General features: G+C 45.0%; 3 protein-coding genes across 4 annotated transcripts; 2 read left to right on the forward strand and 1 right to left on the reverse strand.

Annotated features, from left to right (window-relative positions):
• Window positions 1-3,997: 3,997 nt before the first annotated feature.
• ACSS1 (acyl-CoA synthetase short chain family member 1) lies at window positions 3,998-39,624 on the forward strand. Its single transcript, XM_042880859.1, has 14 exons — window positions 3,998-4,262; window positions 7,534-7,630; window positions 18,608-18,807; window positions 20,272-20,447; window positions 23,502-23,654; window positions 25,379-25,526; window positions 25,817-25,954; window positions 26,512-26,604; window positions 30,410-30,522; window positions 31,378-31,504; window positions 33,037-33,164; window positions 34,740-34,803; window positions 35,357-35,475; window positions 36,370-39,624. The coding sequence occupies exons 1-14, from the start codon at window positions 3,998-4,000 to the stop codon at window positions 36,544-36,546; spliced, it is 1,998 nt and encodes a 665-aa protein (XP_042736793.1). The 3' UTR covers window positions 36,547-39,624.
• Window positions 39,625-39,995: 371 nt separating this feature from the next.
• Window positions 39,996-52,940, forward strand: LOC122185836 (adipocyte plasma membrane associated protein). Its single transcript, XM_042881992.1, has 9 exons — window positions 39,996-40,122; window positions 42,878-42,994; window positions 46,107-46,222; window positions 46,714-46,806; window positions 48,543-48,659; window positions 49,896-50,070; window positions 50,524-50,658; window positions 50,976-51,168; window positions 52,168-52,940. The coding sequence occupies exons 1-9, from the start codon at window positions 40,031-40,033 to the stop codon at window positions 52,375-52,377; spliced, it is 1,248 nt and encodes a 415-aa protein (XP_042737926.1). The 5' UTR covers window positions 39,996-40,030; the 3' UTR covers window positions 52,378-52,940.
• Window positions 52,941-58,419: 5,479 nt separating this feature from the next.
• On the reverse strand, window positions 58,420-63,026 carry CST7 (cystatin F). 2 transcript variants are annotated; one of them, XM_042882014.1, is made up of 4 exons: window positions 62,902-63,026; window positions 59,607-59,779; window positions 59,192-59,308; window positions 58,420-58,767 (listed from the first exon to the last, which is right to left on the reverse strand). In XM_042882014.1, exons 1-4 carry the CDS (start codon window positions 62,975-62,977, stop codon window positions 58,690-58,692), a joined length of 444 nt encoding a protein of 147 aa, XP_042737948.1. In that variant the 5' UTR covers window positions 62,978-63,026; the 3' UTR covers window positions 58,420-58,689. The 2 variants fall into 2 exon arrangements, with proteins under 2 accessions (XP_042737948.1, XP_042737938.1); XM_042882004.1 differs by lacking the exon at window positions 58,420-58,767 and having other exon boundaries at window positions 59,051-59,308.
• Between the last annotated feature and the right edge of the window lie 6,746 nt (window positions 63,027-69,772).

Consider the following 69,772-nt stretch of genomic DNA (forward strand, 5'->3'; position numbering starts at 1 on the left):
GGCCACGGCTCACAGAGCGCTGCCGGGCGCCCGATGAGCTCAAGGTCACGGTGCTGTCACGCAGCTGCCGGAGGGTCAGAGCCGGGCGGCAGGGCGGCTCTCAGCGCGTAGGGGATGGGGAAGGGTCGCCCGGCAGCGGGCACCGGCACCAACTTGCGAATCGCAAGCAGTAAGGGCATAGAGACTCCGTTCCGAAAGGCTGCAGAAGACCCAAACGCTGAAACCTCTCTGAGAAACTCTCAGCGCCCACCCGAGCACCAAAGAGTTCGAACACAATGAGAACTCTCCCCGACGAAAGACCCCGGCGGAACAGGGCTGCTCGCGCGGCGTTCCGCCAGCCGCGAGGAGGGCACCGCGCGGGCCGCCCATCGCTAAGGCGCAGCACCGCGGTTTCGAGCCGCACTTCCCGCAGCCGGCTCAGGGCCCGGCCCCCCTCCGCCCCCCGCACGACGCCCCACGGGGCGCCGCAGCCGCCTCCCGCCCTGCCCCTCCCCGGCGGCCCCTCCCGCGCCTCGCCCTAAGCGCAGGCACCTGCTCGCCTGAGACGGGCTCGGCCGCCGGGCTCCTGACCCGCGGAGCCTCTTCCGCCGCCACCCCGCACCCCCTGCCCGGCCCCTCACCTGGGGCCGCCCCGCCTCCCCCTATGAGGAGATGGCCGCGTCCGCCTCTGCACTGCAGCTGTCGGCACGCTGCTCCCCCCCTCCCCCGCCCCTCTCGGCAGATGGTTCGCCCCACCCAATCCCGCCTTCTCATTGGCTGCGTTCCGCCGTCATTCCTCGTCGGGCCCGCCCGCCGCCCGTGGCACGCCGGGAAGCCGAGTTTTCCGCTCGGGCCCGCTCCCCGTCGGCAGGCGGCACCGGGAGGAGGGACGGACTGCAGTTCCCACAACGCCCCGCGCGCAGCTCTGGAGCGGCCCGGCCCGGTGCGACCCGTACCCCGCATCTCCCTCAGCGCCGGAGGAGCGCCCCCTCCCCGCACGACGACCGCACAGGCCGCCGAGGCCCGGCCCGGCGCGGCTCGGCCCGGCTCACCTGGCCCCGCCGCCTCTTTCTGCGGCCGGCGCGGGCGGCGCATGCCTCGCGTCCTCAGTGCGGCTCTCCGGGCTCGGTGCCGCCGGCACCGGGCGCTGCGGCTGCGGGGCGGGGGCGGGCCGGCCCAGGGCGCATCCTCCCCCTCGGAGCCGCGGCGGGCGGCGGGATTCGCCCACAATGCACCGCGCGCCGCACCTCCAGCATCAGCCCTGACATCACCCGAGGCCGCCTCCGCCCCGCCTGGCCCGCCCCGCGCCCGCCCCGCGCAGCCGGCAGCGGCGAGCCGGCACCCGGCATCCTGCGGGCCCTGCGCCGGAGCGGCACCGAGCCGAGCCCTCGTGTCCCCAGCTGCGTCCCCGCACCGCGGCCCATTTCCTCTTGTCCGATTGCAGCAGGCCCAACTAAAAAGTCTGTCACCTTCATTCTTACAGCCCCACTTCACATACTGAGGAGGCCATTCTCAGGTCTCCCCAGAGCTCTCTCTTCTCTGTGAGCAGTCCCAGCTCTCTCGGCCCGTCCTCAAAGGGGAGTTCTTCCACACCTTGGCTCATATTTGTGGCCCTCCTGTGGATGTGCTCCAAAAGGTCCACAACACTGAGGACTCCACATCTGGATGCAGTACTCCAGGTGAGGTCTCACAGCACAGAGCAGAGGGGCAGGATCACCTCCCTCATCCTGCTGGCCACACTTTTGATATGGCTCAGGATACAGCTGGCTTTCTAGGCTGCAAAGTCACGTTACTGACTCATATCCAGTTACCATCCACCAGTACCCCCAGAACATTTTTGGCAGGGCTGTGTTCATTCCTTTCATCCAACCATTACTGCATAGCACTACTGGCTGTGTTCCTTGTTATCACTACAAACCCTCCATATCTGCCAATGGCTGCTTAAACCTTGAGGCTGGAGCAGGAGGTCATCTCAGGGCACTTGTCTGCTCCAGGAAACAAATTCCTATGCAGTGGTGCCTTGAGCCTTTGGGAGCTGCTGAGAAGTGGCATTTGTAGATCACAGTAAATGGAAATCCCCAGAGCTAGTAACACCTGCATCAGTGCTTGTGGAGAATGCAGCGGGAGCTGTTGGTCTCTTCTCCCAGTGTTGAGATGCAAGAAAATGGTCTTACACTGGGCCAGGAGAGGTTTTAATTAGACAAGAAGAATTTCTTCATAGAGAGACATTGGGATGGGCTGCCCATGGCAGTGGTGCAGTCCTCATCCATAGAGTTGTTTAAGAGACTCGAGAATGTGGCACTTCAGGACATTGTTTGGTGATGGGGCTCAGTAAGCTAGACTGATTGTTGGACTTGGTGGTCCTGAAGGTCTTTTCCAACCTGGATAATGCTATGATTCTATGAAAGAAGCACTGCAACATCTGAGATTCACCTCCCTTCTACACAACTTGCTTGGAGAGAAGAAAGGAGACTGGGACTGTTCTTGTCCCATCAAGCAGCCTAGCTGGATTGGGAAATTAGGTGTTCTGCTGGCTGGATTATGTATGAATTGTGTTGATAGCAATCACAGCTTTCTTGGAGGAAAAAGAGCCTGAATTTGTGGATGAACGGTGGTCTACTGAAGCATGAGAAAAATAAAACTTTGTGTTGGAAGGAGAAAATCAGTCTTATATGGAAAATAAGCAGAGAAAGGCAGCATTCCCAGATGATTTCAAGGTCTGTAAATTAAACAGCTACGTTTTCAGACCAAATAATTTAATTTCATGCTCTTTCTTTTGGAAAGCACTCCCCTCCACCTCTGTTTGCTTGTTCTATGGAAAGCATTAGTCTGAAAACCTGATTTATTTATTTATCTATTTATTTACTTACTTTTGCAGATAAGTAGTTTTTTATGGAAAACTTTGGTGCAATCCTTAAGCCAACTGAAGGGAGAATAACTGCCCATACTACCATCCGGCACAAGGTGGCACACGCGCTATGAGTTCTGTTACCCAAAAAGAAGCACTGGCATACGAAAGCTGAGGAAATACATAACTGTTTAAACAGTGCGGTAATGCTGACTTTACAAGGAAGTTAAGTGTATCAATTCTTACACATTGCTTATAAAACGCAACTAGAAATGTCAGAAGTGACAGGAATCCAAATCCTAATAAAATTTATATTGTTTAACTAGATAACATCTGATTATATTCTTCGGATAGGAAAAGTCTTGGGAAAACACTGGCTGTCCGTGCCACTGCCAGAACAATTTCAAGCTTAGCATAAAGTATAGATTGAAGTTGCTGCTCCTAAGAATGAAATGTGCTTTGCCCTCCCAAATCCTGGGAATTAGAAAAGCTCAGTAGTTCGGCTCGTCTTCAGAAAGAAGACAAATATTCTTAATACGAGCTTTGCAGTGTTGTGCTGAGAGGCTGGACCAGACTACATAACAGAATTAGTATCCTGCAAAGTTCATGCCATGCACAGAGCAGGCCTGTGTTAGCCCCTACAAGATCTCATTGGAAAAGGCTGCAATTTAACATGGTTCACCATCCAACCTGGCGCTGGGACTGAATAGAACGAAGAAGCACTTTGATGCTAAAGCTGGGAGCTGCACGGTGCGGAGGAGCCGTGATGTGGAGGGAGATGATTCTCCCCTCTGCTCAGCGCTGGCAGCCCGCACCTGGAGCACTGGGCCCAGCTCTGGGCCGCCAGTACACAGACGCGCAGAAAGAGCCCAGCGCAGGGCTGGAGGGGCCGTGGGGACTCCTCCTGGAGGACGTTCACAGCTACCTGGACGCGTGCCCGCGCGCCCAATTCTGGGCGTAGGGGCTGCCGCAGCGAGCCCTGAAGCGCCGTCCCGCTCCGCCGCCCCGCGGTACGCCCCGTATAACCGCCCGCTGCCGCGCGGTGCTCCCGGCCCGTCCCCTCCCGGAGGCGGGGGTGTTCCGGGGCCGGGGCGGCGCCGCGCCCGGCGGGGCCGGGAACAGCGGGGCGGGGAGCGGCGGGGCCTCGACGGCGGAGCAGGGCCGTGCCCCATGGCGCTGGCGGCGGTCCGCGCGCGGGTGCTGCGCTGCTTGAGCCGCTCCCCGCTCGCTGTCCGGCGCTGCGGTGGCTCCGCTCATCTCCCCCCCGGCGGCTACGGCGCTTGGCAGGAGCGGGCGGCCCGCGACCCCGCCGCTTTTTGGGCGGATGCGGCGCGGGGGGCTCTGCGTTGGGACAGTCCCTTCCACACGGCCCGCGAGGCCGCCCCGGCCGGCGCCGGAGCCCGCTGGTTCCTGGGCGGCCGCCTCAACGTGTCGGGTAAGGATCCCGCGGCCGCGCATCCATACCCCGGCGCAGCTGGGGCCGCCCTGGCGGCGGCGGCCGTTTTCCGCTCGGTCTGTCCGAGCGCCCTCCGTGACGTTGGGCGCTCGAGCCTTTTTCTGGGGGACAAAACGAGGCGTCTGGGTCAGCGACAGCGTTGATGGCGGGTGGTGTTCAGTGCTGCGTGGAGTGAGTCTTGACGGCGTTGTGAAACAGTCGGAAATGAGAAAGTTGCGTTCCCGGGCGGACGCGGTCACCCAGCGCTGGGCTGAGGGGCTGCAGTGCACCGCCGACGACACGTTTCGTCAGGAGCCTCTCCTGAGAGACCCCGCTGCAGCTCATGCTGTGGTGTGAAGGGAACAGAAGGGGACGGTACGGGTCATGCTGCTGTCACTCTCAAAGAATGCTCTTGAAATACAAGGGACCAAAGCCAGCACCTACAAACAGTTAAATTTTTTCAAGACCTGCTGCTTTTCAACGGTTTCAACGGAAGGCTGAATGTGAAGGGAGCTGGAGGCTGGTCTCTTTTTTTTCCTCGCACCTCGCTTGATGGTGGGGTCTTTCCATAGGGATGTGTATTTGTATATATTTTTTAACTTCGTTCCCTAGGAGAGTGCTTGAGTGATTAGATTGTTGTTCAGTGGTGCAGAAAATTTAACACTGTCAGCCAGCCACCTTGCTGTAGAACAAAAGAGCGAACACTGGGCAGGAGGAGTCCCACAGGGAGGGTTCCTGGCCATGGATCCCAAAGGAGTGCAGGGCTTGGCACAGCCCTGCTCCCAGCACCCAGCGGTGGAAGGGAAGTGAGTTTTTAGCCAGGCATCTTTTCAGTGATTCCTGTTGCAAGGAAGTTTTGGCTGAACACTGTGACTTTTGGGGATTTGCTGTTTCCTCTATAGGATGGGATCAGCACCTTATTCTGGATCCCATGTGAGTCGAGTCTGGTGATCATAAAGACATAGAACTGGTTGGGCTGGAAAAGACATTAAAGCCCAGCCGGTTCCAACCCTTGTTATGAGCAGGGCTGCCCCTACCACAGCTTCTCTGGGCAGCTGTGCCAGGGCCTCACCACCCTCTGAATGAAAAATTTCCCCCTAATTAAATCTCTCTTCTTTTTACTTTAAAGCCACCTTCCCATGCTCTATCACCACCCATGTAAAAACTCTGTTCCCCTCCTGTTTATAAACTCCCCTCAAGTACTAAAAAGCCTCAGTGTTGTCCCCCTGGAGGCTTCTCCAGGCTGACCAAGCCCAGCTTCCTCAGCCTGCCTTCACAGGAGAGATGTTCCAGCCCTCTGAGAATCTCTGTGTTGCTCCTCTGGACCTGTTCCAGAAGTTTCCCATCTTTCTTGTGCTGGGGGCCCCAGGCCTGAATGCAGTACTTGAAATGGGGGGCCTCATGATGTCTTGATTTGACTTAAGAAAACACGGCAGCACTGCAGGTTCCAGATTCAGAGCATCCTGCATTCCTGTCTCCAGGCATAGCTGGACTGCAGGTGGATACGTGTTCTTCTGCTTTGTACTTGGGGGACCTTGCAGTGAGAACTGGAGAAGTGTGAGATTCAGCCCTTCTGGCCAGGAAAAGACCCCAACAAGCTTTTGGACTCCGAAGCCTTTGTGTTCTCAGGAACACATCTCATCAAAATGAGATGTTTCTGTGTGCTTTTCCACGCATTGTCAAGGGGGTGAGGAAATGTCTGGAGAAACCATGAGAGGGTCGCAGCAGGAGGCAGGTCACAAAATTCTATTTTGCAAAACAAGTGAAAACACTTGTATGGTCAGGAAGGAAATAATAGCATTTGGCCCTGTTTCACCTGCGAGCTCTCACTGAGCAAAGAGCTACAGCTCTCACTGGGCTCAGCTGGGGCTTGCTATAACACAAACACTCACTGAAAGCTCGTAGTGCTGCTCACAGGTAGGAAATGCTGCTTGGGAAATGAATCCCTGTGAATGCATTTGACTGCAATGTGGTGCAGTACCTATGGGTATTGCTGCCATGGGAATGGAGGTGGGAATTGCTAAAGGTCTCAGAACAACCTGCAGCAGAGCTGATTTCTTATGAATGCATGACAGAGAAAAGCAGTGTGTAAGTGCTGAAGGCATTCCTGACAAGAGCTTTTGTCCTTCTGTGCTGTAAGTTGACATAAAGAATGATTTTATCTCCTTTGTTTCTTTGGTATTGCTGTAGGAATTTGTATTAAAAAGTAAAAGACTTCAAACAACTGAAAGGCTTCTTCTTTTTCATATTTTTGAGATAAGCAGTTGTTCTTGTAGTGAAATGTGCCGAATTCTGACAGCAGTGTATCTTCCATTCACCTTTGGGGGCTCATTTTTGCAGTGCTGTAGATCAGCTGCGATCTCAGAACAGCAGAAGCAGACTCCTGGGCTGCAGTTTGCCTATACTTTACAAATGTTGACAGAACAATAGGCAGCTTTCATTGCACTTAGTTCATCTGGAAAAATAAAATCCTTTCCCACCAGTATTAATATCTCCAGGAAATATGCTCTGAAATGCTCAGCATTTTCTTCAGGGCTTTCTCTGAGTTGCACAGCAGTGTGCCTGAGTGGTTTTTAATAATTGTCTCTTGAAATATCCTAACTGCCTTCATGAGAATATAATGAAGTACATAATTGTCACTTAAGCTTGGAATTAGTACTTTACAAGTCTAACCTGTAAACAGTGGGCATGTTGCTGTTGAACACACAGGCGAGTTTCCTAAGTGGGTTCTATAGAAGTTTCCTTATGGTGGGTGCTGTCAGCTCACTCAAATATCTCTCATGCGATTCAGAAGCCACTCTGCACTTCATATGGTAGGTGGTGTAGCACACAGCTTGAGGTTTCCCAGAGGGGTGGTGGTTGCCTCCTTCTTGGAGACTTTCAAGGCAAGGCTGGCTCAGGCCCTGGATCAACCTGATCTAGGTGTACATGTTCCTGTTCACTGCAGGGGAGTTGGACTAGATGACCCTTACAGGTCCCTTCCAACTCTAAGGATTCTATGATTCTTAAATGTGTAGATGCCTGTACTTCATGAGTTTACACCAATTCCTAAAGTTTTAGATACTTTCAGTTAATGGAAAATCAGCTCTTTCAATTATAAATGTTTTGCCTAGTAGTGGTTTATAGAAAATTCAACCAATGCAGTGCTACAAATGGAAGCTGGGGAAGACAAGTCTGTGAGATTAATGCAGTGAATTGCTGCTCTGAGGAGGAAAACCATCAGAAGAGTTTCTTGTCTTCGTGCTTTGTTTAAACCTCTGTTTTCTTACAGTAAATTGCTTGGACCAACATGTTGAAAAGTCCCCAGACAGAGTGGCTTTGATATGGGAGAGAGATGAGCCTGGAACTGCAGTGCATGTCACCTACAGGTACGGCACCTTCTCACGATGCTTTACAGTGCCTGGCAGTGTAATGGGATTGGGAGAAGAGTTGATTCTCTGAAACTGGACCTCTGTGAAACTCTGCATTCTTCCAGTATACTCCAGCATGTGAAACATGCAGCGAGAGCACTGCTGCCAGCTTGCTGTATCATGATGGGTTAGCTTATGAAAAGATGAGGCACATTCCCAGCTAGAAATGATACTCTTCCTTGGTTTCTTCTTGGAAGTGCTCCCTGTTCTTAGTGTCCTACATAGTGAATAAACTTCTGGGAGGCTGAGGGGTACAGAAGATGCACATTAGTGAAAGTTACTGAAAAATTCAGACTCAGATCTGACATCATCTTCTGTTTGTTCTGTTAACCAGATGTAGATTCCCCCTCTCTGAGTGGGAGCTTTTAGAACAGAAAGACTTGTTCTTCTATTCCTTGGCTTTTGTCTCATCTTCATGTTTTCTTTTTGCTCAGTAGAGAAGTTCTGTAAGCAGCTTTCAGTTTCAGAACAACAGCAAGTGTGTTGGTGCAAAGAATGTCTTGTGTTGCTGGAGGGGATTTAAAGTTCTCTGTATTCCTCTTCCACATCCCCACTGCAGTTTAGAGTAATCTTGAGGCTGCTGTGAGTGGTATCGACTTGTAATTGCTGCTGTAGTTTGTCAAGTTTGCTGGAAAATGTCAGACTTGAAGCATATTTCTCTTCTCCCCCTGCTGTGTGACCTGAATTAGGGGAAATACCTGCCTGCAAAAATGCCTTTTTCATCATCTGGCTCTACAGTCAGATGTTTTCTAGACTTGTGTGTTGCTCAGTGCCTATTTCAGGCAGCTAGATGTTTGATCTGCTGGATCAGAAAGCAGAAGCAACATACAAAGTCCCAGCATCTGATTCCTCCACAAGATACTCTGCAGTGTGTCAATAGTTGGGATTTGTGGAGCTTTTCAACTATAAATAGCTCCCGTTGTCTGTTTTCCCTTCATAATTTATCCTGAAAACATAATGCATTAGAGTGAAGAAGTTGGTCAGCAGAGAGAAACAGGTGTGCAAATAACTTACATTAGTGCACCATACGACGTGTTGTAACCAACTGGGTAGCTTTCCTAAACATTTGAGTTTTGTTTTTGGCATTCTGGTTGTATGAAGTGAGATGGAATCTGGCGTTTCTCCTGGAGTGTGGGGTGGTGTATGTAATTCTACAGCTGTCTTCATGTCTCGTGTGCAAACAGTAGTATACTGGGTGGGACTTGGGTGTGTTGTGTTGTGATTAACTTGGAAGAGTGGCCCATCAGATAGTAGAGCCTCATTCAAGGCAATTCCATCCTTAGGCTGTGCTGCTCCTTGAAATGTGCTGAGCTGCTCTAGATCTTCAAGTGGTCTTTTCAGGATCTCCAGATGAATGAGGAACATTTTCTGAACAGCAACAGAACCATTTTTCTCTTGGCTCATGGCATTCACAAAATGAATTTGAAGGAAAGCATATTTTCAGCCTGTGGATTTGTGACTGCAGTGGCTTAAAGACAAGCATCCCACTATTTGCAGTAACATTTTGGTTTCAGTAGAAGTTTTTTGAGGGAAAGCATGTCAGAAAATGAGTTGCCACTGTGGTGTCAATTCAGTAACCTTGAGTGAGCCTTCTGCAGCAAAGTGAGCTCTATACATTAGCCCCAGCATAAAAAGGAAATGCTAGATATCAGTAGTTCCCAAGTGCTCACATCTGTAGCAGAGAAATTGTAGCCCTTTTGTTAGGATTTGGATGCACTGTTAATGGGAGAACAGCCCTGAAGTCATGCATGGGGAAGGTAAAGACTTTAATTTGGCCTGTCTTATACACTGGCTTTGGGGAAGGTCTCAGAATCTCAGGAGGGAGGTGCCCAGGACTAAGTGTTGCAAATACAAGGCTCTAGTTTGTTGTCACCTGCTTTGCAAAGCTCCTTGTTATGAGCTTCTCCTCCTTATAGATACACCTGGGGAGGCCTGAGGAAAAGTGCAGCTCCTTGCATGGATGCTCTTCCTTCTCTGTGGATCTTGCAGGGGCAAAAAAACAACTGAGTGTTGGCCCTGTTCCCAGCACAGGCAGTGAAGAAAGCAAGCTGTTGTTCAGGAAAAGGGCATGAACAGGCTTCCTCCTCTGCAGTTAAGGGAAAGGCCTACATGAGACAGGCTTTCTACATGCATTGGTGAGAAATGCAGCTATGCTGCAGGGTGCTGTCCGAGCTCACTCATTATAAGGAGGAATAAAGCTTTCGTTTCCCTGTACATCCCCACTAACTGCGTTACACTCAATGAGCAAAGAGCTCAAAGACCTGCGGCTGTGCTGTGAGTCACCGTACATCTTTATGCATGGTTGTTGGCAAGGTGGGTTGCTTTTATGCAACTGAGTTTAAGGGCTCATTGCTACAACTGGAATTCAAACATATCCTTATTGGCAAAGATACACAAAGCCTTGGGTAAAACATTGTAGTTTTATTGAAATGGTGATTGCTATTCCTACAAGCTCGGTTGTGATTAATCCATATCTTCTGTTTAAAGCCTCTGCTATAAAACTGAATGACTCTTTTGGAGTGCCCTTCTGACTCCCTGTCATTTGCCAAACGTATGCCAGAGTGGCCCCAGAGGGCAAGGCTGACCTGCTGGAGGGCTCCTGGCTCCCAGAGCAGCCTCAACACCTCTCGGGGCAGCAAGGAGTCTCAGCTAGCAGATTTCACCAACCACCGCCAGTGCTTGACGCATCCCAGATCCCAGATGCTGTGGATGTGATTAAGTGGAATGAGAGTAGCAAGCTGCTTAGGTCACTGGCTCACACCATTATTGTAAATCATCTTTTTCCACTGGTGAGCTTTGCCCTGTCACTCTGGCTGTTGCAACTCATCTTTTTTTTTCCTCTCTGGGTTTCATTTTCTACCCAGTTGGAATCCATATAAGTTTCAGGTTCTGAATGGGAAGGTGGCAGATGTTTTTTACAGCTTCGTGCCAACAGGGCACATGTTTCTCCTGAGGGTGGTGGCTGCAGTCAGCAAACTGGAGACAAATCATGCTCTTTTTTATCAAGTGGTCTGGCTAACTAACCATAAATGTATCGGTAGGACGCTGCAAAGTAACACTTAACCCACAGCATTGCGCTGCTGTGAGCAGAGAGCTGAACTGATTGGTGAAGGGTCCAACCTAGCTGGGAGTGTTTTGTCCTGCTCTGGGGATGTTGTCAGCACCCAGGAGCTTTGAAACCTTGCAGATAAGTTCCTGAAGGCACTGCTGAGACTGGGTTTTAAAGTGCACTGTATTATCAAGTGAATTGTTCAAGCAGGCAGAGTTCACTGCTGGAGCTGCTAGGTCATAGCCCTTGTAAGCTAAGAGCTGGCAATGTTAAAAGACAGCAGCTGAAGGTATCCGAGGCCTCTCCCTCTCTGACATATTTTTATCTCTCCTATCTTTCTTATTTGCCACACATTGTAGCCACCTGTGAGCAAGTGTTCCCCAGCAGTACAAAATCCTAAATTATAAGCCAGAAAGAGAGAACAAATGAGGTAAATATCCTGCTAATTTGTTAAATACCTGTATCAATCAGATCATAAATTATTAAGCTGTTTAAGGCAGTGCAGTGAGTTATAGAGGAACTGTACTGGTGTGCAGAGAGAGATTTGCAGAGTTGGAGTGAGGGCACAGTTGTCTGAGCAAGATTTGGCATTATGAGAATGGATATTCCCAAAGGCAGCTATGGAAAGAAGAGGGCAACACTATGCATTAGCCAGTCTGTTCCCACAAAGAGTTGCAGGCTGGGTCTCAACAGAAGGGTTCTTATTTACAAAAGAGTTCACTCTGGTGCCAAAAATGTTGTAGGCGGAGGAAATGTTTGAAAAAGAATCACAGAGTGGGTTGTGTTGGAAGGGACCTTTAACACCACCTCACTTCAACCCCTGCTATACACAGGGACACCTCCCTCTAGACCAGGCTGCTCACAGCCCCATCCAGCCTGGCCTTGAATGCCTCCAGGAAGGAGCATCCACAGCCTCTGGGCAACCTGTGCCAGGGTCTTACCACCCTCACAGTAAAGGATTTCTTCCTAGTATTTAATTTAAACCTACCTTCTTCCAGTTTAAAATCATTTCCCTTCGTGTTCTCACTACCTGCCCTTTATAAAAGTCCTTCCCAGGCTTTCCTGTAGGCCCCTTCAGGTATTGGAAGGCCGCTATAAGGTATCCCTGCAGCCTTCATTCTCCAGACAGAAGAGCCCCATCTCTCTCAGCCTGTCCTCATAGGGGAGGTGCTCCAGCCCTTTGATCATCTTCCTGTCTCCTCTGGATCCACTCCAACAACTGCATGTCTTTCTTGTGTTGGGGCCCCAGAACTGGACACAGTACTCAGGTGGGGTCTCACAAGAGCAGAGCAGAGGGGCAGAATCACTTGACCTACTAGTCACACTTCCTTTGATGCATCCCAGGATATGGTTGGCACTGTGGGCTGCTAGTGCACATTGGCAACTCATGTTCAAATATAGAATGTGAAGTAGGGAGAGGAAAGCCAAAGCTGAGGTGCCAGAAATGAGGGTCTCAGGTACTTTTCAACATGCGAGAAGGAGGAATGATTGAATGTCTTCATTAGCTACATTCCAGCTATGCCTTTAATAGGCGCCGATGTGGGGGTCCCTGAATCAGAGATGAAGTGGTTGAAACTGTATTAGAGATTACAGTGAGGATGGTGGTTGGAAGGCATGTGGGTATTACCAGGCAATGTAGTGTGGGAGGTGTTTCTCATTGGTAGCAAACTGTTTCCTTTCTTCCCGGTATTTCTTCGGCTTTCCAAGTTGTGCTTTCAGGTGAACTTTTGGTGGAAAAATAAATATGTGTTTTTCACTGTTTACCAAAAAGTGAGGAATATGGAGCATTAAACCGAGGTGCTGTTCACAGAAATTGAGTGAGCAGTGAGTACATTTGTGTATTATCAAATGTCAGCATGTTTGGCACCATGATCATGAGGTATAGAGGCAGCTTTGAACTCAGCTGTCCCACAGTAATTCATACAGAGCAATAACAAGGAGGTGAGATGAGACTGTTGGGATGAGAGGTGACCAGATCTCCTTTTAAAACTAAAAGCTGAATCTATTTGGTGCATTTGACCTGAGTTTACTTCAAACTATAGTTCCATGTAATAAATTGGTGACTCAAGAAGTACTCAACCCAGCCTTGGGTCTGTGAAGCCAGAGAACGTGGCTTGTGCTAGATCTATTAACTATTAACTTAAAAAGGCATTGTCAAAGCCCATATACAGCATTGGCTATATTAAGAAGATATCTCAAATTATAGAATCACTGAATGGTTTGGGTTGGAACAGACTTTCAAGCCCGCCCATTCCCAATCCCCAGCCATGGGCAGGGCTGCTCCCAGCCAGCTCAGTTTGCCTAGGGCCCCATCCAACCTGGCCTTGAATGCCTCCCGGAATGGGGCACCACAGTTTCTCTGGACAACCTGTTCCAGTGACTTACTGCCCTCTGAACAAGCATCTAATATCCTAAACCATCTCACCTAATCTAACCTAAATGTCCTAACATCTAACCTAAATCTTCCCTCTTTTAGTTCAAAGCCAATCCCCCCTTGTTCTATCAACCATGTAAGAAGTCAGTCTCCCTCCTGTTTATAAGCTCCCTGTAAGTACTGGAATGCCACAGTGAGGACTCCTCAGAGCCTTCTCTTCTCCAGGGTAATCCAGCAGGGAGGCTGCTTCCCAAAGAAGGTCTTGATGCAATATTTTGGACATAAAAAGAACTAGCTTTCTTTGTTTGGAAAGCCACGGGGCTGTTTTGCTGTACTGAAAGATACTATCAGGTTTCTTGGAAAAATGTTTCTGCCAGGCAGGCATCTCTAAAATGTGCCAGAGGACTGCCATGTGTCTGTAGTGAAGGGTTTCTACTGGAGTCTTTGTTCCAGACATTGAGCAATGGGCTTTGGAAATACAGGCACCACTGCATATGGGGAGAGATGTGTGAGAAATGTAGTGTAGCATTCTCCAAGCAGGGATATCATGAAGATCAGAGAGGAGTGCTGCATGTTAGGTGAAGCAGAGCTTCTGGCCTGAGCAGTGATCTGCTGGTGATGCTGGCCAGTCTTGCGATCACTGTGCTGAGAAGAGATGATGTGACAGCTGAGGAGCAAAATGTGATGAGTCTCTTGAAGAGAACAGTGTAAACACTGAAAATCTTGTCTGTGGATGTAAGGAATGCTTATACACAGAGAGCTGAGAATTTGTTCTTAGAATAATTGAAACAGTAAGCCTGTTTGTATTAGCCCAGATTTAATTACTTCACAGAAAGATAAGAGATGCTATGTGTTACCCTGAAACCACTTTTGCTCAGCTCCAGGTGTGTGTTTCTGCTGCTGATCATTGAGTTTGTTCCCAGCACTTCCAGCCTGCGCTCTGGCTTTTGCCACCCCATGCTTATCACATCAAACGTGCCCACTTCTCAAGGTCTTATACCATACCAGCCCTCTATTTCTCTGTGTTAGTGTCATAAAACCATAAAAAGATAAAGAAACATAAATAAGTCATAGCTGCTTGGTAAAATAGAAGAGTTGCTCTCAGCTAATCCATGTGAAGCAAGGCTGCCAGAGCAAACCTGGCAAGCTTAATTCCTGAGGTCTTGCAAACTGTGGGTCAGGAGAAGAGCACCTCTGCAACGGCATGATCATTGCTGAGGGAGTTCTGTGCAACCCAGCCTCTTCCTGCTCTCACATCCTGCTGGCACATGCTCTGCAGAACTCTTGTGCATGTGCTTACAGCCTGCATTGCATCTTTTGCACCTTGAGCATGTGTGTCACTGAGTTAAGACAGAATTTCCCTCTGTTTTTGACTCATCTCTGTAGAGGCAAAGTAAAACCAGAGTCATTACAGATCTGTTTTACAGTTTACTGTTTTACTGTTGCTTCCCAGTTTTGTATGTCAGTTTTTTGTCTGGCTGCATTTATGCGACATTCATATTCAGCAGCTGTTTACCTTTACACCTGCACTACAAGAAATAGGTTAAATTTGTCCACATTTTTAGGTGAAAAATGCATTTTCTTTTTCTGAGAGCAAGTCCAGAATGCCCTCCATTTGTCATTATTTTCACCTTCCCTGCTTATGTTCATTAATGCATCTTCCATCTCCTGACCTGTTGTCTGTGCTTTGTCTTAAAAGCTCCCTTTCTTGTTACATGTCCTGTGTAAGCAGCTGCCTCAGCTCCTGGCTCCAACTGGTTGCTGATTCCCCTCTCTCAGCTCACGCTGATGCTTTATCAACCATAGTGCCTGTATATGGAGAGCCCAGTATATGTAAATCTGCTGCCCTTGCTCTTTATGATCAGCTCATGCAGAGGAGCAGTAGACACTGTGCATTAACTGACTTTACAGTTTCTCAGCTTTGTCTGCTCAGAGAGGCTGAGTACTTCCTTCTATTGCAGCACATTTCCTTCTTCCAGCTGTTTGCTCTTTTAAGCCGCTCCCTACTGCACCTAGGCCTGTTCAGGCAGCTGGCCCTCTGTGGGGCCCTCTGTTTGCCCAGCTTCTTGGTCAGCTTCCTGCGTCTCTCCTGTCTGCTCTGTGCAGAGAACTGAAATTCTTCTGAGAGCACTGCTTGGGATATTGCTGTGCTTGCTTACCTCACACTTTGAAGAAGTGGCACACATCTGTTCCGAGCTTTCTGACTACCTCTGTCCATGCCACTGTCCTGCCACTGGTGGCAAAGGCTGAGCCTTTTTAGAGTAGAAGCTTTCACTCTGGGACTGTGTTTGCTCTATCCTTCATTCATACCACATAAGATCATAGAATTGTTTGGGTTGGAAGGCATCTTCATCTTTGGTCATCTAGTCCAAATCCTCTGCAATGAACAGGGGCATGTAGCAGAAGCTAAGCAAGGATACCCTGTTTTGCACTGCACCATAGTCTCCAAGGTGACAGTTTCTAGCTCTGTTCAGAAGCTGGTGTGTGTTTTGGTTACATGTCCTGTGCTTCCAACAGGGCCATAAAGTTTGAGTGGGAGGCCACTCCATTCTTGTGTGCAGGCTGGCCATTCTGGATGGCATTGCCACTGCTTTTCTGCCAAAGGTGGGGCAGTGCTGGATGTCAGAATTGCTCTTGGCCTTGTATGTGATGGAGTAATGTCAGTGCCAACTTGGGTAGCAGCAGCATGTGAAGAGGATAAAGGCAAAGTTTTTTTCCTGCTCAGTTCAGTTCTCTGGAAAAAGATGGGTGTCTTCCACCCAATTCTGCAGGGCACTGTCCATGCAGGGTGCTTGTTCCATCTTGAAATTTGCCTAGGATGAGTGCTGGAAAAGTGTAACCTGCTCACATTTAGTAATTGCCTGCCCTTGTAGAGGAAAAAGTGCATGAAGCAATGAGGAATTCCAGGATAGGATTCTTGGCACAGCATTTCTGCTAACTCCCATTGTTGAGCTGGACGTAAAGTCAGGATTGCTGCTGTAGGAGCCAGAAGACACAACTGATGTTCTGGGATTTGCTTCTGTGATGGAGGTCTTGGCTTTGCTGTCTCTCTGCCTTTGTGCCCAATTCCTTCATGTGTTGCACTTCCAGAGGAACAAAGAAAATCATGACCTTCCTTTGTACCTTTCAGAGCAGAAAGGATGACGCAAAACAGATAGATCTGGGGATAAGCACTTGACCTTTATTGTCTATCAACATGTTCATACACTTTGATTACCCAAATGTTACATTTGGGTTAATTATTAAAAAATAAAAAGAGTTTCTGCTGTCGTGATCACCAAGCCCTGAATGAGCAAGTGAACCTCTGACTTGTTCAGAAAGGACGCCCTACCCAGAGCTCTTTGGTGTTTCTGTTCATGAGAAAGAGGCTACAGCTCTGAAAGCACTTCTCCATGTTCCGTTACAGATAAGTGCTTTTTATTTTGCTTTCTCACAATTTCCTGTCCGGGGCCTATTGCACTTCCTGCTCCACGCAGCGGAAGTCGATCGGTTCATGAACTTAGTAAAAGAAAGTAAAATAAATGCAGCTTAGCAGGCTGCGTCCTTAGGTAGTTAGTAGGGCTGTGCATGGTCATGAAGCACTTGGAAAGAGATACTAAATGTGGTACTTCAGAGTTACGTTGATCTCTAGTTGTAAAAGGTGAGGATGAAACTCAGGGTAAAGCCACTCCATATCACTTTTCTGTAGGGTTGCAGTCTCTCTGTTGTGGCAGCTGTTGCTAACTGCCAGAGATCAGGTACTGCGAGCTGTGAACCCTAACACTGAGCATGCCTGCCACCTCTCTGAGATACTGTGCTTCAGGAGGGGTCTATTTATGGAATGCTACAAGAATAGTCTTAAAATAAATAACACAAAGTGCTGTGGCTGGGATTCAAGGCTCATTTTCCTCATCTTCTGAAGTACAATTGTGGGTAGTATCTCTTCAGCTATCACTGTATCTGTCTTTGTACTTCATTTATGGCTGTGCTGCTTCATTGCCCCTGCAATGCAAATGGAGTTTTATCCTTAAGTAGTCTCAGCCTTTGTTTTTGTTAATGACACTTCCAAAGTTGATCTCTTGGACTGTGCCCATTTCCTACATGCATTGATTTTAAAAAGGAAACATTTTTTGACTGACCAGAACAATATTTCATTTTATTTCCAGCTTAGCCACCAGCTGAAAACTGTTTGTTTGCTTGCTTGTTTTTCACAGCTATGACCAGTTCTGGAAGATAAGGATACATTGGGAGGTTCATGCTTTGCTGTTTACTTGGGTATGATGACCCCCAAATACATTTACTCACTACAGTTTTTACAGTTCCTGGTGGAAAAGCTTGCAGACCCCCAAGCATCTGCAGGTGACAGGCTGTAGACAGTTGTGCTCAGGAGTAGAAGCTCTTTCTCTCCTCTGAGCCTTAGTGCTCAGTGAATTCCCAGACCCAGAAGACAGCTTTTCCTGGCATGCTCTGGGATTCTTCTTCTTGGAGCTGGTAGCTGGCACCAGGCAGTGCTCCTCACCTAGCACTGCACCTTGCTCCTCCCTGGCTTCTGGGGGTACTGCTGTTAACACACGCAGAGCTGTTCAGTTCATGACAATGACTGCAGGTAAGCCTGCAATTGTGTTATCCTCCATGCACACATCAGATGAAATGCACAAGCAACTTCTTGTCCACAAACTGTGTTTTTGTTGCACAGAGGAATGTTTCTGCTGTTAAGTTAGTGGGCTGCAGTGGCAAACACTGTGAATTGAGCCTTTGTTCCTGTTCTCAGTGTTCTGAGTTTCTTTTTGTGAGAAGCCACCGTGGTTTTACTCTTGAGAGGGCAATATCCAAGCTCTGCTAGGCAGTTCCGCTTGGTGGTATGATGGGGTGAGACAACAAACTGAAGAATTCAAATCACTGACAATACTGCTCTGACGAGTCTTGTGAAATCTACCACATTAAGGCTTATCTCAGGACTTAATTTCACTTTTCTTTTTCTTCCTTAGGTGTGGAAAAGCATTGTTTAACCTTGTGGTTTAAAAGCTATGTGCTATGAAGCAATTTCTGTGAGTTCCTTCACATAAAGTAAACAGTGCTGGGAATCTTTTGACAGCGTTTTCCATTTTGTCTTGCATTTATGTCAGCAGTGCAGTACAAAAATGGTTTTAGGGTGCATCCAAAGGAGGGCTGCAAGGATGGAGAAAGGTCTGTAGACAAGGTGTGTGATGAGCGCAGAAGCCTCTGGGGTTGCTCAGCCCAGAGCAGAGGAGCTGAGGGAGGCCTCATGGCGGCTGCAGCAAAGGTTCTGCCCAGAGGGTGGTGGGCACGGCACCACTGCTGGAGTTCCACTGTCTTCTTTCCCCGAGGACTGGAAAAATCTGGCTCCAGCCAGACCGCAGGCTACTTCAAGGTGCAGAGGTTGGCATGCCTGGTAGCGCAGAGGTGAAATATCCAGAGGCACAACACCTCTCTTAGCTCAAGTTCATCCTTTTTTTGTCTGCCTGTATAAAACAGGTTGTGCAGTTGTGACAACATTGCTTCTGTGCTGCAGGGAACTTCTGGACCTGACGTGCCGTCTTGCCAACACCCTGAAGAAATATGGGATACAGAAAGGGGACAAGGTTGCCATCTATATGTCCGTGTCTCCCCTGTCTGTGGCAGCCATGCTGGCTTGTGCCAGGATTGGTGCTGTTCACACCGTGGTCTTCGCGGGATTCAGTGCAGAGTCCTTAGCTGGAAGGATCATGGACTGTAAGTAGCTGCAGACCAAGGGGAACAAACCCCTTTGGTGCTGACACCCTCCAAAGCGTACTTTTGTCCAAATTTCATGTTTTCTTGGCAGAAAAGAACAGGTTCTTTCTTAGCTGGCTGGACAGTTCACTTTCCTTTGCAAAGTACTGTGAAGAGCCTTTTCCTTAGTGGCAATGTCATTTGGCTTTACTTTATGATATAATACTTTATAAATTGCTTAACATTCAGTCTGCTCTGGGTTACTTCCAGACAACGGTGAACCTGGTGGGAAAACCAGAGCTTAGGAATGTGCCCTGATTTGTTCTTTTAAAGCGTAGTTGAAGTGCTTCTCTGATCCCTGTGCAGAGTGCTTGCTCTGCAGTCCAGATTGTGATACTATGATTTATGTACAGCAAAGAAATGTTGGCAGTCTGCTCCCACTCCGCTAGACGTTGTACTGACGCAAAGAGCTGTTCTTAACCCAAAGCAGTTGTAGTGTGATTAAAAGGAATGCTGAAAATACAGCAGAAGAACAAAATTGCAAGTGGTTCATGTTCTAGCAGTTACATTAGCTTATTTATGACTAAACAGCCATTTTCATAGTTTTTTTATTGTTTGTTTGTTTTTTTAATTTATAGCAAATCTACTCAGAGTAAGCATGTTTTGGTTATCCCTCACTTTTGGCCACCTATATGGAGACAGTAGACTAAAGAACCACTTTTCTGTACCTTTCTATGGAGCTCTGTAATTAATGTAGTGTGACAGAGTTTGAAGCAGTCTGTCCGGGTGCTGCTGTGTGCTGTGTCTTCTAAGAGGTTTCCCAACAAGATACAGGTGGGTTTCAGAAAGCTACAAGAGGATAACACCTTTGAGAGGGTGCTGAGTATAGTGCTGTTCAATTTGGAACAGACAGTTATATGCAGCCCTAAAGAGAAGATGGCAAAGAGATAAGGGACATGGCTGCTCACTAGGGCCTACTGGAGTTGTTGAAAGCTTTGCACTGGTTTTAGCCTACAGAAGCTGTGAGCGTTTTTAATATATGTAACTGGGAAGGATGTTGACTCTGACAAGTAGAAACTGATGGATTTAAGTTAGATTGAATGATACTTTAGCCAAGTGTTTGGAAGGACTTTCTCATATTCATAGCAGACATTGGAGCAAACTGTTGGCAAAGTAGTAGAATACCCCACACTGAAGTGTTTTAGGCAGTTTAGACTGTCAGCAGTGTTTTAACAGGAACCAGCCTTGCTTTGGGGTGCAGAGGATGGGCTAAATAAGCTCTGGAGATTCCTGCTACACCTACTCTATGTGTGCCAGGTTTTAATGTGCTTTTATCAGTCACTGGCTTTGATTCATGTAAATTCTGAGTACATGTTGAATACATCATCCCCCAAACTAATGATATCTAATTAATGAAAATTAATCTGTTCACCATGTACAGAATGGAAAACAGGTGATGTGTCTGCTGTTTCTCTCTCTTTTTAGCTGAATGCAAAGCAGTTATCACTTACAACCAGGGAGTCAGGGGAGGCCGAATCATAGAGCTGAAGATGACAGTGGATGAAGCTGTAAAGAACTGCCCAAGTGTCAAGCATGTCTTTGTGGCACAGAGGACAGATAACAAAACCCAGATGGGTGACCTTGACGTTCCCCTTGAAGAAGTATGTGGATGCTGGTAAACTTTACCCATTTCCCTGCTGTTTCTTCAATGTGATGTTTACTCTCCTGCCTTTATGCTGCCTCTGGAGCAGGTTTTGAGTGTGTGTTGCTCTTCCTGTGCACCTCATTGGCCTAATGGTACAGTATGTTACAGTGACAGCATCTGTATATCCCAGAACCTACCTGTATGCTTGCCCACTGGCACTCTGGTTAACTCCTGTTAGGTCTAGGTGTTGGCTAGATCATCTTTTTCTCCATTTGTGCCTTTTGGATCCGAGTTCTGCAGACATAAAAGAGATGTCCCTTATAGCGTCTAGATCCTCATCCTTGAATAGGATGAAGATTATTCATCCTAAAATTACAGTCTGCAGGGACTGTGAGTTGAAGCAGAACCATTTTAGCATTTCTTAAAATTGTGCTTTAATTTAATTTAATTTAAGGAATGAGTGCTTCCTGAGGGCTGGAGTGTGCTGATACCACTGCTGTTATTGTTATTTTGTGTTTTGTGAGCTGTTATATGTGCTTTCAGACTGTTGAAAGACAGTGCAGAAATAATCAAGTTCCTGGGAGCACTTAATACAGCCAGTGGAGAGTGTTAGGATTACCCCACGATGGAGAGGCAGTCATGGCTTGTGTATATTTACAGCCTGTGCTGTAGAAGAAAGAAAGAAGAAAACAGTGGTCATTTTAATGTGTTCAGCTGCCACACATGAGATTGCACAACCTAATGCAGATATAGTTTTATCAATTCGCCAGCAGCTGTAAGCAAAAAGCACTCATCAGCAATACCTGGAAACCACCCTTCTGAGCCAAGATAATTACTCAGAGGTTGCTGTGCTGGTGAGAGGAGATAGGAGCAACTATTAGGGTAAGTTAAACAGATAGGGCAGGTTTTATTCAGAAATTGTCTTACTCTTTACTCAACAAAGCACATTTGAATGTTTTTCCTCAGTCTGCAAACAGCCTGAAGTGATTTTGTGACTTAAGAACTGCATTGTCAGTTGTAGGATTAACTCTGAAACAGAGCAAGAATTCAGCTGTTAGTTAATGCTGTTAACTATCATCACTGATCGTTACAGCAGTCGTGCTTGCGAGCCGTTGTGTTTATCTTCCCACATCATAGATACTTTCTATTCAGTCCTATCTCACTTCCCTGCTCACCAGCGGAATCCCAGTTGTCCCTCTGTATTGCAATTTCATGTTCTCTCAAACCTCTTAGAAACAGTGAGACTTGAGTGATGGGGATGGAGAGGATTGTAAGATGGGAGAAAACAGTGATGCCATGCTAACAGACTCTAATTTAATTGATTCATGTTATCCACTGTCTTAAGTGAACTACAGCTACTATGCAATAGCTTACTGCACAATTTAAGTTCATGTTTTAATGGAGCTTATGCAAACACCGCCGTAGTTTCAGAAATTGGCAAGTCAGCCTAAGTTTAGTGCTGACCGTGAATACCTGGGAAGTACTGAAAGTCAGCAGATAAGAATTATGTCTGACCTTATCAGTTCTTATTTTATTTAGCTCTACTTGTCAGACACTTGTAAACATTTGGACCCAGATTGGTAGTGTTCACTTGTAAGTAGTTTGTTTGCAGTATGTACTTAAAAAAAGGTAGTGCCTGGAAAGCCCTTCGAAGAGCAACATAATAATCCTTATAGGGGTCATCATTCAGCTAAGACAGCACAGAGCCTGAGAGAAGCAAGCCAGCTCTGCCTTTTTATAGCTACTTGTTGAGCATCTGCAGTGCACAGTCATTACCACAAATTTGTGAACAGCAGGAAAAATGGTCAACCTCCTCATGAAAAATTTACAGTTTGGGCAAACTGTTCTGTAGACAAATTATGTTTTTCAGAGTGCATTTGTGTGGTTCACTCTGCTCTGGAAGAAAAGCCTTCTCTGGTGTATTTTATACATGAAAGCTTTCTTATGATGGGATTATACTTTCAATTCACAGCTTAATTCTAGCATCATTGATGAAATACGTAAGTGCTATTATTAGTTAAGGACTCCTTGTCTCTTCAGATGGAGAGAGTGAATATAAAGCTCAGAAGCAGCACTGAGCAAACATCCAGAAGGCATTCACATATCCTGCCTAAACTTTTCACTGTCTGTTTTGGTGTGAAGATATTTCCCAGAGTTCTGCTTGGTTCTTTTCACAGTACAGTTCTGTGCCAGACCTTAGCAACTTATGTTCTGGTCCTGATACGCTTTCATGCAGTGTCTAAATGCTGATGAGAAGCAACATCTTTTGTAAGTTCTTTGAATGGGGCTTGAGCGTTCTGGCTGCTTACTGTTGAGCTCTGTTTTGGACGTTGGCCATCCACAAGCTGCATTTACCACAAGCTTCTCTTTCAAAGCACAGCATTTCCCCTTCCCCTTCTTCCGTTGGACTGAGCACACCAGCTCATCCAAAAATTTGCTGTGAACTGGTAGAACACCACGACCTTTTCTCTAGTGTTTCTGACACTAGGGGTGAAGAGAGGAACTAGGTTCTTAGCCACCTGACCAGTGGTCTATAAAGAAAACAACAGCAGGAGGGTAAAACACTGTCCTTCTCATGAGTAGCAGTAATTTGAATTTCAGGATCAAATTAACAGGACTGCCAGCCTCTCCTGTGGCTGAGGAAGAGAAGTGGACACGCAACTTAACTGCAGTTTTAAAGGGATAAGTTCCTCAACAGTATCCAGCCTTGCTGCAGCTGCTGTGTGGCTCATAGTTACAGTCAAGCTTAGGTTTTTTTTCTACCAGCAAATTACAAAGTCTTGGAATGCAAGCTATTACCTACCTTTTTTTTTTCCTTCTTTTCTGCAATGTTGTGTTATCTGGCCAGTTCCTCGTGACTTCTGAGCCTGGCAGAGGTATTGGTGGAGAGGCTGGGTGCTATATGTGCACAGGAGCCTTTCCACAAGGTAAGCAACTATAACCTATGATATGAGAGGAAAGCAGCAGAGGTGGTTCTTATCTCCAGATGCTACTGACGTGCTTACGGATGGAGTATGAATTGGTTTCCTATAACCAAAGTTTTTCTCTCATCACCACCTTTTCTTCTTAGGAGATGGCCAAGGCAGCTTCTGTATGCACTCCAGAGAGCATGGACAGTGAAGACATGCTTTTCATGCTGTATACCTCAGGCAGCACAGGGAAACCCAAAGGAATCGTTCACACCCAGGCTGGATATCTGCTGTATGCTGCTCTCACGCATAAGGTAACTCACAGGAATCCTCTAGAGGAGGTTCACTTACCTTCTGATGATATTAATGATAGGGACTTTGAGTGGTAGGGATCACTGTGTTCTGTGTGTGCTACCTAATTGACTTATTGAGTGTAACCAAACTGAGAATGTGTAAGTAACATTTTGGGATTTGTTGCTGGGGAACATAATACTGTGAGAACTAGAGCCTGCACTGTATTAGTGTCTTAAGCCCATACTTAGAGACATTAAAGTGATGCAGTTGAGGAGATTCAGGTAGATACTTCATTGGCATTGGTAATGTGATTACTGCTGTAACATTTTATAGTGGAGTATTGGCCTTTTCCAGAAGAGAGGATCTGGATTCTTAAAAACCTCTTGCATAGCATATATAGTCTGAAGATCAAAAATTGCATTCATGTCCTATGGTTAAGCCTTGGCACTGATTTTTATTGTAATCTAAGCTAAATATTTTAACACTTGAAAGCAAAATCATGAAAAGTATCTTTCTCATGAAAAAAAAAAAAAACAACCCAAAAAGGAACTGCTTCTTGCAGCTTGTGATCTGAGCTCTACTTATGAAAAGTCAACAATAAAATGGAGGTGGGATTTGTATGAAAGTTCTCCATCTGACTTCAGTGATATCACCCTATTTGTAATCACATACAATTCTTTCAAAGCTTTTCTTTCTTTCGTCTGATTTTTAGAAAGATTTGAAAGATTTGAATGTAAAGATCTAAAAATCTAAAGATTTTAGAAAGATTTGAATGTAAAAGTTCTCTGCATTCAGAGTATTTGCAATGTCAGCTTCTGAGTGACTGTGTAATTGCCAAAGCATCTATTTCTACGTTGGTCCAGAAGGTAGATCCTGCACACTGGTGCAGGGAAGCATTGTATGCAGCTGCAGCCTTCTTAGAGCTGCTTTGGAGCCTGATGGAGAAAAGTACTTGCAAAGTTAAGGTGAGAATTAGCTCTCCTAAGTAGAGAGATCAGATAATCTGTGCAACATGTGTGCAAAAAGCACAGTGACAGTCATGCTGCACGTTTGTGGTTTTTGTTGTGTGCTTTATTTTTTGAGTTTCTGGTCCTCTTTCTTTGATTTAAACTGTAAAACTGACTCTGCTTTAGGACTCAGGAGCTCTTCACTATGTGGTAGAGGAATTGGATTTCTAGAGAGAAGCATTTTCTGAAGGCAAAACAAAATAACACGTTCTCCTAGGTTTTTATTTGAAGTAGGCGAGCAGGGAGAAGGGAGCATCTGGAGAGCAGTGCACTGACAAAGGTGCTGAGCAGCTAAGAGCGTTTCTCAGGAAATGTTTCATGTACGTGTATCAGTTTCTCCAGCTCTCTTATGGAAAAATGTTCATATTCATGAGGGGTTTAAACTTCTGAGACCTGCAGTCTCCCTGCTGTTTAGGATCAGCTCTCCCATGTGAGCTGTCTGCAGTGAGCAACTGCAGGTATCCAGAGCTCTGGGCTTTAGTTGTAGGTTTCTATTTGGAAACAGTCACATTCCTTGTTCCCTGTGTGTTGGAAACAATCAGGAGGCTGAAGTCCTGGTCCCTCTGGCTTGTTTCCTAACATTGGGCTGGCCTTGTGCTGCTGTGTCTGTATGAGTGGCACGACTCACCCTGCTAGCTCTCTTGCTCCTTCTTGTGTGCATCCCATGCAGCACCTTACTCTTCAGCTCTATGTACCTGCCGACAGGAAATCAGTTGGCCTTACATTTATCTTTGCAGTATGTGTTTGACTACCAGCAAGGCGATGTCTTTGGCTGTGTGGCTGACATTGGCTGGATCACAGGACACAGCTATGTTGTGTATGGACCACTTTGCAATGGAGGCACCACGGTGCTGTTTGAAAGCACACCAGTGTACCCTGACCCAGGTAAGGAAGTGATGGGCAAACAGTTGGCTAGACGTGGCAGTGTGACAAGACAAAAGGAGGTTAGAAACTTGTCAGGTGTAACCTGTCTGCTCAGGGGAGGTAAAAGCTCAATTTCTTTGAAACAGATATGTATAAAGTTCAGGAACATGCAATGTTGAAAAAAATATATGAAATCTTGCCATTGTTTTTGCTCTGTGCTCACAGTAACCTCAGCCTCAGCTTTGACTGTTAAGCTTCATGTTGAGCTGCTGTGGTGGAATGTCAGTGTTGATATGTTTGTGATCTTGCAGGCCGTTACTGGGAAATGGTACAGAGGCTGAAAATAAATCAGTTTTATGGAGCACCTACAGCTATACGCTTGTTGTTGAATTATGGAGACAAGTGGGTGAAGAAATACGACAGATCATCCCTGAAGACCCTGGGATCAGGTAGGGAGCATAAAATTTTCCTGTGATGAAGATACAGGGTTCTAGCTGATGAGAGTGAAGATACTAGAAGAATATGGTTATGAATAGCTGATAAAGTGGACTTCCCATCTGGCTTTTCAGTTATTGTCTCAGCAGGAAGGGAAACAAACTGAAGTTGGAGACACTGACCCTACATGATTGTCCCTTTCCTAGCTCATGTTGCAGGATTGTATTCTTTGTATTGTATTCTTTGCAGAAAAGGTTTATCCACTGGTAAATTAACTTTACTGGCTTAGGTGACCCAGGAAATATTTTACTGCTTTTAGGATTTTAGGAGATCTTATACATGAGTTGCTTTGATTAATTACTTTCTGTGATACTTACTGCTTGCCTTCTGGTCTTTCTGGAAAAAGTCCTTTGTTACGTAAGTGCATTGCTGTCCTTTGCACCTCTCAGCAAAAAAAGTTTTGAGCATTCTGCTTAATCGTGTGATCTCCATATTGTGCACCAAAAGGCAGAATGAACAGTCAGCAACTCCTTGAGTCTTAAGACTACTTCCATTCTTATTTTTGATCTAGTGGGAGAGCCTATTAACAACGAGGCTTGGCAGTGGTTCTACCATGTGGTGGGAGAAGGGCGCTGTACCCTCGTGGACACTTGGTGGCAAACAGGTAAAAGGCTTCCTCAGGGGGTGTGCACGGTTGTCATGGCTGATATGAGGCCAACAATGGGAGGTCTTGTTGCTGGTGTTCAGCAGTGATAAAACAAGTGGAAATGGCTTTAAACCAACAGGAGGGGAAATTTAGGTGAGATGTTAGGAAGAAATTCTTTCCTTTGGGAGTAGTGAGGCACTGGCACAGCTCCCCAGAGAACCTGTACTGCCCCATCCCTGGAGGTGTTCAAGGCCAGTTTGAATGGGGCCCTGGGCAGCCTGAGCTGGTGGGTGGGGGTGGCAATCAGCCCACAAAAGGGGGTTGGAACTGGGTGGCCTTCCAACCTAAGCCGTTCTATGATTCTGTGATTCTGTATGTGTGGAGGAGAATTTGTACGTTTCTGTTCCACCCACGGAGCCTTATATAAGGAAAGCAACCTCCTGATGTTTTGGACAGAGTTGGAAAGCCACTGGGCAGTTTCAGCACAAAATAACAGGGCAGCAGCATCTTAAAGCAGTAGCAACGTGTTGCACCTTTTTCCACTCTAAATGTTCTTTGATATTTTGAAAGCTGAAAAATCTCAATTGGTTCTAGAAACAGAAAGCAGAGATTGAATTTCGGTGCAGTGCTTGGAGTCGGCAGCTTGAATTTGAAACCTGAGTTCCAGTTGTTTATGAAACCATACTAACCTTGATGTGGTCTTAACATGAGAGGATATCATGGAAGAACATTCATAGCAGCATGTAGCCACAAACTGCACTCAGGTGTGTTTCATATTCTTGCCTCAAGAAGGACAGAGGAAGATGGAAAACTAAGCTGTGTAGACAGAGGCATATATTACTTTTGCTGATTGGAAAGAAATCAGGGGAGGAAGGCTTTCTGGCTGAGTGGCAGGGGGACAACAACTGTTGCCTGATTTGGATCAGTCCCTCCCAGGAGAGAGGTAGCATGCTGCAGTCCTTTGGCATTCTGATACTTTAAAAAACAAGTGTACTACAGTTTTGGCAACATGCTTGGCCTAATTGTGTGCATCAGTGCGGGAGCTGTCATTTATAGACTATTCACCATCTCTTGCCTGCTGGACAGAATGGGCTGTCACGTTGGAGCAGGAAAATTGCTCCATCTGTTTCCTGCCTCCTGCTTTTCATGGTGAGCAGCTTGTAGGACTGCACAGTGCAGCCCCCAGCTCTTTGTTCATTTTGGTGTCAGACAGTCCTCTGTTCTGGTCACCAACATTCAACAGCTGCTAAGTGCATTTTGAATGCTCTTTCCCCTAACATTGACAAAAATACGTCCTCAAGTTGCAAGCCTCACAGCTTGCTGTGGAGCTATGCACTTAAAGGACACAGCACAGCTGTGAGCTTCCTGCCTCTGCTGAAGAAAAGCCCTTCCTACTCTTAAATTTCTAGCTGCTGTTGAGCAGATTATCCATTCCCTTTCTAAGCAAACTGCTCATGATTTCACTCTTATTTCTGCTACCAACTTCTCTATTTAGGATAACTATCACCCATCTCATTGTGGTGAGTTTGTTTCTGGTGCACAATCAAGTTCCATTTAATCTGGATCAGACTCTTTATTTTCGGATTTGAAATAGAACAGCAGCAATGTTATCTACTCTGTACTTTCTTAATACCTTAAATCGTCTGGGTTCTTACCTTCTTAGCAGGAAAAAGTCTGATGGATTAGGTGCTACACGCTTTCCTCCCTGCTCTGATATAAAACACTGGTGAAAAGCAGTTGTACAGTGGTGGGGATGAGAAAAAACGTTATTTTTGATGATGAAGACAAAAACAATATTTTTGGTTATAGCTTGTCTTCAGTTACTGATGCATGCAGTATGGTAGGTCGGTTCTCCCTTATACAGGGTTAGATCTTGTAAGAAGATGTATTTTTTGTGGGTTTTTAGAGCAAGAACTCTCAGGGAAGAGGTCAGAGAACATTTACTGGACAATCTGTAAGTGCAAAATGCTTGATTCTGAATTTGAACCAAATGTAGTTTTGCATGCAGTTACCAGCTCCTGGAAGCATAGTATAATGATAAATATTCATTAAATTGATTTTGCTAGAAAGTAGAATCAATCTTTCTCCACAGTTGATGCTTCCATTAAAGAGGAAGCCAAATTAATCATGGATGCACTGTATACACAATTATAAATGCAAAGGGAATATGGAAAGAGATCACAGAAACAGTTTGATGGATGCTGGTTGTGATCCTGCAGTGTCACCTCTCACAAACGATTTCATTAGAGCTCAGTAATTGCACAGCTCTGTGCACTGTCCTCTATGGTACATTGCTCTCCAAAGCAACAACACGTTGCCAGTTAGTAAAGCCTGGTGGGTGTACAGATCAGCAAATGATGATTTAAGAATCCACTTGAAAGTCTTTGGATGAGTGAATAAGTGAGACAGCAATTACAGGAAGCAATTTTAGTAGTGTTATGCACAAATGAGAGAGACGGAACATTTCTGTGGCTTTTAGTGTTAAAATATTAGGAATTGCTGGGCTGTGATTGACAGTAATGGAATCAAATCTGTGTTTCAGTTGCAGGTATACTTATTCACAGTGCAGAGGAAACACTTGGTAGTTCCATTTTTGTTTTTCAGTTAAAAAAATACCCACAAAATGCAGCTGTTGTATGCAGCTGTGAACAAAAGCTGTTTTTGAGAGACATCTGTAAGTAGGTTCTGGAAGCTTTGATTGTTCGTTTCTTACACTGCCAGTTTAAGACAGGTCTTTCCCATACAAATAAATTTCGAAGCATCCCTGCTACCATTCATTTCTGAAGCATGCATTTCCTCCAAGACCCTTCCTTGTACCCACATCAGGGTAACTGATGGATGCAAATTCAGGGACAGATTCAGCCTTTCCAAACCTTGATTTCAGTTTCCACAACCTCAGCAAAGCTGGTGGAGCTCAGCACTCTCTAAGTGGCAGAACAAAGCTTAGTTTCTACAGCTATATTTATTAAAGTTTAATGTTCCTATGTTTTTTGTCTCTCATTTGTGTTTTTGAGTTACTTTCATATCTTATTAAGGTTGGAATCTGATTTAATGTTCATCCCAGCAGGCATGAAAAAAGAAAGATTAAAAAGTTCAATTTTGAATAGAAGATGATCTCAAATTGCTTGTAAGGGGTGGGTTATTCTCATTCTCTGTAATAACAGTAATTCAGACTCCTGAAGTGCTTTTCCTACTAACCTTAGACAACTGTAAAAACAGCACAGGGAGATAAATCCCCTTTCTCTGTAAAAACACTACTAGGGTAGGAAATGGGGCTGATGAGTATTGTCCCTGCTGCCAAGCAGCCCCATTCATGTGAAAAAAAATCTTGGAAGGCTGTATGTATGCATTAGAGCTCCTTGTATTCATTGCTAGCTGGTAGCTAGAGGAATTGGCTTATCCATGAGCTGATTTAGTGCCAGGCTTTTGGGCAGAGAGCACATGGGCTGACTCAAGACGCCTCCTCGTGCCTGGTTTGCTGTGGATATGTCCATAGAAGGGTGCTGAATGCATGCAGTACCTTGACACTGCAGGGTCCGCAGGCCTTTGGTGCACAGCCAGTGCTGCAGCCCCTGCTGTACTCCCTGAGAAAAGCTAGGTGGGACATTAGTGGTCCTGATGCTCCGTGCCGTGGAGAACTGCTCTTCCCTGAGAAGGCTGCATGGTCCCACTCTGTGCCATGCTACTTGATGTTGAATAGTTCCTTCCCAGTGGCTTTTACTTGGAGATGGCTTCTGTATTCTCTTTAACAGAGAAGAGCTAGCATTTGCTTTCATCCAGCATTGGATGAATCTCAAATATTTTATTTTTCATTATTTTCCAGAAACTGGTGGCATCTGCATTGCCCCACGGCCTTCAGAGGAGAAAGCTGATATCATTCCAGCTATGGCTATGAGACCCTTCTTTGGGATTTTCCCTGTTCTGATGGATGAAAATGTGAGTTGAGGCTGTGACAGGTGCCAAGAAGAGAAGCTACTGTGTTCTTCTGCTTTAGTCACCTTTCCAATGGGAGAGGAACAGGATCTGGGAGGATGTATATTCCTCCATTAAAATAGTAGAATAAAAGAGCAATTAATATATCTGGGCATATCTCAGATATCCATACAGATTTCCAGCCGGGCATTGCAAGCTATCTCTAGAGAGATTAAAAGCTACTTCTTCCATTTCTGAGAGCAGTCAGAAGTCATACATGTCTTGGAAACCAGGGAGATAAGCAGCTGGCACAGTGCATACAACAACCAGTGACTTAGCAAGACTGGCAAAGCAAGAAATGAAGTCTTTCAGGGGAAATGCAAGGCATGAGGCAGTGCGTGTCAGTAAGAGATTGATGCTGATCTCTGAAGCTTTGCTGAGCAATCCCCACCAGCACTCAAGTGCCCAGTAAAGCATGTAATCTCCTCATATACAGTTTAATAAAGGAACGTGGTGATTAATGTAAGTGAAAGGGAAAGGTAGCAGTCCAGGCACCTCCCTCCTAGCCTCACCCCAGGCATCTTCTGGCTGCTTAGCATGCCTTTGTTGTCATCTTTTCCAGCCTTGCCCTCTGCAGAATCACAGGATTCACTGTTGTTTGAGACTTAAAATTGTTTTATCTGCAGTGCTGCAGGCCTTGAGGAGTAAGGAATGCCCAGCACAGATGGTGTGTTCACTAGAGGATTCATCTTCTCCCCATGTGGCCAACCATTGGCAGTCTGCACTGAGCAACAGGGTGATTCTTACTATATCAGTGAGTCAGAGCCACTTATTCTTATTTTGCTCTTCTGATCATCCTTTTTGTGCTTGAACCTGCAGGGAAAGGTTTTAGAGGGCAATGACGTGTCTGGTGCACTCTGCATCACGGAGCCGTGGCCTGGCTTGGCAAGAACAATCTACAGAGATCACCAGCGATTTGTTGATACGTATTTCAAGGCCTATCCAGGTAAGGAGAGTGCCAAGGGAGTGTGGTTTGCACTGCATTATAAGAATGCTCAATATTTTCAGCAGTGCTTTGTGATATTTCTATTCAAGCTAGATCTTGGGGGTTGCTGGAATTTGGTGTGTTGCGTGTTGTAAGCATGCAGTAATGGTTCTAGCTGTCACATGGAAATGCATTTACTGATAAAAATGTAGTGCCTAGAATAAAAATCCAAGGACACTTTCTCTGGGGCCATTTTTGTCTCGTTTGGAAATAAGCATTTAGGATGAGAAAGTACCTCCTGCATCACTGAATCTTGCCTGGGCTGTCACATGCTGTGTTACACCTGCCCCTTTTTAAGCATGGTCACGTTGTACCTGGCAAGTAATTGCGAATGGCAGAGAAAACATTTTATGGGAAATTGGACAACACCACTGTCTTCAGTCAAGGGAAAGGTCATGGGGAGTCACAAGGTAGAGAAAAATTGGAAAGATGGCTTTTGCACAAAATTTGTGCAAAATTGTGTGGAAAATAAGAATGGGAAATTGATGAAGTTGAATGAGCCCCTATTCTCTTATCTATTCTCTTATTATTCATTTCTATCTGCATCTGCAATCGCAGTGATATTTAACATAGGTTGATAGCTCCTATCATTAGATAATTGATTGGAAGGTCAAGAAGCATGACTGAAAATCCATGAACTGGACAGTAATGGATCCTGCCAAAAGCTGCCTTCAGAGCTTGCAGCATTAGCTGCCAGCTGCTGTGCCAAAGTGCCACAGGAACAATTCTCTCCTGGACATGGCTTTGTTTGTTTGCTTTTCACCTAACCCAGTAGCAGAGTTTCTACCATGGTCACATGCTGAAAAGGGATCATTTTCTGGGACCTGAGTCTTCGTTAGCCAGGAAAAGAAGTGGCATTTTATCAGACCCAACGTAAGTGTTTAAAAAAATTGTCAGTATTTGCACATACAGATGTAGTAGAACTGTTCATTTTCAGCTGAGCATTTGTAATTTTCATTGAGTACTGAGGTGAAGCTAGCAGCAAACCTGAGTTTGACCAGCAGCCTATGGCATGATGGCACATGGCATTTGAACTATTTTGGGGCTGTATGCATTAGTCTGGGTGAGCAGTTGCTGTGCATCTGTAGGAGTGTAAAGCACAGGGAGATCTGAGAACCCTTTTTGTTTTTGTAAATCCAACAGAGCATCACTGTGTTGTGTTTGTGGGCTTGGATTTATTGCAGGTCATCAGCCACTGGTTGCTGCTGATTGCCTACAATGATTGTAGGCAATTATGCCTACCATTGCCTTGCTGCTGCCCAGATGACATAGCAGCCAATACAGCCTAATGATAGCAGCCAAAGGCTGAGGATAGCAGAGGGAAGTGGAAAATGATGTGTGGCCAATCATGCATCTGTAAGCTTAGTCTGCAAACTGTCTGATCCACCCTGCCTTACTTGTCATCCTAGAGCAATATCTGTCCTGAACCAGAGTCCCCAGGAAATAGGCTGGCACACTTCCTACTAACAACCACCCACATCTCTTTCCATTAGGTTACTATTTCACAGGGGATAGTGCTTACAGGACCAAAGAAGGCTATTACCAGATAACGGGGCGTATGGATGATGTCATTAACATCAGCGGACACAGGCTTGGGACAGCAGAGATAGAAGATGCAATGGTAAGCTGCAAGCAGGCACACATCTGTGGGGCAGGGTAGCCCTTGAAAGAAGCTGTATGAATTTAAACAAGTGCAAAATCTGATTTGTTTGCAGTAGCAGTATTGCCTTTGAACCTCTGCCCCTACTTACATACAGCTGCAATTTTAGATGCTGGTAGAGTCTTCGTAAGGGATTGGCTCTCCCATTCCTTCCTTTCCTTCTGCTAAAACTTAGCCTTTACTTCCCAAATCAGCAGTTCATGCTCATCTGGACCAGCTGAACATGGCTGAGAATTCAGTAGCACTGAAACAACCTTGATTCACAACAGCTGCAAAGATAGATAGCCTGTCTTTCTGAGAGAAAATAGTATTAGCTTAGAGGATTGAAAACAAAAAGTCCGCAAAGCACTTACCTTCAAAGCTTGACCTGGATATTTATTCCTGTATTATGTGCCTTGCCTGCAAACAGCACTTAAATGTAACATTTGATGAACCTGAATTTATATGGCACACAAGGATTATGTTGTCTCCTCTGTGAGTAAATTTTTTTTGTTTGGATGAATTTATGATCATGGATATAGGATCTGGTTCCTTCCCCACTTTTTATATATGTATATATGTGAATAGACAAATATATTTTTCTGCTATATTGCTCTGTGATGTTTTTTCATATTTTTAATCTAATTTAAGACATAATCCAGTCTTTGGTTTGAGATTCAGGTACATGAGTTCTCCCAGCCTGTACACTCAAACTATCTCCTTACTGCCAATGAGTATCAGTTTCACCCAAGAAGTGTGGCAGAATAAATCACTGTTCTGGAGCATAATAAAAACGAGCATTCAGCAGAAAAACCCTTCGTGCTTCTAGGAAGAAGTGAAGGCCAGATTCTTTCTTCCTTCTGGTGTGCTTCGGTTGCTAATAAACACTGATCAGGTGTTGACTGATATTGGCATTTGTTCTGCTGGAGACAGATCTCTGAGGCACAGAGCAATGCAAGACTACTTTTGTGTATGATTTGACTATGGCCAGACATCACTTGGGACTGTAGCTTTACACACACAAAGAAAAAGCATCACTGAATCACAGACTGGTTGAAGTGGGAAGGCACCTCTGGGTTTATCTACTCCAGCCCCTGCTCCAGCAGGGACACCCAGAGCTGTTCACCCAGACCCCTGTCCAGGCAGCTTCTGAAAGTCTCCAAGGAGAGAAACTCCATAACTTCTCTGGGAAACCTGTGCCAGTGCTCCAGCACCTGCACAGCACAGAACTGCTTCCTGATGTTTAAATAAGACCTATTGTGATCTATTGTTGCCTCTTGCTGGTGCAAATTCAGCTTGGTGTGCTTTGGGTCCAGCAGTGCATGTGAAAATGCTTCTTAGTGTATTTGAAAGCAGGACCAGTCCAGTGAGTAAATGCTACTTCCAGAAACTGGTGCCTGTGGCCATCAGCTGACTATGGAGTAGGGAGGTGGAATCCAACTTTCCTGTTCTGCATGCAACAAAGAGATGGCAAGATACTGCAGATACTGCAAAAGTAGCTGGCACAGATGCGGAAGGGCTTTACGCTCTGATTATTTTTGTTTTATTTTTGTGAAGGCTGATCACCCTGATGTCCCTGAGACAGCTGTGATTGGGTATCCTCATGAAATCAAAGGAGAAGGTATGTGAAAAACAGCATCCTGACTTGACACATAAATACATTCAGTTTCTAACCTGGACTCTGTGCTAAGTGGTGTCTAGGGAATAGAAGACTGGTTACTGTTGGTTGACTGGCAATATAGTCCTAAGGTGCAACAGCAACCACGAAAATAACTTCCTAAGCTGAATGCAGGTATTGCTCCCTTGACTGTTTTCATTCGTAGTGTTTATATATATGACAGAGCTTTCATAAGCAGGATTGTGCTCAGAAAAGCCCTTTGAACAGATGGGTTTGTGTTGGTATTGATCCCAATGACTCTGCTAGTCATTGTTGTGCTATCATTGTCACTGAGACCAATCTGGTCTATGGATGCTAAGACAAGACTGGACCTTTATTCTAGGGGCTTGAATCTGACTGCTTTTGTAAACATGACTGATGGTTTTCTTGTCAGTCCCTAGATTGTGACTAAGAATGATTTAAAACCTGCCTTGGCATTCAAATGAGTAGTTCTGCCAGCCAGGACCTAATATGAAGTACTCATATTTCATTTTCATTTTTCTCATTTTTCTTCTAGGTGCCTTTGCTTTCATAGTGCTAAAAGAGCAGACAGCTCATACAGACCATGTCAAAGAAGAGCTCAAAACTATAGTGGCTACCAAAATAGCAAAGTATGCTGTGCCTGACCACATTCTGGTAAGAGGGAGACTAAGGGAGACTGGGAGCAGGAGCAGTCGCATTTACTAAGCCTTGCCTTTCCCATCTGCTGCGTTGCAGTTGTCTCTCTCTAGCAGGACAAAGGAGCAGGAAAAGAGAACTTGCTGGAGGGATCTGTGGGTGGAGGAGGCAGGTGCAATGGTCTGAACGTACACATCCATGCACAGAGAGTACTGAGAGTACCTTTCCTGGCAAGAATTCTGGCAAACGGGAATTTTAGGCACACCCTGTGCCTTAAGCGGCATTTGTCATCCCTTCTTTGAGATGCAGCAGCATTACTATTTTAAACTAAAAGGGGAGAGACTTAGATTATTATCAGGAAGAATTTTTTTTACTCAGAAGGCAGTGAGACTCTGGCACAGCTGCCCATACAAGCTGTGGTGCCCCGTCCCTGGATGGACTTAAGGCCTGGTTGGATGTGGCCCTGGGCAGCCTGAGCTGTACGGGATCCATGGCGGGATTCATGTTCCAATCCATGGCAGGGATTGGAACTGGGTGTGCTCTAAGGTCCCTTCCAACCCAAGCCATTCCACTGTTCTATGAGTTTTCAAGTGTTTGTAGTTCAACAGTTAACAGCTGTTCCAAGGCCTCAGTCTCCAAAAAGCTTCATATTCAGCAGCACCCAGCCTGGAGTTACCCAGCAATGAATGAATGAGAAGCAAAGTCTAGTTAGCTAAGAATACATTTTATAGCATAAGATATTGATGCAAGCAATATTCCTTTGTTTGGACACAAACTACTGTGCTCTATGAGTAGCTCCTAGGAGCTGTAGCCATGAGATAGCGCCAGGCTTAGGACAGTTCAGCTAGATTTCCAGGTTGTTTCCATCAGGATCCAAGTTCTGATTCAGGTGTGTCTTTCTCTTTTCTGCAGGTGGTGAAACGCCTTCCTAAAACCCGATCAGGGAAGATCATGAGGAGGCTGCTGAGGAAAGTAGTCACTGAGCAATCAAGTAACATGGGAGATGTCACCACACTTGATGATCCGAGTGTCGTCGCAGAGATACTGGATGCGTACCAGAAATACAAAAAGGAGAAGAGTTCCTCATAGCAGATGCCTTTGGAATATCTCTGCTCTGGAAATGTGGAGGGTCTTGAATGACGAGGCAAACAACATGGTTCTCTCTTGGTGTATTCTGCAAAACTCTGTTCCCTTCTAGAGAAATAGGATTTCTTCTCCACAAAGTGTTTTGAGTTGTTCAGAGCTAGGAGGCATCTGCTGTCTTGCACAGTCAGGGAGCTCCTTTTCACTGCTTCTAGAGCTGATGTAGAAAAGCCATTGGCAGTTTCCATTAGCTGTGGTGAAAATAATACGAGGTAAAACAAGATAAAGATGTTAATATTTCTCATTTCAATGGTTTTATACAAGGAAATGTTTTTATATTATACTTCCGTTTTTTTAAGAGCAGCCTTGAAATATATTCCTTCTATTTTTCCTTCAGCTTGGATATCCAAGTTCAAGTAGTTGTTTTTAACTGCAACTGTGGTGCCTTTTCAGCAATGCAGGGTTTTTAGTAGATATTTCATATGTATTATTAGGGAAATGAGAAGGACATGGCTAATCAGATATTTATCTCATGTTCTGATAATTCCTGTGGCTTTCCTCATAATAACTTGTGCCTTCCACTATATTTCCAGAACTTCCCTGCAACACCTACACAACCCAGCATTAGAACTTCCAGCTACAAAACTGAGCCACAAAGCCTATGTCTGAACTCTGCACATCCTCAGTGCATTGCCAGGGAACTGGTCCCAGGTGTTTTCATTCTCATTTAAGAGACTGAGATCACCAACTGGGATTTTAGGGCAACTTTCCTCTTCCTCATTAGTGATGATAATTTATGCAGTTGTCTTTGTTTCTTCAAGTCATTATGGAAAGGAAACCATATTTACTTTGCTGGTGGAGCATGGGGGAATAAAATCCCAAAGTGTTCAAGAGAGGTTTGAAGCTAAAGAGATGTGCTAGAAGGTTTGTTGTGACTTGCTGAGTTGCATGATTTCTAGTCAATGAATGGTTATTTTAGCCCACTCCCAAGTGATCTGTAATCTGACAGGTAATCAACAAAGACAGGCACCCAATTTGAAGGTAGGTTGGTTCTTTCATCAGAAGTTGTCTTCATGCTTGTTATTTCAAGATGTCCCCTGCCATGTTTGTCCCTTCCATATGCTGCTGTGCTGATCTTCCAGCACGTGCCATGCCGGTACACACAGATTGCACAATCCACAAGGAGAAGGAGGTGCCTCTTAGATGCTTTCTGGGAAATGATGGTGGTATTCCAGACTAGCAACCTCAGAATAACAGGAAACAACAGTCTTTGTCTTTCATATGCTTTTCACAGCAAGGAGTGGTGAGTTTTTGGCCAGCAGAGATTCTGGTCCAAATGGGGAAGACAGCTGTCAATATGATATGTTCTCAGTCAGGCCTGTTGCCTTTGATCTCAGAGTTCCTTTTGACTATGTTAGGTACGTTTGTTGTTGGATTTTTAAATCTATGTGTCTCCAGGGTCTGGGTAATACAGCAGGGAAGATCATACTTTGTTGCGGTTCCCATCCTTCTGACTGCAGTCCATTTTTGCCTAAGGTAAGTATACATCCTGTGGACTTTGTGGGAAGTCGAGGATCAAAAAGTTTGACATAGCTGACAGACTTTAATATTTCGGGAGACAGCCACTACGTACATCCTCTATTGCCACTGCAGAAATAAAACCCCTCTTCCTTAAGTGATTTTCAAGTGGGAAGCTGACAGTAGTTAATGCTTTTGACAGAAAAGTAGACTCTCTTGTTTAGACAGGCTGTCTGCACACGCACAGTCTCCCCCACACAGTCTGAAATATAGGGTGGAGAAAGAGAAGTGGTCTTTGAACAAAATCATACACTTTGATGAAGAAAGCATTTTCTGTATTACTGAATTTCCATGTGAAGGTCCAGTATTCGCTGACATTTGATCTAATTCATCTGAACTGCCTCACAAGGACTGGCTTTGTGCTCTGGTGCACTGAGACACTGTTATCCAATTCATCTGGTGAGGAAAAAGGGGAAATAAGTGTACTGCTTCACGTGCATCTGTGTATATTCTGAGGCCCCTTTGGATGCTCATAGAGAGCACATGGTACTGTCATAGTACTACTGTTATAGAATCAGAGTCATCACAGAAGAGATCACTAAGATAATCATGTCCAATTGTCAGCCTATCGCCACCACTAACCATGACCTTCAGTTCCACATCTCCACATCTGTAGAACGTGCATTAAGTTTGCCAGCCTTAGAAGTCCTCCTTTCATCTTTTTTTCTGTAATCTCTAATTGCACTGGTTGCATTACCAGTCCTAGTCTGAGTTGAGCTGAGCATGTTGCTATTTCCTGGATGTGGTGAGCACCAGCAGTGGGGTTTGTCAGCAGTGCTTTCAGCTTCATGTGCAGCTGTTTTGTCACCCGTCCGGACTTTGCTTTGAGGAGGGGCTCAGCCTGCAGAACTGGCACTGAGGTCCTCAGTTCTTGAAATACTAGGAGAAAGATGCCACTAGCAAAAGACTTCAGGCCTGCTGCCTTTTGAGCTGATCCACTGATGCATTCATCAGTGGGGAAAGTATACTTGGAATACTTCATAGTGGGATCATTGGATACTCTTGTGTATGGTTGATTCATTTGGGAAAGCAAAAGTGATGGACCTCTGTGCATCCACGATTAATGTGGGGGTGATGTGCTAGATTGCATTTGTAACCTCATCAGAAGAGTTTCAGAGTTTGTTTTACCTGCTGCAGTCTGACACAAAGGGCAAATGAAAACACTCAACAAGGGAGACAAGGCCTGCTAGGGAAAGAGCCTCTAAGTCTACTGCGGCAGCATCTAGTAGTAACATAACCTTGCCATGCCTGTCCATCATGTTCTTACCTCATTTTCCCACTCAGATGTACCCATGGAACCCGATCTTCGTGCCTTTTTTCCCACCCAAGAGACCAGACCACAATTTTCTTAATTTTAGGAAACAAAAAGGCATCTCCTAGAGGTGATGTGTGTTGTACAGATTAACATTTTGCTGTTGTTAATTGTAATACTTTACATTTATTGTCATTGACCGAAATCCGTGATCTCTGTATTCAGATTTTCATTAAAAGAAGCACCCACTTCCACGTGATGTGTTGTGGCTTTGTGCCGTAGGCGTCTGACTCTACACGTGTGGGGTTTCACTCCCAGCAGCCAGAAAACCAACTTCGCACTACTCACCGAGCTCTCCCCCGGCCCGTTTCGCGCCAGCCGCGATGCAGCCCCCTGCCGCCACCTGGTGGATGGAGCCGCTCCTTCCCGGAGCGGCAGCGGGGATGCGCCGAGCTCCGCTCCTGAGGACGGGACCGCGGCGGTTCAGCGGCCGTCTGGAGGCCGCACCCGGACACGGCGGGGCCGAGCAAAACCCCGCTCTGCAGCTTTCAGCGCACCGCCGGAGGCCCGCCGAGAAAGCGCGACGCAGCGCGCAGGCGCGGCCGCGGGGCGGGGCGGGGGGCGGACGGAGGCCGCAGGTCGGGGCCGGAGCTGCGGAGGATGAATGAGGCCGAGGGGCTGCGGCAGCGCCGGCCGCTCCGCCCGCAGGTCATCACCGAGGACGGCCCGGCGCAGGAGGCCAAGGAGGGCAGGTGGGAGGCCCGTCCGGCGCGGGGCTGCGGGCCGAGTGCCGTAAGGCGCTGCCGTCCACCCGGGGTGCCGCTGGGCGCTCGGTGCTACTCGGGCGGCCCTCAGGCGGCCCCGTGTGTGCCCGGTGGTGTGCCCGGTGGTGGGGTTTGTTGGTCTGTCTCACCATCTATCTATTTACGTATTGGGGCTGTTTAAACGCAGCTCTTGGAGCAGTGCCGCTTATCCCGTTGTGGCTTGCGCGGATCTGCTGTGGGTGTGACTGGCTGTTGTGTAATGCTGTTAGTTTGTTTGGAGCTGGCAGTGGTTCAGAGAGGTGACCGCACACCTCTGTGTGCCTTGTAAACACTTCATTGGTTTGAGGTTTGGTTAAGGACGATCTCCTTTACAACTCCCTGTGTACCGATTCAATTCAAAACTGGCTTCTCTGTAACTGCAGGCGGTAGCAGCAATAAGAAAGCAGCGTTTGCTTTGCCTTCCACCAAAGCTCGATCTTCAAGGTCCCTTCTAACCTAAACCACTCTTGGCTGGCACTGCTTTGGTTCACCATCACTGATGTCTTTTCCCATTTGAGCACCCCTCAGATTTTCCTCTCTGCTCCTCTGTGTCACCAGGGTGCAAGAGGTGCTTATTACTGTACTCATAGCCCCCGTTAACAAGGGAGACTATCGGCACCTTTAAACTGCTCTTTCCAGCATCCACCTCTCTTGCTAATTTTTCTCACATCGGTTGTGTTTCTAGGACTCTGTAAACGATCCAGAATATTCACAGATCGCAGTCTCTCGAGACTGTCCTGCATGAAGCAGTGGAAGTACTTCTGAAGGATGCCCGTGTTCCAGATGGGAGCCGTGCAGAAACTTGCTGACGGCTTCCCTCCCTGCTGCCTCTCCTGCCGTTCCTATGCTGAGAGGAGGAGGCAGCCCACACTGCTGGCTGTGCTGACCTCTAGTGTTTTTTTGTCAGCCTCTCTCCAAGAGCTGTGTGACAGCATCTTGTTTTAGTTCTCAGTGACAACTAAGTTAGTGTTGTTATAACGAGAAGTTTGGGAATTGTTTGATTTTGTTGATGTGCATTTGCTTTTATTTAATTTCTAGTATTTCAGCAGTATCTAAAGTAGGTCTAGCAGTTTGCAGGCTTGGAGCGGGGGTTTGCATGTTGCCACATTCTTCCTGCCTGCTTCCTTTATTATCAGTACATTGCAAATTTGCTTAAGGCTCAGAAATATGACCTTTACCTAATAATGCTTTCAGGAGCTTTAATTAAGTTGGCTTGGCAGATGAGTTCTCATTCACCTTTATCAGCTTCCTTTTGTGTGAGCTATTCTCATCTGTAACAAAGGTGCTTCTGTGATTGCTGACAGCACTTTCAATTTTTAAAGTATTGAGCCATCGTTTTCTGAAGGACTGTGGAACAGCGAGGCAGGCAGCTGAAGTCTTTGTGTAGACTTAGAGACCACCTCATGTCTCTGTCACTCTCTCCATTCCAAGGGCAAGGGGAAAAAGACTGGGATGTTGCTTTCTCAAGACATCTGCTATTCCAGCAGACAGTGCTGAGATCTGGTGGTTCGTCACAAGGGCAGTCTGGCCCCTGGGAGTTGCAAAGAGGTCGGTCAATGTAGATGAGCAAGCTTATTTGAAGCAGCTTCGTGATCTGATTACGTCATCTTGGAGATAGGCTTATTGCTGTAACATTGCTGATGTGCCCAAAGGGGAGTGCTCTCTGGAAGGAGCTGTGATGGGCAATGAATATTTTAGCATCAGTTTGTTGTTGGTGCAGGCAGTGACCAGATTCAAGCCTGACTGTGTCCTTCCTTACCCAGCAGATAATCCCAAAGGTTACCTCGAGGCTGATAGCAGCACTGCGTGTATATGCTGTTAGCTCCCCAGTTTTGCTGTTTGTGCTTTGGGCAGCAATTCTCTGTCCTGTTGTTTGGATGTCAGGCTGGTGAAGGACAGCACAGTGGAAATGGTCCAGGATTGATGCAGGGCAACCAGGTGCCATTTGCCTCTGTGTAACTGATACTGAGTGGAGTCTGGCTGACTGTGTCAGTGAGCATTTGGGAGTAGCTAAGGGTTGGGAGCTGCTTTTCTGCTTCAGGTCTGGGATTTGTTGGACGTGGCTCTGTGCTTTCCTCTGTAAGTGCTTGATTGAGGTTTATCAGCTTGTTGAGAAGAAAATATGTTGTTGTTTGTTTGTTTTTTTTTCCTGTGGAAAAAAAAACAGGTTTTGCTGTTTGTTGTGTGTTTTGCTGGATTAGTAGGAGGTGCTTAATTGCATCTGCATGCTGGGGCTTAAGTTTCAACCCAGTCTTCACTATGTGAAGAAAGCATTCAATTAATCTCTTCTAATCTTGTATTCGTTGTATTAGTTGCTGGGACTTTTATTAGTACATGCCTGATTTCTGCTTCTTGAAAAATTCTGGAAGGTGGAGGTTTAACTTAGAGCTGGGAAGGAAACTGCTGCCAAAATATTAATTTAATTTAAAAGAACAAAGTGTTGGGTTTTGGTCAACTGTAACTTGCATGAAACCCGTATGTGATGCTGCTCTCGGAGCCTCATGTGGTGCCATTGTGCAGAGACTGCATACATACCCCTTTGTTTTATATTAGCCATTAAGAATATTTGAGAAGGTGATTGAGTAAAAGAGTATGTGCGTCCTTTGGTATAGGAAATGGGCTGTTAAGGTTTGTGGATTTCCTTAATTATTACATGCTAAAATAGCATCACATGTTAATCCTATTTCTTGTGTGTTTCTGACAGTGCTTACAGCAGCAAGGTGTTCCGTGTTACCTTCTTGACTTTGGCTGCGTCTCTGGCTGTGCCCCTGCTTGGAGCAACTGTTCTACTGGATTGTCCTATAGACCCCCAGCCTATAAGGTATGTTGTTGCTTTGTTTTAAAGTAGATACATGGAACTGTGACTTTTGCTATGTGTTGTACTACTTTTTGATGAATGAGGCAACTGTGCAAAGTGATTCCCACTGTATTAGGAAAATGGGGATTGATTGCACTGTAACCCATTGCCAGGGCTTGCTTTGCAAACCCAATTTGAGGTACCTTTGCAGTTGTGTAAGCACTGATCAGTGAAGGAGCTGAATTACTTCCTTTGATCATTAATCTCAAAAATGTCTTTGTTTTTTCTTTTTTCTGCTGTCCAAACTGTCAATAGAGCTTGTGCTTACTCACTGAATGCTCCTGCCTTCAGGGAGACATGAACTATATTTTCACCAGGGGACAAGCAGTACAGTTGAACCCAAGCTGTACCCATTTCTGACGAGAGACACTATTCATATGAAGATGTGAATTGAATGGATAACCTGACTGTGTTCAGTGCTTTGTACCAGCTGAACCATATGGCCATGTTATATTTAAATGCACATCTTGTGAAGTAAATGCATTTGCTTGATTTGTGTCTTGAACTGTCTGAATTAATATAAAATATGGGATGTAACAGTGAGCCATCTGCACGAGAGCTGCATTGTGTGTGAAACTGTGCTAGTGTAGTCGGGTGACTTGGTGCTTCTGGCATTTTGAAGTAAGTGAAAATGCTAACTCTGCTGAAGATTTAGGTTCAACTTGATAATTCTGCAATGAGAAGGAAGAACAACGTTGTGAACATCTCTAGGGTTTAAAGAAACTGTTGATGTGGCAGGGTAGTACTTACAAATCTTGCCAAAAAGCTATTAGACCTAAGCTGCTTGCTTGCAAATCTTAATAAAATGCTTTCTGCTGTGTTGAGTTTAACAAAGTATTCCCTGAAATACACTGCAACTCAATTCTGGAACCTAGTAGGATTTGTCTACAGAGCTTTTCCTATTATGTTGTTCTGGTCTATTTCTCATCCAGAATAGTGTTCTGTAACACTATTCTGCATGCTTACATCTCTTACTTTAAGTCCCTTTTGCCAGACTAGGACAACCATTCTTGCCCAAATCAATGACTTGTATTGCTTTAGATTCTTGAAGAGAAGCTAAAAAGCTAATTAAGGTGTGGTTTAGGCCTGTACAATAGGAAGGATAATAATTCTGTGTGGTGTTTCTGAAGTGTTCTGAAACAGCTGAAGTAGATGGATGCTTTTTGGAGCAATGACTTCAGTGGAAGAATGTGTAAAATTTGCATTCATATTACTCTGGTAAACCACAGGAAATAAGGAGAGTTAAGAGGGCAGGGCGAAGGCAGGTGACACCTGAAATTTCACGTGAAACATCTGCAGCTGATTTATTCCAAATTCTTTCTCTATGAGTCTGTATTGCAAGATATTGATCCTGGGGAGGATTTTCTACTTGAAAACATAACAGTCCAAAGTTCTTGACAAGTGAGTGAGTTCCTTATCTGAATCTGCTGTTATCTTAATCTAAAACTCTCTAGCACTTGGAAAAAAGGGGTGGAAAACTATCTTGTCTTAGCGCTGTGAAAGCAGCTCTGCTGTAAATCTTGTGTGGACAGGACCTAGTACTCAAATTAGAAAGTTTGCTATCTGTAACCAAACAGATAAAGTGTGCATCTCTCTCTCCTTACATTATTTGTATTGTGTGCCTGTTCTCTTCAGTTCTCGTAGCTTTTACAGTTTGCAGGTCCAGCTAACTTTTTTTACCCCTAATTGCTAAATACATAGAAATTTCCACAACTTTCACTGTAGGAACAATGTGGTTGCAATGTTGCTGGTCCTGGGGAAGTCCTAGATCCTGTGTACCGTGGCAAATTTTGGACTCAAACCATGTCTTTAGAGATTCTGTGGATGGAAGGCATTTGCTTGTGGTCATATAAGGAGTTATTTAAATTTAAAAATTCTTCCAGAGCTTTGCCCTGGGAGCTTTAGCGTGCTCCTGTGAATGAGCAACTAATGAGCTTACCACCTTGAGCAAGAATGCAGCTTCATTAATGACTTGAAATCATGGAGACTGTAGTGGTTGATGCTTGTGTCTTTAAGAACCTAAGAGTGTGGCTGGAACATATTTGCATTTATTAGCACAGTTGGGGCTGAATTTGGAGCACAGTGCTCTGGAGTGTGGTATTTGATTTGAAGCTGTGTAGGCATCTTACTAGTACCTTTCTCCATATTTCTGTACTTGACTAGAAATCCAGTTGACTTAAATAAGGCTATTATGTGAATAAGGGCTTGCAAAATTGAACCCTATTTTATAGTTTTTAGATTTCAGTGCAATTCCCTTGATGTGCAACTTAATCCTTTGAGTTGCTCTTTCTCTATGGGAATGCATTCAAATTATGAACAAGAATATCTTTTTCATTATGGTATGAAGATATGCATGTTGAATGCTGGAATGTTTTCTGTCACTAGTAGTATGTCAGTTAATAATTAAAAGTTATTTATTTCCCTTATTGAAGATGTCATATGGAGTCAGATCTTAGTGTATTGTTATACAGTGTTGTTATAAGTCTTTGTTTTATAATATGTATCTGTCTTTCCAGGAAAAATGGTTTGGTAAAAAAAGCTACTTCAGCTGAGTAAGAAAAGAGTAATTCTATCACACACTGCAACAGGTTGCCCAAGAAGACTGTGGATGCCCCATCCCTGGAGGCATCCAAGGCCAGGCTGGATGTGGCTCTGGGCAGCCTGGTCTGGTGGTTGGCGACCCTGCACGTAGCAGGGGGTTGAAATTAGATGAGCATTGTGGTTCTTTTCAATCCAGGCTATTCTATGATTCTGCTGTGTCGTGGTGCTGAATCCTTTGCCTTTCTGTAAGGAAGATGGACATGGAATGTGTTGCTGGGCTTAAAGCTGACTTACAGATACAATTTAAGAATACATGATCAGTCTCTTTTCAGATGAGCAAAACAAGAAAATTTTGATCTTTGATGAACAAGAGTTAATCTTTCAGCTTGCCAGCTGTGTGTCTCTTTAGAAATACATTATATATGAAGTGTAGGTCAGCTTTCAGGAGTGGTGGAAAAGGTGGATCCAACTTGTTGCTCAAGAGTGTTTGCACATTTGTGCAAAGGTTCATGAGTTCTGTGTTCTGTTTTTGCAGCCTGAAAGAACCACCCCTCCTGACGGGTGTGCTAGAGCCCAATAACAAGTTACAGAAAGCTGAGAGACTATGGGAGAATCAACTGGTTGGGCCAGAATCCATCGTCAATATTGGAGGTAAGCATTGAGAAAAGGTGTTTAGCAGTTGTATCCTTTATTTTCCTCCTGCTAAATCTTCTCACGGATTATTAGAGTATTAAAAATATATATATATAAATCCACAGCAACAAAACATTCTAAATTCCTTCTTCAGATTACAGTTTTGTTGCTTGTCTCTGTTAACGTCATGCTGAAGTGACTTCTTGAAGCCACGCTTTTCTGTTACCTGTTTTGGTCAGAATCAACAGAAATTCTCTAGGAAACCTTCCCGTTTGTGACAGCTGAGCTATGGGTGAATGATGTGACCAGGAGGAAGTTTTGTTATGCCCTCTGAAAAGTATAACTAGCAAACGTAGGGCTTCAGATAAATTGAAGATAGAAGAGTCCTACCAATGGGCTCTGCTAGTCCAATCATCTTTCATTTGCTGCTTAATCTGCACGTATGGCGAAGTTTGTGTTGTTTATATTCAGCTTTGTGATCAAGTTAATCACACCAGTTACTTTTGCAGATGTGCTATTTACTGGGACAGCTGATGGAAAGATTCTCAAAATTGAAGATGGGGAAGTACAAACAGTAGCCAGAATTGGCCATGGTCCTTGTGGTAAGTGACATCCTTCTGAGCATTTTGTACCCCAAAACAGGAACTTGTGTGGATGAACTTGGTGTTCTGTCTGGATTTCACACACGAGTGCATATCTTCCCCTGTGGACGTCTGTAACAGAAATATTAGTACATGTATGAATGACATATGAGTGGAAATAATTCTACAAGCACTGGAAGGAACAGCAGAGCAAAGAGCTAAAAGAGTGGGAATGGGTGCTACTGATAACAAGGACACTGCTCCTAGCAGTAGAATTTGGGAATTTAGTTTCTTTTATGCCACCATTACAAGGTCTGCATTCTGGTAAGGCTTGCAGCATGGATGACCTGTAGAAGATCCTGCATCTTAACCCCGGGAGCATGAGGTTGCATGTGTCACAAATAATGTTCCTTTTCCTGTTGGCCCATCCAGAAATAGCATATACCCCAAAAAAGAAAATAAGAAAAGGTCAGCAACCTGACATAATGTTTATGTGAAGGTGAAGTCAGCAAGACTGTGGGGTGAAGGGCCACCCTGTAGAAACTGAAGACCTCTAAGCAAGTGTTAGTGAATGAACTCTGAGATAATGTGTGAATAGGTAAAATCAACTTCTTTGGAGATTTTGTAAATAAATGTCTGCTCTGTAGAATTTTACCTTGCATTTGTTGTACCAATTTCCCTTCCTCGTTAAGTGCACTAGAGGATTGTGGTAGCAGTTATTTCTTGTTGAATTCCACACATCTTTTCCAGCTGCTCATTTGCTTCACTTAATGAGTTTTCTGGAAGTGAGTGAGTACAGCTGATAGTGCATTGTTTATTAGTATTTACCAGTTATTGATGTCTGCACCCTTATTTTGTCACTGGTTAAGCAGAGATTGTAGGCCGTTGTTACGTAGCTCTCACTAACATGCTCAGCATTTTAGGCATTTTAAAAGGCTGTTCACAAGACCAGCTCTGATCTGTTTCGGCTGCCTAACAAGTAGAGAAGCCTTGGCACTGACAGCAAACAGTTTGCTGCCAGCTGATACACAGCTGGACTTTGTGCTTTTGTTCAGGCATGAATGTGGGGGAGAGTGGATATGGCAAATCACCTTTTCTGTTGGACTTGCACCGCATGCAACATATTCTTGGGAAAGGTGGCAAAGTTGTGCTTCCTGCCGCTTTGGGGCCAAAGAGGTAGAGAGGACCCTAGACTCATGTTCCTTCTCAGGCTGTGGAGAAATGGTGATAAAAGGGCTGCTTTCCCCAGCAGACTGTCTTGATAATGTCTCAAATTAGAGATGTTCTAAATGTCACAGTTCCTTAGGATTCAAGTGGACACAAATGTTTCATGTTTATGGTGTTCTTAATACACAAGTCCGTAGTCATAAGAAAACTATTCTTTCATCAGAACGTTAGCTCTTTCCAATTAGAGATACTTCCAAGGAGTGTGTACCCTTTATTTTCATAATAAACTTACAGTAAGACTGATCCTTCATAGGAAAAAAGTCTTCATTTAAATCCAATTTTCTGACATTCAGCCCTAGTTGGGGCAACTGCTATCAGTTGCCAGGCTATTTACTAGCTAAGTTTATCTCTAGACTGGTCATAACATGGAGCTATCTGTATCACTCCCACTCAGACAAGTAAAAACTGTTTCTTTCATGAATGGCACTGGCACTAATGTCTTGTTCAACTGTAGTTCAATCTCATGCAGCAAGCATGAATGCCCTGTGTTTATTTGTATTTGGAAAACCATTTAAAACATTTTTCCTAAGGAACTCCTGAAGATGAGCCAACTTGCGGACGACCACTTGGTATCAGAGTGGGACCAAATAACACCCTTTTTGTGGCAGATGCTTACTATGGACTCTATGAAGTTAATCCAGGCACAGGTATGACTTCTCTATTCAGCAGTTCTCTTCTACTGAGAAATCTGCTCTTCATTTGGAGTTTTGCCCGACACTGTAGGCAATGCCTGTCTTTTCTTTAAAGCAGTTTGGAGCTGTCTGGATGAAACATGCCATGCAAGAACTTTTTCTTGTAGCAATCACTTCTTCTCTGTGTCTGTCTAAATCAGTGTTAACAGTTGCTTATCTTCTGGTAAGCTGCGTTTTCAACTGTCAAAATAGATGCCTTGGGACTCATGAGCTCTGTGCAGCTGTTAATTTTCATAAAGGTAGAAAAATTATCTTGCAGTTACATAAGCTTTTTGCTGGGTTTAGTATTCCTTTATTTCTGCCTTAATCTCACAATGTGGTAGTGAAGACCTCTCCTCTGTAACCCCAATCTATAGAAGGTGAAGAAAGGCATAGCTTGGTGTGGCTGAAGATCAAATGGCTTGTTCCTGCTGAGACAGGCACTGCTGCTTTGTGTCCTTCATTGTATGTCCCTGAGCCAGATCTCAGTTTCAAGAGCTGTGTCATCAGAAATCTATGGTTTGTTTTCTTGAAGGGTTCACTTTCTTTACAGTTTGTTTCCAAATTGGCTCTGGGTAGGGGGAAGGAGGCTTGGACAAATGCCATATTGGAAGGATTTAGACTGTGTGGCTTTGGGAGAGTGTAATCAAAGTCTCCCTTACTGATGGTAGACAGCTGCCACATTAGTTCAGTCATGCCAAAACAAAGAAGAAAAACAAACCCCCGGCCCAAATATGACTACAACAGATTTTCATCAGTTGTGTTAGAGGCTTGGCCATAATAATTTACCTGGTGATGTGCCAACTGTGCCAGAGCAGTTCAGTGAACCTGCCAGTGCTTTCATGTTTAAAAAGTACTCTTCAATCCTACAGATTGATGGGGAAAGAGAGTGGTAATTGGTTTGCTTGAACTCTACAACGCTGGGACCTGCATTCATGCTTGGTTTAATGTGAATTAAACCAATTCAGAATTGAGAAATGTGGCAAGTCTGGTGCCTATCAGAAGGAAACATCTTCCGTTTCAGCTTTCTGAAGAGTGTTTTCTCCTTCTCACTTACACTGTGTTGAGTTATTCCATTGCAATCCAAAACCTTCTTACTTAATGGAATGGAAAAAATGTGAAGTGCTTGCTGATTTTCTGTTAGTATTGAACTTGCTGCCCAGGCAGGACATATAAAAGCTGGCCTTATATGTGTGTCTTTTTTCTGACCAGGTGAAACGAAAGTGCTTGTGTCAACCAAAGCACTAATTGAAGGTCAGAAGTTGTCGTTTCTGAATGACCTTACTGTGACCCGAGATGGCAGGAAAATCTACTTCACAGACTCCAGTAGCAAGTGGCAAAGAAAAGACTACTTATTCCTGCTTATGGAAGGCACAGATGATGGGCGGCAAGTATCCCTTCCCCAAGGCATTTAGTGTACTTTAAGCTCACCTGTAGGAATGGACTTGGACACTTTCTTGGTCTCCAAGTTTTTGTTGTTATAAGCCACCTGTGCAAGCACTGCACTGCCCAGGAGAGGGTGGAAGAAGATGTGGATGATGCTGATGAGACCTGCAGCAAAGTAAATGAGATTGCTTTTTTTTTTCTTCTCCTTTGAGAAGACTCAAATGGAATGTGCTTTTTAAAAGAGAGGGTGTTAACATGATGTTCCAACTAAATCTTTAATGGATAGACCTCTTGAGATTGGCAGTTGTATTTCTCCTGACTTCATAAGCAAGTGCTTCCTTGTTATTTATCCACTTTAACTTAGGTGAAATACATGAGCAAGGAGGTGAAAAGTGAGAAATGAAATCACAGTGGGTATTTGTCTTTACAAACATGTATAATACTCTCTTTTTAGCCTGCTTGAATATGACACAGTAACAAAAGAAGTGAAAGTCTTAATGGTGGGACTGAGGTTTCCCAATGGTGTTCAGCTCTCTCCTGCGGAAGACTTTGTCCTGGTGTTGGAAACAACCATGGCCAGAATCAGAAGGTGAGTGTGACTTCACTGGAACTGTTGACTCCATCCACTTAAAAATTGACTGACTGAGCTGAATGACAAAAGAAATCCTAGATTAACAACATCAAAGAAGACTTTCCATTGGAGGTATCTACACTGCATAATTTTTCCTACTGTGCTCCTTGGGCACAGTAGGGTAAGCTGACTTTTTCTGACAAAGAAGAATGCCTATGCTTTATTTCCCTATGCCAAGCTAAGGAAAAATTACTTTTAAGTAAATTCCTGTTTATACTTCATTAATTAGACTGCTTGATTTAAGATATTATAATCCAATTATTTATAACTTTCAGGTATTATGTGTCTGGGCTGATGAAAGGTGGAGCAGATATGTTTGTTGAGAATATGCCTGGTCTTCCAGATAATATCAGATTAAGCAGCTCTGGTGGATATTGGGTAGCTATGCCAGGTGTCCGTCCCAATCCTGGATTTTCTGCGTTAGATTTTTTGTCTGAAAAACCGTGGATTAAAAGGATGATATTTAAGGTAAGAAAAAAAGAATGACCTTTAGTGTGGGAATGGAAGTGACTAAAAAGTTGGTTTGTTCTTTTTCTTCCTATTCACAGGAAGATTAAAATAAAAAATAGTGCTGTTTAAAACTGTTGTGGTTGTCTTCATGTGGAGCAGTTTGTGTGATTCATGCATAGAGAAGCAAATGTTAGTTTCAATAAGTAGCAAACAGACATCTCTTTGAATTGCCTTCCATGTTAATCTCAGAAGAAAGAAAGAGGAGTTATCTCTGCCCTAGCCATGCAGCAATACAGGATCTGTATTTGGATATATGAAAGAAGACTCCACCTCTATACCTGAAGTGCCTGAAGGACTTACTGCCAAGTGTTTGGAGAGGTTTTAAAAAATTTCCTCTATTCTACTGGCTTCCCTAGGCATCCTAGGAGATGTGTATGCTTCATATACTGCTGTGTGGCACTTTGTTCTAACTCAGTATGCACTCCCTTTTGATTAAAGAAATAGCAATAATAACATATTTTGTGAAGGATATCTGATACTGAGTAAATGGAATAGTTCTCTTTATACAATATGAAGACTTGAAAATGCTTTCCTAAAAAAAAACTAATTAAAATCAACTGTCAGCATTTAGGATAGAAGTGACAGTTCAGCTAAATGAACTCTCATCTGTGCTGTGCTGTCTTTGCTGGTATAGTGCAGACGCCTTAACAGAGCAGTGCTATGGGTGGCAGAGCATGTCTGCAGCTTAGCATCAGCTGTGCCAGAAGAAGCTGCTGCCTCCTGTGAGGACATTTGTTCAGCCCAGTGTCAGAGTGCATTTCTGATGGCTGATCTGTAAAAAAATTTTTTTTGAGCTGTCACATTTTAAGCCTGTGTAATACTGTTTACTCAAAATGTGTGCTTTTGTTCTTAGCTGGTTCAGTTGAGGGGTGTGGAACGGTTTTTGATTGTATATCTGACTTCCAATTGTGTACAACAGAGTCTTTTGATAGTTTTCCTTTTTTTTTTGTCTTCTAGATACTGAGCCAGGAAACTGTGACAAAGCTCGTGCCCAAGCGTAGCCTCGTTGTTGAACTTAGTGAGACAGGATCCTACAGAAGAAGCTTTCATGATCCCACTGGAGTGACAGTACCTTCTGTTAGCGTGGCACATGAGCACAATGGATATCTTTACCTGGGCTCCTTCCAGTCCCCGTTTATTTGCAGACTTAATCTTCAGCATGTTTAACCATCCATCCATGATAAAGTGTCACAGTCCTGAAATACTCTAGAGGTATGAAGGAAGCATGTGATTGAAGCAGTGTGTGACTGAGGAGGGAAAGTGAAGACAGCCTGTTAATAAGTGCACTTAGCACTGCTCTGTTGCCACAGGAAAGCATACAGCTTGCTGTATCTGTCCTTGGTTTGACTGCTTTGCAGTTGGCATGAATAATACTAATGTCTGAGGAATACGGTGAGGCTTCTTTGTGTGGTTATTTGCTCAAGCAAAATCCACTGCATTTCCAAACCCAACCCTGGAGTTTTCTTAAACAGGCAACATCTGTCACCCATAATGCAACTGTATGTTTATCTTACCATTGAAGGGTTTACAATGTATGGAATTTAAACATGTATGATCTGGACTGAAGAGGATATCTTGCATGTGTTTATACTTCAAAGCCAACTGTTTAGGAGTGATATGCCTAGAAACCTAATTATTCCACTTGGGTTTTTTCAATTCTAGCCTATGTAATCAACATTGGAAACTACGGTTAACAGCTGATCAACATGCAGGATCTGATTTGATCATTATCTATGGATTCTTGTGTGTTTTTTTTGTTTGTTTGTAGTTGGATGAAAGTTTTTTCTAAGTTACCAAAGACTGGTTCCAGGGGGTTTAAGCTGGATCATTTAGAATGTTACCTCTATGTTCATCAGGTCCTGTAAGTTTCCTGTTCACTGTGTAGGGCCAATGCCTCCCATTCCTGAGGGGCATGGGAGGGAAGAAGGCCAGCTGCAGGAATCCTCTTCAGCATGTGTGTTATGACAAACAGGTGAAGGTTTTGGGAAGGGTCTGTGTGTCTGAGGGTGGATGTGGACTGAAAGAGCCCCTGCAGCACCTAGTAATAGTGGATGAAGAAGGCTTTGGTGGAAAATGTTGGAATATGGTAGTTGTTCATGGGTGCTTCCTGCATTGAAAGGTACTCTGGTGAATCCACAAAATGCTTTTCTGTAAACTACTGCAAAGGAAAGGCCATTCTGCTTACATTTTCAATAAGAATTTTTTTCCACCTTGGATAGGATCTTAGGGGAGTTTATTTCAGCAGTGTGATTTAGTGAGATTTAGTAGGGATTCCTGCTCTGGGACTGAGGATTACTGCTTGCTCTCTACTGCCTCTTTCTACCACTGGGTGATAGTCAAACACTGGCTTACTCTGTTGCTCAATTTTCTCACCTCTGAAAAGGAAATAACCATGATTTGCTTTATTATATAATGAAAAACACTGGAGAAAGGGAAGATGATGTTGAAAATGCCATCTGCTTTCACTGTCTATCGTTTGCATTTCCCTGCAGTAATAAAAACAAGCACAGAAAGTGTATTTTTACTGTCAGTGCTCTGTCACTGTATACTGCACTACTATCAGACCGCAGCAACCCTGTGGAAGTAGCTGGTGGTTGCTGGATCAGGCTCTGCTGTGCCTGTGCTCACAAGCCTTTTTACTTGTTTCAGTGGTGACTGGATCTGGGAGGAAGATCAGTGAGAGGAGAAAGAAGCCTGGTAGACAACTTGCTGCAGGTTCTGACCTTTGGTCCAGCAGAGCCCTATCTTAATTATTTGTGGGCAGGGACTGAGTGATTCTGTGATAAGTTTCAAAGGCTGAGAAGCTTGACCTTCCTGCCAGACTTGCACTACAGGAACTCTGGAGAAGGGTTGAGAATGGGACGCTCTTGCAACACATTTTGCTGGCAAAAGGGCTGGCTGACTAAGCAGCATCTGGCTAGTATTGCTCCGCCAGCCCTTGTGGCTGTTTTTCATGGGATTTGAAAACAGAACTTGATGTGTGACAGGGTACAAAAGCAAGTTCTCTGTAGGCCTTGCTTCATTGGTGTTTCAGCAGCCTTGAATCAAGCACAGCTTTGCCTGTAGTTGTACAGCTATCTCTAGTGTTTCATTTCCAAAAGTATCTTACTGAATAATTGAATGCTTTCTTTCATAGGGAAGTAGACCTCAGATGTTTAGGCATGCCAAATGTAATAGCTTCTGTGTGATTAGTTCTCTTCTAAGGCTGTATTCCTGAAGCTGTTAAGTGGAAAAGAAAATAGGCTGTGCTGCTGATTCTCAAGAGGATTAAGACACAGAAAGCCTCACAAGACATTCTTCTTGCATTTATCCTTTCTCTTCTTTCACCTCCACTGCTAAGGATTTAGTACTGTGGTCTCACTAGAAGGTTCTTCAGTCTTTTTAGTTCTCTCTGAACTCTGCAAGTTCAGCAGACTCATATGAACAGTACATATTTCTTGAACGTCCTAAACACAGGATTTGCATAGCAAAACTATTTGCATAGTCCTCCAAAGGAACCCAAAGTCTCTGAAGACCCAAAGGAATGCCTTTCCTGAGCACAAGTAGTACCAGGTCCCGTTCCTGGTGCGGTGCAGTATCTTGGCAGTCCATCCTTGATGAGCAGAAGTAGGGTGATCTGTAGCTGCAGAGCTCAGGTGAAACAGCTTGACTGACACACAGCTTTTTCCTCGCTTCAGCATGAGCGGTGCTTAAAAACAACAATTCCACAGAAGCTCAGATGCTTTTAGTTGCTTGTATTTCCTTAGATGCAACCGTCTCAGTGTGATGCAGTAGCAATAAAACGCCTGTGTAACAACAGGCCTAAACTCCCCTTGGTGTTAATAAGAAGGCTGCTTTTACAAGCTCATTTTGCTGTCACGTAAGTGTGAGTTGATGGTGTACTTGATTATATCGCTGCAGGAACGTGACACCTTTGCAACACTGAGACTTGCACTTCTCTAGAAGCAAGAGTAGTGTCCAAAGGTCTTGTTAGGACAAGATTTTGGGTGTCAGGAGAAAGTTCTGCACTTCTAAGAAAGCCACAGATCCTCTCACCCAGGCTGGATGTGGCCTTGGGCAGCCTGGTCTAGAGGTTGGCGACCCTGCCCATGGCAGGGGGTTTGAAACAAGATGATCTTTGAGGTCCATTTCAACCTAGGCCATTCTATGATTCTATATCTGCGCAACTCCTGGAGGATCCTGAGGTTGCTTCCTGCATTTCACCCAAGTGTCTCCACATTGATGGGATGTGGAATGGGAAAATGGTGCCTAGTCTCCTGAAGGGCTTTAGCATAAAGCTGTACAGTAGAACTGCTTAAGGAAAAGGAGCTTAGCTTAAGTACACCACAGTTGTGCATTTTAAAGATATGTTTTTGTTGCTTTGTCTGGCATTGCCGATGGATCAGGTGTTTCTGCAGGGTGAGAATGTCAAGAAATTTTGCTGAAACTATTTAAGGTTCTATATCCTGGGTAACTGCCATGTCCCTATTCTGGAGCAAACATCTCCTACAGCAGAACTGCTGGAAGATAATGTGTATGTACCCCTGGCACTTACACATCTCAGTGTGAACAGTTTATAAAATTAATTGCAAAGCCTTGGCCCTCCTTTAATTCTGAGTCTGCTTTGTGGCAGTGACCCTTGCATATGTTGTGGTGATCTCCTGAACCTCTGGGACTGTCTGCTCAGTGATCACAGCAGAGATCTTCTGATGCTGATGTATGGACTTTCTCATTTAGTTTGCTTAGAAAAACTAGTGCAGTAAGAGAAAAGTCATGTGGGACTGCAGCTTGTTTTGCTTTGTTTGAGATAGGGACAGAAAAATTTAGCAGTAAGTGATCAAGTGACATAAACGCAAGCAGCTTCCTCCAGCCAGCAGAAAGCCATCTCTGCTTATAGAGCTGCTGCCAGCTGAACTTTGTCTTGGCTCTGTGCAATTGTATGCGTGACACCCCAGCCACCAACAGACAGGAACAGATTCCTCTGAAGCACTGGCTTTGGCTGTCCTTGGAGCTCTTAATGCTGCTGCTGGGATTGTTCCTTTTTCTCCAGGGGGCGGATTGACAGGCTCTTCCCCTCTCTTGTTAGGGCCTAAGTTTTACTGGCTATATTTATGTTTTCAGTTGCCTTTTGTGGCCTGGAGTAGGTCAGAGTCTCAGCAAGTTCTGCAAAGGTGTGAGCTCCTTGGAGTCAACTGGTGAACAAGTTAACCTTGGTGTGAATCTCAACAATGATGTGTGTTGGGCAGAGACATCAGCCTGACTGCTGTGTGGTATTGTGATTCAGTGGTACTTAGCTGCAGTTCTTTAGGTCAGTGCTAGTAGTGTCCTCTTGACTCAAGGCTGCTTAGTTGCTGAAATCTTTCTCTGGCAAAGTGCTCAAGAATGTTCTAAGAGCTCATCTGACTTCTGCTCTGCTCTTTTCATTGGTACTCAAGGTAACTCTTATTTGTCTGGAGATGGTGGATTTTCTTACTCCAGCATACCTTGCTTACTGTGATGATACAATTGATACTTTGCAGCAGCTGTAAATTTTAAAGCTGATTTGTCTTTCCCAGAAGCTTTTTGTCTGAGTTGGTTGCAATGAGCTCAGCTTTGTTGCAGGAAATGCTGTCTGTAGTTTTATGTGTAGCTGTACTTTGCTTCCAGATAAGCCTATTTGGATAGAAATGTGTGAAAATCTTGCTGTGTTTTCCTTAAGACAGCAGCCTGAGCATGCTGGGTTTGTTGACCTGTGTGATGCCAGATGTCTGGCTTAACTCTTGCTTTTAACATATGGGCAATTAATTCAGTGGTAATATGAAGATGTGACCTGTTTGCCAGGAGCTTGCAAGATCATGCACGGGAGATCATTCTGTTTTGTGCTTACTGTTTTGTGCTGGCTTGAATATTTACACAGACCTATGCTGATTGTGTGCCACCTGCATGTGGAAAGGCTGATGTTTCTGAGCATCAAGCTGTCCTGTTGGTTGGAGGAAGAAATGTTTGTCTTGCCTGTCTGGAGCTACAGCTTGGCTGGAAACCCTGACCATTGCTGCTATATGGAGCACCCAGCTGAAATGGAAGAACTGAAACCATTGTAACCCCTTTGAGTTTCAGACAGCAACTTCTCTTGGCTCTTCTTTCCTCTAAAAACTTTGCTGTGGCTTGGTTTTTCTTCTGCTTTGTGGACCACGAGGACAACTGTGGTTAGATCTCTTTACTGTCTTTGGCATCAGGCTGTCAATGGAGGCTTGTGTGGTGGATTAATGTAGCACCACATCCAACGATGGAACTCCCAGAGGTTTCTTCTGAGCAAGCGGAGACCTCTGCTATGCTGTTAACAGATCCGTCAGATTTAGGGATTTCTGTACCTTGGCCTAGAGCCTGTCAATGGCTGTTCTTGACAAAATGGACATTATATAAGGCTAAAAGTGAGGTGTCATTGCTAATAGGAGCTATAATAGAGCAGTAGAAAAGCAACAGCTCTCAGAAGGAAGCATGTTTGTGGGAGGAAAAAAAAGTGTTCCTTATAGGTTAAGTCTGGGCCCTAACCATTTGTGAGGGTATGAATGAAACATGGGTTCAGTGGGCTCAGGCTTTGCCATTTCAAGTTAATGGTTACAGCCTTAGTACAGTGTAAGCGATAATCTGCATGAAGAGAGAAGGTTTAAAGAGAGGTGGGCACACATGTAGACAGGACCATCGTTCTGCTAAACTTGAATGTAAGTCAACCAGAAACTGAATATTGAATACTAACCTAAATGAAACTACGTTGTTTAACCTCAGCAAAAATATGCTTTGGGAAATGATTGTGTTTATGTTTCGTAGCATTTGCAGTGCTGCCCTCTTGAAGTAGAGCTTTTGTTTAAAATAGAAACTCTATTTAGACTGTGCTGTTTCTGGGTTGTGGTTGTGTCTTGAGACAGGCTTATCCACACTCATGTCTTGAGGCAAGAAAAATTCTACCTTATGCATTCCTGGCAAATGTATCTAAGGTTTTATCTGGCACTGCAGCCCCTTAAGACTGTGTGTTATGTGTGCGTGTGTGTGCATCCCCATGCATACTGCCTCACTGTAAAGCTTTCCACAGTGTTGAAATTGTGTGTGCTGTGGTTTAGGCTTTTTATACTGTAGTTGTACAAAGATTCATCACAGAACAAAGCGGTCTAACAGACCTTCCTGGGCCTGTTTGCACTGCTTGGAAATCTCAGCCAAAAAGATGAATTGCTCTCTGGTGAACAAATGACAACATGTGCTCAAATGCTGTTTAGTTTTAGCAAAAGAGATACACAGCTGGATAGCGATACATTCAGTCAAGGCAAGTCTTTTCTTTGTCACTCAGATCTTGAGCATCTTCCTTAGAGGTGTGGGGGGGAACCAGCAAGCTTTGAGAGAGAGGTTTTGTGGTGATTCTGTGCAGGTGTTCCCCACCTCAGTTTTGGCCCCGAAGTCCAGACAAGAAAAGAACTCGTGGGTGGTAGATCCTCTGAAAATCATGACAAAATCATGACGAAAGTTGGGTCAGTGACAGAGAGAAACAGGAACATCTGCTTTATGCAACCAAGGTGTCATCCAGACCTCAAAATAGCATTTCAGCATCTGCAGATAGAGAATGGATGATAAAGTTCAGCTGTCGGCTTGGTGTTCCCAGCACTGTGGGCCAAGGTGTGGGAAGAGAGAATGGCATCCTTCTGTGCTCTGCCCCAGCCTAGGGAAAACACTGTTTGTCAAGTGCCCGCATATTAGTGAGAAAGGCCCTGTAAGGGTTTTCTCCTCCCAGGAAATCTCTATATGTAGCATCTACTCTGTATGTAGCACCTGGTTCAGCTCCTTCTAGTCAGGATATTGTATACCTCCTGTATTCAGGAGATAGAAACCTGTCTCACCGTAGCTGGCTCTGCACAGAGGAGGCTTGTACGTCTGTGGGAACATAACAGAGCTGGTTTGAAGGTGACAACACAGCTAGAGACAGCCAAGGATCACCTGTGATTCCTGGGTACCTCCCTGAGGAAGTAGTACATACCTGTTGCAGATTTTTCTTCCTCTGGAAGTGACAGTTGTCCAGGTTGGAGTGCCCTCTCTTCTCACACACTGTGCGGCCGATTTCCACGTGGAGCATGTATTTCAGACCTCTGACGATCTAGGGAAAATGGTTTCCTCCTTTAAAGCAAGCTCAGGGGAAGGGATGCTGAAATGAAATTCTGGCTAGGGAACAAGCACTACATCTGTCAGTTGTGTGTGGTGTTGTAGATGTGTTTTATGGGGATGGGTGGGAGTGCCTCATGTAGAGCAGTTAAGTGGGATAGAGGGACTTGTGCTGCTTATGTTAGGGCACTGTAGAGCAGTCCTGAGGAGGATCAAGGCTCCTGTGTCTCAGGTGCTCTGTAGCAAGGGTCGATAGATGGTGGAGGACCACCAGAAATGCGTTCTCTTCTTACCTGTACCATAGCTTTGTTTATTTGCCGTTCTTTAAACAGAAATAGGTCGTTGGAACTGTTGTTGTATTGGTAAACCCCAAAGCGAGCTGCCTTGCGAACGCCAGGATTGTTGGTGTTCATTGGTACTGGGAAGCCAGGATTCACTGTTGAATGAGGCGGTGGTATGTATGTAGCTGGAAAAACACAAAATGCAATCATAGAACATATGCAGTGGTTGAAATGGTGATTATTCAGGACTCTGAACCAATCCTAAGCCTTCTTACTTGGCCCATGCACTTCATAGAATCATCACAGAGTGGCTTGGATCAGAAAGGACCTCAAAGATCATCTAGTTCCAACCTCTGTGCTGCAGGCAAGGTTGCCTAACACTAGATGTGCTTTAGGAAGACTGATCATCTCCATTAAAAAGTGATTTTCCTTTAGATGTTTGAAATAGCAAAGCAACCCATGAAATGGTTGCAGAGCTGAGACTGCCTGAAGGAAGCCTGGCTGTTGTAAGCACTTAGGAAGTTTCTGGCCCAACACATCTCAAAGCAAGGCTGGGTTTGAATCTATCTATAATCTAGAGCATGTTGCTCAGAGTATAGTGTAATTTTGGTAAAATATCAAACACTGACTGGCAGAACTGTACTGCTTTGTTGGCATGCCAAGACATAAGCATACTTCCCCTTCACCTCCCAATAGTTTTGATGTTCTTGTTTTTGTTTTAGGGAAATACAGATTATTATATCTTTCAGTTCCTGAAATACAAGGGGAAGAATCCTCAGCCTGTACAGGTTGTTGTGCTGCTGCCAAGGAAAAGACCTGCCACTCCAGGAGTGGCCCTTGGAGTTGCCTGTGTGTGTAGGCAGCAAGCAACGTGCACGCAAACTTGCACTCAAAGCTTGTACTAATTTTCTGCAAAGCTCAAGCTGTTTGTCACCTCCAGCTTTTTTTCACAGCTAGATGTCAATAACAGCTGTGCCACAGAGCATAACCTGTGCATGTAAGCCAGTTTCTACTGAGAAACATAATTTAACTTTCTCCACAGTAGAACAGAGCCAATCCAGTGACCCCGTCTGCTTGAAAACAAATGAAACAAAAAACCCCACCGACAGCAACACAGAGCATTGCATGCCACCACCAGTACAGGAGTCATAGAGGCTCATAGACCTTGCAGCCTAGTTCCGGAGATATTTCTCAGGCAGGGCATCTTGTCCTCTGCTCAGCTTGTGGGTAAGATCTTTTCAAAGCATCTGTTTTGTCCCAAATGGAGTTTGCTGTAGGGCTAAGATGGTGGAGCCAACAGGCATTGCCAGGGGGAGCAGCTGTACAGACCTACACGAAGACCAGAAAGAGGCTTGGAGCAGAGCAGGACCTTGATCTGGGCTTTGTCCACATGGCTCTCCTCTTCCTCAGAGATGCAGTGCTCTTTTTTGCACCAGCAATACCTATTAAATAGCTTATTGGATCCTGCTGTTTCTTGAGCCTTCTGAGCTAGCCACTGAGACAAGCTGTCCAGTTGAGAGGAGCTCTCTAGCTTGGGTTCTTCTGGCTACTCTGCAGGACTTTGTTTGAATTTATGCCCTTACGTCAGTTGGAAAGGCAGATGTGGCAATGGTGGGGTTGTTGACAACACATGGTATCCTTAGTAGATGGAGGAAATAATATCAGTTTTTCAGTATTAGCACAATTTCTCTGTGGCTTAATAGCTCTCAGCACTTCTTGAGTCATAGTGACATCCCTGTTAGGTGTGGGATGGCAGGGTGGGGGCAGCTGAAGTCACACTGCATGTATGGGAAGGAAACTATGAAATATGTTACTCAAACCAGTGTCCAGAGTGCCCTTATTCCTATGACTGCAGTGCCCCATAGATACAGCAGTCTCACATGTGTCAAGTACTCTGAAATGCAACATCTGGAGAGGTGAGTTTAGTCTATCAAATTGGACCTAGTGTGGTCTAGGCATGTAGCAGGCTGGTAGGACTTGCAGCATGTGTCACAGGCAGATGATAGGCTGCTGTATTTTTGCTCCAGCTTTCACTAAGGGGTACTGGGCATCTTACCTCCTTCACCCAAGGTGGTTTTCTATTGAGTATGATTCACACTGGGGTAAAGTGAGTATAAAATTTTGCACACGGTGGTCTGAAATAAGTTTTGCCGTTCAGAATAATTTGCACCACTTTATTTTTTACAAAATCCTGAAACACTCTGGTGTGAGGCACCTGTAGTTCTCCTTACTACAAACTTTTCTGACAGGAGTCCCAGCCTGGGTGGGGGGAGAGGCACTGTGTGGCTTGGCCACGCTGTAAAGCTCTCTGAGGATGTGGTCTCATAGGGTGGGAAACAACTACTACTGCCCTGTGGGGAGAAGCTTTGGGTCAGAGCACTTGTTTTATAGACCTCATTGTACTTCTGGGTTCGAATGTGGAGAAATCTAGCTTCCCTCCTCCTACTTCTATAGGGTAGACTTTTCTTGCTCTGAGTTAGCAGGCAACTGCCTGTTGTTAAACAAGAGAGGGCTGTTCTTGCAAACGTGAGCCAAGTGTTTTATCAAAGGATCTCTCCTGTGCTTTCCGCATTGAGAAATAACTTGGAGGTCCTGTTCCTGCAGTATGAGAACAATCCTATGGATGTTCCTTCCCAGCCTGCAGGATAGCAAATAGGGAACAGATATTCTTTTCTTTCCCCTCCACGAGGTACTTTCAGAACCTCTTCCCCCATTACTAGGAGCAAGGCTGGGTTTTATCTTTACATGTAAGACGCAGCAGAGTTCCTGCATGCCTCTGCAACCCCCAGAGGAAACCACAGACGAAACAAAAAGCTGCTGGCTAACCAAAGGCCTGAGTGCATTCATAGTTTCTGCATGTAGGAACCAAAGTAATGCTGTAGTAGAGCTAAAACCTTCAGAGAGAAAATGTTCCTGTCTGCTGCTTTCATTCCGAAGATTTAAGGCTAGCTGCCATCAAGAGTGTTTCTTTGCTCAGCAAAGGAAGTGGTAGGGAATAATGTGACACTGAAGTCATCTAAATGGTACCGTCTCAAATGCCCATCTGTACTTACCAGACAAATTGTTTCCCAGTCTTTAGATTTAGTAATGAAGGTCGTGCAGAATTTAAACAGTGACAAATAAGTTAAAACCATAAGTTGACTTTGACACTGTTAGATGATGTTCCTGGATAATGTGGCTTGCTACAGGGAGAGAAGGTCTTTCAAGCGGGTAGAGTTTCAGCTGCAGTTGAAGGGTAGCAGACAGAGAAAAAGCCAAGCTCACAGGACCTGAAGCACAAGGAAAACAAATGATTTCCCACTCTTACCATCACAAGTGCAGGTGAAGCCCCAGAGCGCTAAACAGCAAAGAGTGGTGAAGCTGCGGGTGAAGTTTGCTGCCATCTCCACTGCATCAGAAGAGGAGCCTGCCAACGTGAGCAGTGACCGCCCTGCTTCCTGCAGGGGAAGATGTCTCTGTGAGAGCTTTTTATTGGCTGGGAGGGATCCTAAACTCTTTAAAAAAAAAAAAAAAAAATCACCCTGAATGATCACAGCTCTGAGACCGCCTGTCTCCTGCTAATGACTGCATGTCTCACAGCCCTGCCAAAGGCTCTGCCCTGATGACTGCAAGTCCCACCTCAGATGGGGACTTTTGCTTTGTGATCCTCAAAGGGCTGTGCAGAAATGTGGGCAGATATGTGTGATGTAATACCATTCTGTGCTCTGGGACATGTTGTGGGGTAATAAGAGTAACGGTCATATGCTTTAAGTTTCATGGGGAAATGTAACCCCTATGAAATGGGCAGTGAGCCTTTGCAGTGGGGTTCTTGACTTGTATATGGGTGGCTGCGTGTGGGGAAGAGTGACAGAAGATGGGTCTTGCTTCCTATGATGTGGATGTAGCTAAAATCACCAGCTGCCGCATTCAGGAGAGCAGAAAATGAGCTGTCACCACAAAGGGCAGAATATGGTGGACCTCAGTTTGCCTATGCGTGCTTATTTCAGGTGATGAACTGTCCTTCTTTGAGCAAAGCCACTGTATTGCTGAAGTCCTAAAGTAGTGTGGGCGGCATGTAAGAAGACAAGGAAGACTCATTCTAGTATTTCTCAGTTGGAAGAGATTAGGCTGAAATGTCCCTCTGAAAAGGACTGGGGCAAATGTAGTGAGTCACACTTACCATCAGTCCTTCTTGCACAGGGCTTCTGAATCAGACCCAAAAGCCTGGGAAATGTTGAGAGAATGAGAGATATTATATTGGTTGTGGTTTTTGTTGTTTCTTTTTGTTTTGATCTCACATGGTGGCCTGACCTTGGATGCAAGACATCAACACATCTCTGGTGTGTAGCTATAACCTATTTGCCACCCTTCTGCATGATGCACCAGGAAGGAGTTTGAGATTCCCCCATGACTTTCGTCCCTTTCCTTCTCTTTTTGCCTTCTGGTGAGTCATGGCCTTCTAATTTGAGGGGGGCAGGAATGGGTCTGCTCAGGGATTTGGGGGGAATCTTTTAAAGCATATATTCTTCTTTTGCTTAAAACACGTGCATAGGGAGACCACTGGCAGAGCAGGTTTGGTGTGAGCGGAGTGATGCCTAACAAAGGCAGAGAGGGTGGTTAGAAGCTCACAGCCTGGTGGGGTGGCAGTGGGGGCCCAGAGCTGTCAGGCCAGCTCAGCTGTTGGCACTAGAGGGCACCAGAAGGTAAGACACCGTGCCAGCGGAGTTATTCCACAGTAAAAACAGCGTATGCCTTAAGCAAATAGCTAGCCCTGACCCAGGCCACATGGAGCCTGTGGGCTTTCTGCTTTAAGCTGGTTAAATGGATCTGAAAGACTTGTATGGCTGAAGAGCTCTTTTCTTCGCGAGGGATTTTGCAGAGTGTATTCATTCTCACTATTTAGCTTGATTGTTAGAAACAGTGTGCAACTGCATGTTCTTTTTTGACAAAAATAAAAGCTCACTAATTTTATTCTCCATAAACAGAGATGCAGTTGCCTCCTCCTTTTCTGCTAAAGAAGCAAAAACATGGTATCTGAAGCTTGATTTTCCTGATGCGTGGTGCATGATTTGGACTTTCTCAGCACTGCTTCTTGCTTCCCTCATTCAAGACAGACCTCTGGCTGCACAGCACAGTCGTGGTTCTATGGAATAATGCTGTGTGAGGGTCATGTTGGAATTATGCTCCCATAAACTCAGTCAGCATCTAGCCCTGCAACCTGCAATTTTCCTCTGCAGTCCTGATTTCCTTCTTTGCACTTCACGAATCACTGGGGGGGACTGGGACAAAAAAAATTGTCTCATTAACTTTGGCAGAGGCTTGGAGGATGACTGGAGTGTGTTTGAGTTGTGCTCTCAAAACTTTTAATTAAGACACGTTTACCAGTGTCAGTAGTCTTCCTTTCTTTTTTTTTTTTTTTCTTTTTTTTTCCTATTTTTTTCTTCTTCTTTTAATCTTTATTACATCTTCCAGGCCTTCATCTGGTCCCCAGGGCAGCTAATTTAGCTGGGTTTGCTTTAATGAAGGATCTGAACAAGAGGATACTTTTTTGGCTCTCAGAAATCACCACATTTCAGCTTTTGGGAGGAAAAATGCCTGTTACTTCGGCGGAGTGGTCAAAACAGACTTCAAACCATAAAGAAGAAAGGTGGATGTGACCTTGTCTTCCACACTAGTGACCTGCGCTTTGCAGGTGTTGAAATAGGTTGAGGTACCGAGAAAGGACAGTCCAATGAGGAAGGAGCAGGATAATGAACCTTACCAGCCCATCTTTCGTAAGTGGGAAACCATACAGCTCACATAGCATCAGTTTTTAAGTACAGAATCACCTTGGAAAGCCACAGGATGCTGGTAGCCTTCAGAGCAGGCATAAGGAAGGACAGGTTTGGGCAGACACAAGGGAAGAAAGGAAGTGGTTCGAAGTACAATTCCTTACAGAGGATTAAGTCAGTAAGGAACCCACACGACACAGGTTGGGATTATGAATCTGCCTGCTTGGTATCAGTAGGACATAGAGGAGAAACAGGAAAGTGACGCTGGTGGGTTGGTCTCACCTGAGGCATTTTCCTCCCTATGCACCCTTCTGGGAGCTGCTCCTCAGCTCATCAATACCTATCTGAGCTTCTGCTGTGGAGGCAGCTGTGATTTTTTCAAATGAATCAAGGCTCACATAGTTACATTTGTGTTTCTATCAGCAATAATTTTTGAACAGATTAATTTCAATTAAATACGAGAGTGTGGTGGAAGACTCGAGGATAATTTGGTTACCATATGTTTCTAGAGGAGAAACACCCAAATGAATAGCTGGGATGAGAGGAGTGAGCACAACTTTGCCATCATCCAATCTGTCAACAGCACTGTCAGCTGGTTTACAGAGACTGCTTACAGATTGCACTATGGGGCATTTATAAGGGATAAATGGATGTAAAGACTTCTCTGTATTTTACCTTGAGGCCATGCTTGTATTAGTCTTGAGATGAACAAGCCTCCCATCCCCTCTTTCTCCCAAATGAGATTTTAAAGTACTGTATCTGAGGACAAGCCTGCTCCTTTCTGTAACCACTGTGATGATAAAGATGTGCGTTTTACTGAGATCCTGCTGCTGTTCTCACTGTGGCATCCAAGGATTGCAACTTCAATTTAAAATCAGCTAGATTCTGAATGCCCTTAGTAAGAGCAAATCCTCTAACAGGAACTTGATATACAGATGCCCACACCAAATCCTCTAACTAACCCTGAACCTTCTCACAGAGAATGGCTCAAAGAGGAGCCATTCACGTAAGCCACCCTGAACGTATTTTAAATGCAGCTAAGCATCACGTTCACAGTTTTGTTGGAGGATGCTGATCAGGAGGTGATGGTGACTGCAGTGTTCACTTAACCTTTCTATATTTGGCTTGCTTTGCTAATGACCATCTCTGGTCAGGGCTGCTCACTGCACTTAGCACTGGGTGAATCCTACTTTGTGTCAGAGCTTTTTGACAAGACAATAACCTACAGTGAGGAAAGTGCTGATACTCCAGCTCTTGCTCCTCTGGCACCTTGCTTTCTCAGATGATGGTCCACACGCGGTGGCTTCTCTGTCCATCCTGTCTCTCTTCAACATGGTGCTGAATATAGTTGAGAGATTGCATGCAAGACCCTGCAAGCCTCTGAGCAAATGAATTCAGACTGAGAGGCACTGGGACAACTGGGGGCCTGTTTGGAGAAGTGCCCACCTAGACAAGTAGATCTTTTTGTTGTCCAGTTTGAAAGAGCTCAGAAGTACACTGTGATTGATGCCATGTGCTAGTGCCAGGACAAGAGGCAGCGGGCAGAAACTGGAACACAGAAGGCCCATCCTGACCATGAGGAAGTAGTTCTGTGCTGTGCAGGACCACTGGCACACACTGTCCAGGGAATTTGTGAAGCCTTCTTCTTGGAGATCTTCGGATGTCACCTGAGTGTCCCTGCTGAAGCAGATAGACGCATGGTACCTTCCTACCTCAACCAGTCTGTGATTCTGTGAAAACACCAAAGTCTTTCTGTTAGACATCAGCTACCACGATAGGCAGTTAGAAGTAATTAACAATCTCTAGTGCATTAGTGTAAACATTCACAGCTGCTGGTTCCCACTGCTTTGTGGTCACTGTGAAGGAAGTGGGTCAGTGTCCCTCCACAGAGAGGGAAGGGGTTATCCCAGCAGAGGAGGGGGATGTTGGGTTTTATATCTTGGTGCATCTGCATGGGATACCACACCAACACAACTGTGAATTCACTGTGTCCTGTTCCCAAACTTGTGTTGAGGAAGTGGCCGAGAAGTTTTTCATTCCCTTTGGGGGTGTCATGCAAAGATGGCATTACCTATTTTAGTGCTTTTTTTTCCTGAATGTCTTGCTAATGAAATCATCAGGTACTCATCTGGTTTGCACTGGACCTGTGGAAATGATGTAGCATGTTTTGGGAACTCAGTACTGGCTGGTCCTTTGTCCAGACACACTCTTTTCCCGTTTGCTGGCATCACTGCTTGCTGTTGTATTTAAGAAGTGTCCTTTGACAGGACAGATGATGTTGGCAAGAGAACAACAGATGTTTTCAGGCTGAAGAACAGGGTGTTGGGAAGTGATGTGGGCATGTGTGTCCCTGGGCTCAGCAGCATGCCTGGTTTAAAAACTTGTTTGGTAGAAAGAACTGCTCTTAGGCAAAGAGTGTGGAGGGGATCACCCAAGCCTGGATGTGCTGTGCTCACCCTGCACCATCATCAGAAGATGATTGCTTCTCTTTTGTGGGGAAAATTGACTGACCTCTTGGCTCCAGATGCGTTGAAAGTGTTTGTCACAGCATCCCTTCGAAAAGGACATAGAGAAGCAGCAGAGGGACAGAGCTAATAAAAAGCCATTTAAGTGGCCAAAGTAGGGGTCACAGTGAGGGGCAGTCTCAGGCTGACAACCCTGAGTTGCTTTTCAGAGCAACATTGTGTTTTATCTGTTTAGAATCTGACTTGGCACGATCCAAGCGATGTAGAGGAAGTGCTTGACAGAGCAAGGCATATTGGTGCTGCAATGCAAGCCTGTGTCTGCAATGCAGCACACGCTGCAGGTCTCCCTGTGTGAAGAAAGGCAAACCTATGCTCTCTAGAAGCATTTAAAAATGCCAGCCATAACTTCATGGAGCTTCTCTGTCTAGCAGGCACGCAGGTACTCAGCTGAATACCTGGATCTGACTGCCCCAGTCTGCCATGGCTATGCTGTGTTCCCTTTTACTGCTGCTACCAGCTCTTACTCTTTGCTTCAGATCTGTGAGTAGCAACAACAAGCTGACCTGAGGGGAGCTGGACTGCGTTTTTGTATGCAGCTTGCAGCACCACATGTGCAGAATGCTCCCAGTGCTAGGGGGGTGGGGATCAGAGATGTTCTCCCAGAGAGAGGGGAGAATTGTGTTCTGAATCTAATATAAATGAAGCAGAGGAATGTCCATTACCCTGATAATGCAGGTAGAGTATTAACTTTGCAGTGACATATTCTTGCCACTCTGTGGGTATCCAGATCCTGTGTAACAAATGAAGCCCCCTCCCTTCTCTGCAGTCTGGGCAGAAGCCCGTCTTCAGATGCAGAATCCAGCACTGTTCCTGTTAAACTTCATGCAGTGGTCATTGCCCAGCTTTCTGATTTGTCTAGATCTCTCTGTGAGGCCTCTCCATCCTTCTGAAATTCAACAGGTCCTCCCAGTTTAGTGTCATCTGCAAACTTGCTTAGTTTGCAGGACTTCTAGTCCTACATCCAAGTCATTTACGAAAACATCAAAGTGAACTGACCCTAAAATGGAGCCCCACAGAACCTCATCAGTGACCACTTGCTATCCTGATGTAGCCTCATCTAATATGGGCCCTTTGGGCCTGACCCATCAGCCAATTGCTCACCTATCCATTATGTTCCTGTCTACCAATATGCTGAACATTTTGTCCAGGTTACTGTAAGAACTGTAAGAAATGCTATTGAAAGCTTTGCTGACATCCAAAAGGATTACGTCGACTGGCTTCCCTTGGTCAGCTAGGTGAGTAATCTCATCATAAAAGGAGATTAAGTTAATTAAACCGGACATTCCCTTCATGAAAGACCAACATGGTGGGAACGTGTCGGTAGTAGGAATGTTGTTCTCTGGTCCTTCAACTGGGTTGTGTCTGAAGGTGAAAGATGCTAAGAGGTGAGGATCCGGCTCTGACAGTGGGAGCAAAGCTGCAGGAGGGGACCAGGCCTCCCTGGAGCTCACCTTCTCCAGCTCCGAGCACACAGCTCACACTTAGGAGAAAGACCTCTGAGCTGAAAGTCTGGAGAGAGGAGAGGATTTCTTCATTGTTCTCAGACTGTGAAGGTGAGAGGCAACGGAGGTGATAAGGGACCTGCTACTGGCAGGGCAGCAAGGGGCTCTTGCCGTAGGACAAGGGGAACTGGTTTCAAACTAAAGGAGAGAAGATTTAGATTGAATATATGGAATAAGTGTTTTACAATAACAGTGGTGAGGCACTGGCACGGGTTGCCCAGAGAAGTGGTGGATGATGGGCTGGAGACATCACTGGAGACATTCAAGGTCAGGCTGAACAAGACTTTGAGCACCTTGATCTAGCTGTAGACATCCCTGTTCTTTGTAAAAGGGTTGGGATAAATGGTCTTTAAGGGTCCTTTCCAAGCCTTTTAACTCAAACAATTCTGTGATTCTATGAT

Source organism: Lagopus leucura, unplaced genomic scaffold, assembly GCF_019238085.1.
Source record: "Lagopus leucura isolate 7727_CA_CO unplaced genomic scaffold, USGS_WTPT01 Super-Scaffold_73, whole genome shotgun sequence".
In the NCBI taxonomy this organism is placed as follows: Eukaryota; Metazoa; Chordata; class Aves; order Galliformes; family Phasianidae; genus Lagopus; species Lagopus leucura.

What these genes read in the sequence shown, in the direction of transcription:
- ACSS1 (XM_042880859.1), top strand. Translation starts at nt 3,998, where the DNA reads ATGGCGCTGGCGGCGGTCCGCGCGCGGGTGCTGCGCTGCTTGAGCCGC. An exon ending in ATGCTGCTCTCACGCATAAG is followed by an intron (nt 23,655 to 25,378) that starts GTAACTCACAGG and finishes TTATCTTTGCAG; the next exon opens with TATGTGTTTGACTACCAGCA. An exon ending in CTGTTCTGATGGATGAAAAT is followed by an intron (nt 30,523 to 31,377) that starts GTGAGTTGAGGC and finishes TTGAACCTGCAG; the next exon opens with GGAAAGGTTTTAGAGGGCAA.
- LOC122185836 (XM_042881992.1), top strand. Translation starts at nt 40,031, where the DNA reads ATGAATGAGGCCGAGGGGCTGCGGCAGCGCCGGCCGCTCCGCCCGCAG. An exon ending in CAGGAGGCCAAGGAGGGCAG is followed by an intron (nt 40,123 to 42,877) that starts GTGGGAGGCCCG and finishes TGTTTCTGACAG; the next exon opens with TGCTTACAGCAGCAAGGTGT. An exon ending in ATCCATCGTCAATATTGGAG is followed by an intron (nt 46,223 to 46,713) that starts GTAAGCATTGAG and finishes TTACTTTTGCAG; the next exon opens with ATGTGCTATTTACTGGGACA.
- CST7 (XM_042882004.1), bottom strand. Translation starts at nt 62,977, where the DNA reads ATGGCAGCAAACTTCACCCGCAGCTTCACCACTCTTTGCTGTTTAGCG. An exon ending in CTTCACCTGCACTTGTGATG is followed by an intron (nt 59,780 to 62,901) that starts GTAAGAGTGGGA and finishes GTGTTTTTCCAG; the next exon opens with CTACATACATACCACCGCCT. An exon ending in TAAACAAAGCTATGGTACAG is followed by an intron (nt 59,309 to 59,606) that starts GTAAGAAGAGAA and finishes CATTTTCCCTAG; the next exon opens with ATCGTCAGAGGTCTGAAATA.